Source organism: Vigna unguiculata, chromosome 5, assembly GCF_004118075.2.
Source record: "Vigna unguiculata cultivar IT97K-499-35 chromosome 5, ASM411807v1, whole genome shotgun sequence".
Classification (NCBI taxonomy): domain Eukaryota; kingdom Viridiplantae; phylum Streptophyta; class Magnoliopsida; order Fabales; family Fabaceae; genus Vigna; species Vigna unguiculata.
Window position 1 is genome coordinate 9,536,359 of NC_040283.1, and position 65,710 is coordinate 9,602,068.

General features: G+C 32.9%; 4 protein-coding genes and 1 pseudogene across 4 annotated transcripts; 3 read left to right on the forward strand and 2 right to left on the reverse strand.

Annotated features, from left to right (window-relative positions):
- Positions 1-7,976: 7,976 nt before the first annotated feature.
- On the forward strand, positions 7,977-17,167 carry LOC114184150 (annotated as a pseudogene).
- On the forward strand, positions 17,012-17,341 carry LOC114184328. The gene has a single exon (XM_028071638.1). It carries the CDS (start codon positions 17,012-17,014, stop codon positions 17,339-17,341), a length of 330 nt encoding a protein of 109 aa, XP_027927439.1.
- Positions 17,342-21,747: 4,406 nt separating this feature from the next.
- On the reverse strand, positions 21,748-25,180 carry LOC114183584 (dnaJ protein ERDJ3A). Its single transcript, XM_028070656.1, has 7 exons — positions 24,967-25,180; positions 24,397-24,452; positions 24,218-24,291; positions 23,475-24,028; positions 22,782-23,120; positions 22,301-22,660; positions 21,748-22,215 (listed from the first exon to the last, which is right to left on the reverse strand). The coding sequence occupies exons 1-7, from the start codon at positions 25,063-25,065 to the stop codon at positions 21,922-21,924; spliced, it is 1,776 nt and encodes a 591-aa protein (XP_027926457.1). The 5' UTR covers positions 25,066-25,180; the 3' UTR covers positions 21,748-21,921.
- A 5,131-nt stretch (positions 25,181-30,311) lies between these two features.
- Positions 30,312-46,625, forward strand: LOC114185048 (importin-11). Its single transcript, XM_028072543.1, has 24 exons — positions 30,312-30,782; positions 30,878-30,987; positions 31,207-31,279; positions 31,687-31,748; positions 32,172-32,313; positions 33,474-33,689; positions 33,822-33,888; positions 35,224-35,623; positions 37,110-37,257; positions 37,367-37,527; positions 38,419-38,518; positions 39,007-39,081; positions 39,186-39,320; positions 40,214-40,303; positions 41,357-41,539; positions 41,624-41,728; positions 42,444-42,602; positions 43,833-43,877; positions 44,003-44,224; positions 44,903-45,009; positions 45,083-45,139; positions 45,379-45,448; positions 45,547-45,793; positions 46,322-46,625. The coding sequence occupies exons 1-23, from the start codon at positions 30,642-30,644 to the stop codon at positions 45,706-45,708; spliced, it is 3,030 nt and encodes a 1,009-aa protein (XP_027928344.1). The 5' UTR covers positions 30,312-30,641; the 3' UTR covers positions 45,709-45,793; positions 46,322-46,625.
- Positions 46,626-54,774: 8,149 nt separating this feature from the next.
- Positions 54,775-60,612, reverse strand: LOC114185671 (ERBB-3 BINDING PROTEIN 1-like). Its single transcript, XM_028073538.1, has 10 exons — positions 60,433-60,612; positions 60,161-60,274; positions 59,995-60,079; positions 59,714-59,863; positions 59,469-59,622; positions 55,954-56,169; positions 55,740-55,876; positions 55,547-55,638; positions 55,279-55,458; positions 54,775-55,132 (listed from the first exon to the last, which is right to left on the reverse strand). Exons 2-10 carry the CDS (start codon positions 60,249-60,251, stop codon positions 55,053-55,055), a joined length of 1,185 nt encoding a protein of 394 aa, XP_027929339.1. The 5' UTR covers positions 60,252-60,274; positions 60,433-60,612; the 3' UTR covers positions 54,775-55,052.
- Between the last annotated feature and the right edge of the window lie 5,098 nt (positions 60,613-65,710).

The window sequence follows — 65,710 nt, forward strand, 5'->3', positions numbered from 1 at the left end:
TTGAATATTGCGTCAACGCAACTCTATCCTAAGAGTTGGGCCATTCTACAAGTGTTCCATCTAATATGCGACTTGCACTTGAATCGATCATCTAAATCTACATTTTTATAGCACTCAGTCGATCAAATTAATTGAGTGGGTATCCTTATCAACCAACCAACAACTTCCTTGTTTGAGCCATATACCTCCTTTTATAAGAATTTTAATGGTGAAATTTGTTAAGGCTTGATACCTCCTTTTGGTCCCAATATTTATAACAATTGTTCAAAGTTTTATGTCAATTATTTTTACTCAATATAATCTGAATACTTATTAAAAAAAAATAATGTGGTCTCTTCCGTTACATCAACATTAAATCAATGAAGGATGAAAACTTGATAAAGTAATATAGACATTATTTTCTCTTGCAGAAATAAAAATGTATCAATTTGAAGCACTTAGAGTTTAGAAGGTTGTGGTAGAGTTGCGAGGATGTTGGTCTCTTTCATGACCGACTAAATTTTTTGATATCTAATTCTTTGCATTCTTGTGGTGGATGAACAAGGATAATAGACTTGTAGACATACTGGATAATACTATTTAATATAATACCAAAAGTTTACAAAATTAAACTATATTCTTAAATCTATTTCTAGATTTTTTTGAAATTATTTTTAATTTATCAAATATTGAAAGCATTAAATATAATGTAGAATTCAATAACTAACCACTTACTCATGATAATCTTTTAAGATGATATTTATATAATTATACATAATACAATAATTAAAAACACACACAACATCAACAAAACTAAAAAGTATTTAAATAATACATTATAAATGATTTAAAGTTAATTAGCATTTTTTTAGAGGAAAGAAAAATTGAGGAAAAACAAAAACTATTTATTTAAAGTTAAATAGCATGCAACGTTATAACGATATAAGAAAAACTACTTTTAACTGGGGTTAATTTTGGAGTTATTGACATTTTTAACTTCATTCACTACAATAAAATATTTCATTAGTAATCAATTTTAGTGACTGTTGAAAGTCTCACATCGACTAAAGATAAGACAAATTCATAATATATAAGTGAGGTGCAAACCTCACCTTACAAGCCGGTTTTGTAGGGTTGAGTTAGTCTTAAAACTCATTTCTAACATGGTATCATAGCCAAATTAGAGTTTATCCTAACGAACTTTCTTGGACATTATGTTCCATCCGCTATCAGGCCGTTAATGGACCACTCATTTCTATACCCACGCACGAGATGAATATGCCTCGGCTTAGGGAGTGTGTTGGAAGTTCCACATCGACGAGATGAATAACCAATAATTTTTATTTTTTAAATTAGTTTTTAAATTGTTCACTGTAGTGACTAATAACTTTTGGTCACTAAAATTTGTTACTAATGAAACAATTTCTTTCAATGATTAAGGGTGTTACTCATGATTAACCTTTCCCCTATAAAAACAAAGGTCACAAAAGGATTATTTGTACCTTATATAACCCCTAGAAAAGTGGAACTAACCTATGGTGTTGTAAGCTTTGTTGCTTCTTTACTGTTTGAAACCCATACTACTTACCAATAGTTTTAAAAACCGCTACTACATGTCAGTGGTTTTAAACCTCTACAACATAAGTGATTATTTTTTGTGTTGTACTTGGGTTCAAACCTCATTAATTTTATTTATTGTATTTTTTTAATGCAAATAAATCATGCAACTCATGAAAAGTAGTAAAAAGCAAATATTCTAAAATTTGATATTTTATTTCTAGTTGAATATAACATCCATAAAAGGATCAAACAATAAAGTTTACAACTTCAAGGTAAAATAATGTAAATAGTAAAGTCTAAAAGTTAAAACTTGTGAAATATTACAATATCTTTGTTCTTAATTATAAAAGTACACATAATGAAAGCTCAAATAACATTCTTCAATTATGAATTTTGATGTTCATCATTTGATGGGTGATGTGTCTGACGAGTAGTGGACTTGACTTTTCTTCTTTCTTTTTCTTATTTTTCCCACATTGTGTACTTGTCTAGGCGAGGTCATGATCAAAGTGAGGGATCAATGTGTGTGGGGTTTTTAGTCATACAATTTTTTTATTTGGATTTAAAATTGATAATCTCACATTCAATAATGGCTAAGGGAGATAAAAACATTCGATTAATATTCAAAGCACTACTCCAATTAAGTCTCGAGAATTCAAAGAACTCTACATGTGTGCTTACTCTTGAATGGTATTGTTACGTTCATAATCGCTTTAATTAGTACACCAATTACTCCATTTCACCTTAATTGAAACATAACAATTGTAGAAACTGCGAACACGTGAAGCAACTGTGAATACGTGAAACAATTGTGAAGCAACCACGAATAATCAAACCTGCAACATAAAAGCCCTTGATCAGGCAAAGTAGATGGTCTTAGACGCACCACGTATTTGGGAAAATGTAGCACCTGAGACTAAATATCTTCACAAAGACAAACATCAAAGAGGGGCGAAGTGAGAAATTAACGCTTTAATGAGTACACCAATTACTCAATTTCAACTTAATTGAAACATAACAATTGTAGAAACTACGAACACGTGAAGTAACTGTGAATACGTGAAACAATTGTGAAGCAACCACGAATAATCAAACCTGCAACATAAAAGCCCTTGATCAGGCAAAGTAGATGGTCTTAGATGCACCACATATTTGGAAAAATGTAGCACCTGAGACTAAATATCTTCACAAAGACAAACATCAAAGAAGGGTGAAGTGAGAAATTAACATCTTTGAAAACCTAACGAAAGTAAAGGAAAACCATTATCAATTAGAAGTTAAGATTGACATATAAAGATTCAAAGAGGAAAATGAAGAGAAATCTAAAGCTTCCATAGACAAAAAAAAAGGAAAATGTTTTTACTAAAATTGAAAGATGAAGATTTGAAGTCACGTGAAAAGGAGAAAGAAGTAGTCTAACTTTTTAACATTGAAAAATGATAATAGCTAGAGCTATCAAAACGGGTAATTTGACCCGACTTGGCTCGACCCACCACGGGTTGATCACTTAGTGAGTCAGCTCAACCCGTTTCACTTATTAACGAGCCAAAAAAAGTTGAACCCGATTCGACCCAACCCACCACGGGTTGGTGGGTTAAACGGGTTGGCTCACAGGCTCACTTAATTAAAAAAAATATAATTTTTTTGTTTTTTTCAGTCAAAACTAAATTATAATTCTAATTAAAATATAAATAAACTTCAATACAATCCAAATACAAACTAAAATTATAAAAAATACAAATTATCTATGTGTTGGCTAAAAAAACAATCCAACTTGACCTAAATACAAAGTTCAACTTAATAAAAAACACTTGTATGACCCTTTTGTGGATTGTTGAGCCAACTCGGCTCATCATGGGTTCAACCCAGGTGAGCTGAATTCTACGTGAGCCGAGTAAAAAATCAACTCATATTGAAATTAATGAAAAATTTTCAATCCAATCCAACCCAAACACGTGATGAGCCGGGTTGACTCGCGAATTCCAACCCATTTTGATAGCTCTAATAATAACGGATTTATGAAAAAAAAATAAAGAAAAAAAATCTCTATTGTTCATTAGGAAACTTCCTTATATTTACAAAAAGTTTAAGAATCATTGGCCACGTACATGAGATTATTATAAAAGTACATATAAAAAATAAAAAAGTACATATAAAAGTACACGAGACTAAGTTTGGGATAATAATATTTATTATAAAAGTACATATAAAAAATAAACGTAAGGATAATATGCGGTTTTATTTTATTTTATTCAACTTTTGACATCCCATTTAATAGAAAATTTTTAATAAATAAAATATCGCATAACATAATATAATAGAGCAAACAGACAGGAAGTATGTTAGAATCAACCATTATAGTCATCTAAAATATACTGAAATATCATAAAGATCATGAGCGCAAAACAATGCCATAAACACAAATAAGGTCAGTTTTGTGAAAGATTGTTCATACAGGAGCAAAGAAAGTCATAAATCAAGATCTTCAAAAGATATGCTTGGATGAGCAATAACTAATCCTAATCTAAATGATAGAATTTGCACCATCCCGACGATCACCAGGGGCTCCCTCATCTACTCACACCAACATTGGTGATCATTGCAAAAGGAACACACAATAAGGAAACAAAACAAAACAGAAGAAAGGTAAGCTAGTGAAAATAATTTAACAAACAAATAAACAAGTTATGAGCACAAACAACATGTGATAACAACCAAAAGAAGACTCTCTAACTCGATTATCTGGATACATGTAATGAAATCAAATTCATTTGAAACTTGCACTTGTGGTGGCCTCTATTGCTCTGTAGAGCCATTGCTAGTGTGTTTTGTTGACAAAAAGAAGAAGATGGACATCTTCCTCCAATAAGGAGTTTTGATGATGATGATGATGACTTATGAAGAAGTATGAAATACTTGATGATGATGCATGGAAAAATGTTGAAGACTTAAAAGAATGCTTTGATTCAAGAGATGCATTGAAGACTTAAGGGTTTAGTTGTTTAGGTCTTGTAATCTGTGTATGTTATTTAAAATAGTTAAATTAGCATGTCAAGAGTCAAAAGGCAAAACCCAAGTAGTAGAGCACCAAGACAATTTTATTTATTTGTAAAACTCACTGGAATAATCGATTATTCTTAGTGATAATCGATTATCTTAGTTAAAACTAATTTTTGAGAAAAGTCTCTAGAATAATCGATTATCACTACTGAGAATCGATTATCACCTACTGATAATAGATTATCCTGGCTGATAATAGATTATCACAACAAAAAAAATATTTTCATAAAATTTTTTGTGATAATCGATTATCACTTAATATAATCGATAGTTGTGACTTAACTTTTCATATTCTTAACCTAATTCCTAAATAGGCTTCTATAAATAGAGTGATAGACTTTCATTATCAAACACAAAAGTTAGAGAAGTTTGAGTACTTAAGAACATTTTGTGGGAAGGTTTTGAAAAACCTAGTGTGGGAAGAGCGATAACTTTCATCAAGTGGGATCTTGAGTGATTGAGTGTTGTTGATGTTGCTAGGAGAAGTCAATCATCCTTTGTGTGATTCAAAGGAGGTGTTCATTTCTTGTGTGATTCAAGGAAGGTGTTTTCATCCCTTGTGGATTTCAAGGGAAATGTCTTCATCTCTTGTGTGATTCAAGATAAATATTTTCTAAACCTTAATCTTTTTTATCATTGATTGTAAGTTTGGTTTATTTTAGTGATTTAGTTAATCTCGTTTTTTAGAGATTAACAACTGGACGTAGGGTCTTTTGATCCGAACCAATATAAATATTTTGTGCAAGTTTTCTCTTCCTTACTCTCTTTATTTTATTGTGTTTATTAAAATACAAGAAAGAATTTTAATTGAACTTTGATATTAAAAGGGGAAAATTTTAAAAGCACAATTTTTGTTAAGAACCAATTTCACTCTCCTCTTGGTTTTTTGTCCAAACGCCAAACATTTTGTTGCGCGATACCAACAATTGGTATCAGAGCTTGCTTTGATAGTTATTCAAATTTTTCGAAAATGGTTGGACAAAATCAAACTTTTGTTGAGGGTGCGTCTATCAATAGACCTCCTCTTTTTACTAGTGAAAATTATCCTTTTTGGAAAGTAAGATGCAAATTTTTCTAGGATCAGTTGATAGAGGCATCTGGAATGTAGTGTTAAATGGATCATTTGTTCCTGTTAATGTTGTTAATGATGTGCAGGAACCAAAGCCTTTTCGCAATGGACTGCGGAAGAAAATAAAAGGGCTCAATATGATGTTAGGGCCAGAAATATAATATCATCTGCACTAATTCTTGATGAATTTTATAGAATTTCAATTTGTACAAGTGCCTAAGAAATGTGGGAGATTTTACAAGTAACCCATGAAGGAATAAATAATGTTAAGCATGCAAGGAAGAACTCATTAATTCAAGAATATGAGATGTTCCGAATGCGACAAGGCGAAACCATTTACGATGTGCATAAGAGATTCACCCACATCGTTAATCACCTCTCTGGGTTAGGTAAAATTTTTGATATTGATGAATTAAATATTAACATTTTGAAATCTTTGAACAGGACATGACAACCAAAGGTTACGGCGATCACTGAATCTCAAAATCTTGCAACAATGTCCATGATCGCTCTTTTTAGTAAGTTGAGAGAGCATGAACTTGAACTTGGGCGTTTAAATGACGAAGAGGACCAAGGAAGGAAAAGGAACATAACTTTTAAATCTGAGATTGTAAAAAGCAAAAGCCCCAAAGAAGATGATGACTCTGACGATGAAAATATGAGTCTCATGATAAAAAAATCCGCAAAGTTTATGAAAAGCAAAAATAAAGGTCATCAGAAAATCTATAAAAATGAAAACCAAAACTTTGTTTCAAATTTCAATTGCTATGGATGTGGTGAAACAGGTCACGTAAAAGCGGACTGTCGAAATGCTGAAAAGGGTAAAGAGAAGAAGGGCAAAAAAGTTTTCAAGAAAAACAAATGGGAGGATAACGATTTAAATTCTTCTTCAAGCTCATCCAACTCTAGTGAATCTGATGAGGAAGCAAATATGTGTTTGATTGCTGACCATGACTCTTCTGACAGTGAGGTAAGCTCTTGTGGTGAAAATGATTATGATGCTCTATATGATGCATTTCAACAATTGCTCTTTAAATCTAGTAAATTAGATGTTGCTCACAAGAAATTAAAATTTGATTTTAAGGAGTAACAAAATAAGTTTGAAAGGTCTCTTGAGGAAAAAGAAGTCTTAAGAAAAATAAAATTTCAATTTAAAAAAATAAAGAGACTGAAATTATTGAATGTGCATCTTGTAAAAGTTATATGTTTGATTTAAATATTCTAGAAAAACAACTTGAAGATGCATTAGAAAATAAAAGTGTTAAAAAGCCTGATTTTAAGAAAAATGATTTAAGTAACAACAAGCAAACTCCTAAGAATAAAATAAAAGAGCACATAGGGTATGGGTAGAAAAAGGTAAGCCTTATTCTAGGAATATAAACTGTGTAACATATTTTTATTATATGCAAAAGGGGCACACTTCAAATAAATGTAGAATTAAACATTTTGATGTCTCTAATGAAAGATGTGCTTGGATTCTTATTATAAAGTAACATGTCTCTAACTTCAAAGGACCCAAATAAATTTATTGGGGACCAAAATGTTATTGTTATCTATCTCGCAGGTTATATCAAAATCAAAAAGGTCTCTTTAAATGTTCAATAACTAGTATATTCATCAAACTTTTGGTATCTGGTAAATTGTATCCCTAAATGGTGATTCATTCTTTAAATATTTTAAATATTTGCTTTAATTTTACAATATTATATAGTGATGTTGTAGATGAAGTCTTCTTCTTACACCTAATATTTGAATTCACTAAGTTTGAATGAACCTTCAATGGTTAATTCATCAAACTCTATAAACTTCACACTAGATTATAATAATGTATCAGTATAGGTTATTTACTATCCATCTATAATAATATGTAAACTTTAATGCTTATACAATGACAATATAAAATTAGATTACATTCCCATCCAACTATAATTATCCATTAGTATAAGTCAGGCCATTATTGTAAAATTATGAAATTTACTAACATACAAAATATTTTGTAATTGGATAATATAAATATCTAAAAATCTTTTTATTATAAACTGTAAATAATATTTATCTTGTGCAATGTAATATTGAAATTCTGTAATTAATTTTCCTTCGGATTTTATTTGTTATAAATATTTTTTAAATTCTACAAGAACGTCCTTAGAAATTCTGAAACATTTCCCCTCAAATGTATTTATCGCGTCTAATTTTTTTTTAATAATTTGTCAAGAAAAAATCTGTAAACAATTCCTTCAAATTTTCATTAAAGTTTTATAGTTTTAATTACCTATAAAGATCTACAAACTAATCTGCAGCAATTTTATATTTTTTAAATATTTTTCTCTTAAAACTCTCGCATACCTGCGAATTTTCCTAGAAACTCGTTTGAGTGACCTCGAGCCTTGTATCACGATTTAGGGTTTGTATAGCACTAAACACTTCCCATTCGTATATCAAATGTAGCAATTTACTGTGTAAGTTATGTATATATTTCTCTTTCGTGTTTTAATATTATATGTTTTTCTCTCTGTTAGTGTTTATCGCATAACTTCATTGTTTCAATTACCTACTGACTCTGAGCTTTGGACCCTGTTCTCCACCGCTGTCAGGTACCTCGAATTGCGCCCTCAGTCCTAGCACTGATTTAGGGTTTTATTCAAAGTTCATTCTGTGCATTTTTTACTTGAACCACTTGAATCTTCTTCGTTTTATGCATTCTATTCGTATATGCATTTGAAAATTTTCAGATTACTTATTCAAACCTATTGGAATTTTCAGATTCGTGTTTAATTATTAATTTAATTTAAGTAACTACCGGAGGGAGAAACAACGTTTATTGCCCTGGCTTGAGTATATGGTTGGATTCCGGTGCTAATTAGGATTGTTTTAGGTTTTTATATGGTATCTTGTTGATAAATTCCTTTTTTTTTCTAAGGATCCTCACGTGTTTTGAAAACCTCGTGTGTTTTTCTGTTACAGAATGATTGTGTCCTATAGAAACACAGTTCTCTGTCTACTTTGAATTTTGTAGTTGATTATTCTTATATGCATTTGATATTTTTGAGGTTCCTTATTCGATGCCAGAGTAACACTGTGTTCATTTGTCTGACTAGTTTTGTGCGAGGTCCATTTGTGAAGCAAAGAAATTAAAGCATGCCATAATTTAAGGTAATTTGCAAGTTTATGTTTCTACAGCAGCAGCAGCAGCTAGTTATCCAACAACTAAAACTCAAAATGCAGTTTCAGTTATTTTCAATTCCCTGTACAAGTTTAACGAAAACAGGAACAAAAACATCATGAAGTGAAAAGCATAAACTAATTTTTTTGCCATGAAAGTTATAATCTTATGGGCATTTACAATTGGGGTAAAGAAGGGTGACGTGCAGTTTTTGTATTCGGAGAGATTTTATATTCATTGGGTTGGTGTATCTCTGTGTGGCAACTAGCTAGTGTTGTGACGGGTGAAAGATTCTTTAGGGGTTCAATTCTCTGGCAGTATTTAAAACCATTTACATTGACAAGTGCAAGGTAATTAAATGACTTTAAATAGTTCATGATGATGCTTGAGATATAGGCCTAAGAATGAGGACAAATAATTGTAGTAGTACAGTGTTGATTCTGTACACGAATCTAGACCTAAGAATTAGGAGGAATAATTCTCTCTAAAATTGCTACAGCTGCAAAAGGAAAGAAAATATAACAGGATCCTAAATCTAGTTGTACAAATCAGAATTGTGTGATTCTAATTTCACCATCATTGACAGACATGACCTATTTCCCAAATTGTAGGATATTTCATCCAGTGCCATCTCTAGGCCATGTACATTATTCCACTTTGTGAGCCTCCAATGAATCTCTATATTCAAATAAAGATGAGGGAATGTATTTATTATTTTAGAGAAAATGTTCGTAGGAATGTCTTATCATATGAGCTTTTAAGCAAGGTGGTTGGAGAATTGCAATTTTATTATATAACTCTAATGCCAGCGTAAATGTCACCACATAACTGTAGCCCTTAAGAATACTTTGTTTGTGCTTTTTATTTTATTCCTAGTTTTATATGAAATAGATGATGACTAGCAAATTAAGAACACGTGCATTGAGGATGCCAAGCTGAGGTGTCTAAAGTTGTTACAAATTACTTTTTGCTGTTAGGCTAGGCAATTGTAACCAACTTGAGCATGGCCAATGAAATCAGAATATCGTCATTTCAGTAAAATGCTGTTTTCTTTTCTGATTATTCTTTGCAAACAATTATTTTTTTCTTTGATAAAATCTCCTTGCTTCTGCTCTACTATCCAAGCGCTTAGGGTCTTTTCTCCATGCTTAGCCTTTTTAATCTATTTGATAGCAGTTCTATTCTGTTTTGACCGTTATTGCTTCCTTTTCTTTTATGTAGTGTCTTTTGCCTTCCACTTGGCAGAATGTAATTGTAAATTCATGAATAATATTTCTTCTCTTACACCTTTCATCTCTTTTTCTCTCCTACCTATTCTGCTCGTCAGCCATCCCTGCACTACCATGTTCTGAAGAACTCAGCTTACTAGTGGCTCAATCCACCCAGAATCACAACAATGATTTCTCCATCAGTAATGGTGGCCCCTCTGACAATAGAACTGCAACCAACAGCCTATTCTTCTCGCATCTCTAAGGTGGAATTCCATCGGTTTGATGGTAAGAATATTAACCGTTATTGTATATATGTGCACCCAGTTCTTTTCTATGGATGGCACAACAGAAACATCTAAGGTTCGTTTTGCCCTCTATTTACCTTAATTGGATTTCCCTACGGTGGCATCTCAACTCGATGCATTGCAAACTTGATGTCTAGTCTTCCTCAGCGATTTGGTGAAGTTTACGATGACCCACTCAATGTTCTAATTCAAGTGAAACACACAGGCAAGATACAGGAATATGTGGATGATTTCGAGCTAGCCTTATGCAGGCCTTCTTCCTGAGCGCTCTTTGAGCATATTCTTCAGTAGACTGGAACATGAAACCCAGATGATATTCAAGATTATATTAACTATAACCTAAGAAATATGTTGATAATGAACCTACATAGTTGGAGACAATTGCAAATTAGTGCCAAAATTTGTGAAAATAAAGATTTGAGTCTTATTGACTAACTATTAATCAATCTTTAAAAAAGTGTCTTCTTGAATGGAATTGTGTCGTGTCATACACAATTGAGGGTTGGGTTTTTTTATTGTTTTATTGACATCACTTATCTTGCTTTTTAGTTTCTAACATTTGAAAATAAAATACTTCTGTTTCAGTAATTTTAGAGCTGAGCTGAAAATGGAAGAGCCTACACACCGAACATGGATGTATGCTAGGCTTCTTCCTAGACGAAAGGGTTATAAAAAAAATTTTTTAGAAGGTGTGAAAGAGTTTATTGATTTTGCTTGTCGACAACCACAGTATTTGAATGAAGGTGTGATAAGGTGTCCTTGTAATGTATGTAAAAATGAAAAGGACTTAGTCCCAGGCATAGTAAATACTCACATTCTTGAGGAAGGGTTTGCACCAAAATATTGGTACTGGACGTTTCATGGAGAGAAAGTTCCTCACAATAAAGATGTTGAAGTGAATTCTATGTGTAAAAATACATCAGAGTTGTCTGCTGCTATTACAATGTTAAATATGTCGCAAGCTTGCTTGGATGATCAACCTCAACTCATTCAAACTCGACCTCAACCTCAATCTATTCAATCTCATTCTCTAGCTCAGTCTCAATTTCATTCCACCCAACCAACTCAACCTCCAATTCAATCACAATCTCAATCCCGATGTCATGCCACCCAACCTACACAACCTCAACCTCAAAACCAATCTGAACACATCCCTACTAAAGTCCTTCATTTGGAAGAATATCCAATGGTCAATAAAGCCCAAACTTCTTCATCTAGTCAAGTCAGTGAAGGCAATACTGGAAACAAAATCATGATACTCCCAGAAGGGGATGGGTGAGTCTTTTCTTCTTTAACATATGATATGAATTTTATTATTTGATTTTTAATCATTCATAATTTTTAGTTGTTTTACACAGGTTTGATCAACATAAGTTGGTGGTTCGAACAATTGCTTCAATCATTCGTACTAACTTGGAGGAGGCAAAACCATCATGGAAACAATTATCTATAGGTCAAAGGAATTTGTGGTTCAATATATTTAAAGTAATCAATTTCAAGATTTGATTAGAAATATATAACTTTTACATTATTTTTGTAGCATGTCGAATCTAATAATATTTTCAATATTGTGAAACCGATGTAGTCAAAGTTCACATGGCCACCTCAATACAAGGACATGGTGCGACGCAACTTTGAGAAGAGGGGTTCAGCTAAAATGACTCAATTAATGCAAGATGTTCGGAAAAATTTAAATCAAAAACCAACTTGGATGGAAAATGATGTGTGGGAACAATTGAAGCAACACTGGGGTTCCTCAAATTTTAAACATAAGTCGGAAATAAATAAAAGAAATCGGGAGTCTATGGACGGTGCATCACTTCACACCGGAGGATCAATTCCTCATCGTTTGCATTGGAAGAGAATGGTATTATTAATTTACCAATATATTTCATTGTAGTAGGTTTAATATTAATGATATTTAAGCTTATTTTATCATTTGTCACAGAAAGAGGCAAAAGGGACAGATCCATCATTGGTTGAGTTTTATTTTCGTACTCATCGAAAGAAAAATGATCAAAGTTGGGTGGGTCCTCATGCAGAATCCGTTTATGTAAGTTTAATACTAACGAATGATTTCAGTCATATTTCATTGTTTATTTGAATTACAATCTGAACTTATACTCCGCAAAAGTTGGCTGATGTCAATGCAATATTCTAAAGGGAATGTATGATCCAACCTTGGAACATATAAAGTGGAATTTGAGCTTTTCTCCGGGATTTTGTCAAAATGTTCACACATTGGTAGCTGACAAACTCAATGCAAATTCTATTGGACAACAACTTTTCTCTAAAAGAATGATGGTCAATTTGTAAGCGTTTTGTCCTCTCATGAAACACATGGTTGGAAGCAATGTGAAGAGTTTCATGATTATCATAATACATCCTCACTTCTTGAATTTCACAAAAGCCACAATTGTTGGAGACATTGTTTTATCCCCATGAGTTCATAAGTGAGTGATGTCATTGCCTTTAATGGAAACACAATATCTAGTGGTAGAACATTAGTCTATAAGAGAACAGGCTAAATAAATATCACAATATCTAAATATTTGGGTACTTCCTTTATCTTCACATAGTAGACTCTATCATAGAGCCTTTTATGAGGTATCTTATCTAAGAACATGAAGGACAACATTTCAGTGGTTAATGTGAAGAGTCTGCATAAACTAACTAATCACACCAATTGCAATAGATAGGTCAGGCCTAGTAATAGTAAGATGAGTAAGTTTTTCCAGAAGTCTTTTCTCTCTCTCTTGGTCTGAGAAGGATTCACTTTCTTTTGCTGTTAATTTCTAATTTGGATCTATAGGGCTACTCACCGGTCTACAACCAATCATTTATGTTTCTTTCAAGATATCTAATGCATATTTTCTTTTAGAAATCATAATACCTTCTTTTTGATTGAGTCACTTCAATGCTTACCTTGAGACACCCAAGATTCAGTTCACCATGAAGGAAAACATTTTTAATATTTAGTTGATGAATAGACCAATGTTGAAGAGATGCCACAACAAAGAAGATACGAATAGCAGCCATTTTGGCAATAGGAGAAAAGATGTCACTGTAGTTTAGACCATAGATCTAAGTATCGCCTTTGACCACCAATTGAGCTTTAAGGCAATCAACCTTACCATTTGGCCTAACTTTAATGATGTACATCCATCTACAACCAACAAGCTTTTGCCAAGTTGGTAGAGGAACTAAGTCTTGTGTGATTATATTTAAGATTCTACATTTCAATAATCATGGCTTTCTGCCATATAGAATTTTAAAGTACTTCAGTCACATTTTTTGGAATGATAATAGAAGACATAGAGGAAATAAATGAGATATAGGAAGGGGATGGTCGATGATTGCTTTGACAATTGTAAATAGGATGATGATTATGAGTAGAGCGGGTACTTTTACAAGAGCAAGGGGTCAACTAGAATGTTCTTTGCCGATAAAAAAACTAGAATGTTCTTTATCAAGAAGTGACGATGGTAAAGGACTTGATGAAGGGGACTCACCATGTAACATTGGACCAGTCACTTGTGGCTTGTGTCAATAAATGATATGGCAACAAAAACTTTGGTGGGTTTGAAGTAGGAGAGAACATGGAGGGTTGTCATGATGTGGGGAAAACAAGGTTTCAATCACCGGAATGTGTAAAACTTGTCAAACAAAGTTAACTTTGTGAAGAGAAGAAAGGAAGAAAGATGTCTCTTAAAAGATGACGCTTGCAAACATTTAGTACCTTTTTGTTTCAAGAGAAGAACGATGATATCCTTTTTGGAGATGGTAATATCCTAGGAAGAAACATTCAATGGATCCTGCAATAGTTTGTCCAAATTTGGAGACAGGTCATGTCCAAAATACACACAACCAAAGACATGAGGAGTAACATGAAGTAGAGATTCACTTGAAAACATAATGGAATAAGGACAAGATTTTATCAAATAAATCCAAATACATCTAGAATATTCATCAATGAAGGTACAAAATATTGAAACTCAGAAAGATGTAAGACAACTTGCTCCCTAGATGTAGTAAATAATAGAAAAAATTGATATGACTCACTTTAGGACTTGAAGTTCACTAAGTTCAAGAACAATTTGTTTTAATTTTGTAAATGTGGATTACCCAAGTGATCATGCAAAAGTTTAGGAAAAAGGAAGGTCAATCAAGACATGAATGATCTTTTAGTTCCAATATAGTTCAATCCTTTGTGCACATTCCTTTGTCAATTAGTCAACTTGTACCTTGTTTCTATATAACAAATGAATTGATATAAAAAAATTTAAAGAACAATCTAATGGCTTAGTTAACTGACTTAAAGTGATAAGGTTAAAAGGGACATGAAAGAACAAATAAAGCGATTTTAAGTTTAAAGAAGGAGCAAAGAAAACTTGACCAACTTCCTAATGAACAACTTTGGATCCATTGACCTAGGTTATGAGGTGAGGAAATTTAGGAGAAGAAATAGAAGAAAACAAGGTTATAAAAAATATGATTAGAAACACTTGAGTTAATTATCAGTGTATTTTTACTTTCCATGGATTGTGAGATGTAGGTTGTGGAGAAACTATGATGGGTGGAAGATTGTCCTTGGCTGCTGGATTTTAATCTCAAATATTCTTGATATCTTCGTTAGAAAATTGTGTTAGAGATCTCACATCAATTAAAGATAGAGTATATAAGTGAGTACAAACCTCACTTTTCAAGCAAGTTCTATAAGGTTGATTGAAGCTTAAAGTCTACCTTTTTTGTTTCAACTATTTTTTATTTGGAGATACTTACTGTTTTGTCGGGAAAGTCATGCATAAAATAACAATTTCTTGAGTATAAGTCATTCTTTGAAGATAAGAGCATTAAGAATGTTCTTCATCACATGCCCTCCCCTTCTACAAGTAGAGACCATGACAGAAGCTTCAACAGAATCTCGGGGATTTCTACTTTTAGGAGTTGGAACACATAGGAGATGTAGTTAAGTTCTCCTCTTATGGGACTTATTGATTGGTTAGGATTTGATCCCAAATATGAACAAAATCTAGATCATGTCAATATATAACTTGTCCAACTTCGTCTTGTTCCTATTGGTCAGCTTCTAAGAACAAGTTTAGTCCCCAATAGCAAATTGACCTTCTACAATGAAAGGTTGCCACAACGTAGTACATGGAAGTCTAGCTTCTTCCATTCTTCAACACTTGATGATATTTCTGCATTGTATTCTTCCGAGTTATCATGAAAACCTTGGCAAAAAAATTAAAGCTCAACAGAAGCAAAATAAGGTAAGTAATTTTACCATTAAGTTTTTTCAAAGTGATTCTGGAGACCCAGAAAACGAGTATGCAGGTCTAGCAGTTAGACGTTACATAGCTTCATCAGGAAAAAAAAACTTAGAAAATGGGAGAAGCTGCCTAGGGGTCAAGAGAACCTATACATGAGCAATATTGGAAAGGTAAGGTGAGGGTTGGAACCATGACAAAGAAGCAGACAAAACTGATGGAGGCGGGGAAATGTTGTTTCGGTAACTGGAAAGCTGAGTGTGTGGGCTTCACACGCTTGGCTGAGCTGCACAGAGAGCAGTTTACGAGGGAGAACCAGCCATCATGACTGGTCGGGTTGGGCTTTCCTTGGAGAGACATTTCAGATCTAGTGGTTGCCGGAGATGGAGATAATGATGACGGACTGTCGCAAAAGACATTTGGCGGCAGCAAAATGTGCTTCCTCATTTGACAAGATAAAGTAGGATGGACTTCTCTAATACCAATCTAAGAGTTTGAGAGATCTTAATTTCAATCTCTACTGATTCAGATCCATGTATATGTAAGGATCAATGACTTACTCCAGAAGATTAAGGAAAGAGAAAGAAAGAAACCCTAAGATACTAGGTTACATATTTATGCTCAGAAAATAATGTAAACTATTCTAACATTGGTCTATTGTTTAGAAATTAAGTGTTTGCCAGGATAAGGTGCACCAATCAAAAGATTAATGATAATAGATTAAATATTATTAAAATAGAATTTATTACTCTCTCTTTCTCTATCTCTCTCTCTCTCTCTCTCTCTCTCTCTCTCTCTATATATATATATATATATATATATATATATAGTAATGTCTTAGTATCACATGGAGTTGAGAAACTAAGAATTGAAGTGAGTGAACGAAAACGTGCTTCATTGTATAACTGTTTTCCAGAAAAAATAATTTTGGTCCAGGATGGCCCCATATTAATGTGCATCGCTGGGTGTGTTAACTGTTAATCCGTTTTTTCAATTTATCTTGTTTGTGAATGTTACCTATAGTATTAAGGTAGTATTTGATCTGAAATGATGGTATTTTTGCTCATGCTAATATGTTTCTTATGATTTAGGATAAATTTGTAAAGAAGAAGTTTGAGTTGTCTTCAATGAGTTCAAAAGTTATTTCGGGGGAGGATATTGCTGATAGTCAACCATCTAAAGATCAAATGCCATCTGACTTCGATGTTTGGGTAGATTCAGTTGGAAAGAAAAAGGGGAGGATCTTTGGCCTTGGATCCGTAGGCAACGCATTATTTACATCCTCAAGTCAACCATTGAAGCTTTCTGCCAATTCAGAGGAGGTTGATATTTTAAGAAATCAAATCCAAGAATTAAATGATTCACTAAAAAGGCAAGAGCTAGAGAAACTAAGTATGAGACGGGAGTTGACTCAGACCAAAAAACAAGGATCCACAGGCAACACATTATTAACATCTCCTAGTCAACCAATGAAGCTTTCTCCAAATTCAGAGGAGATTGATGAATTAAGAAATCAGATTAAGGCATTAAAGGAATCTTTACAAATACAAGAACAAGAAAAACTAGAAATGAAGCAGGAGTTAATTCAGACCAAAAAACAAGTATTTGCTTTAATGCAGCACCTAGGATTTGTTGGTTCTTCAACAGTTCCATCGTCATCACCTGAACACAGCAGTATAAATGAGGACAATGGTAGTGACACTGTTAGTGATCATATCCAATAGAGTTATATTGATATCTAGCTACATTCTTTTAAGGTGTGTTGCCTTATCATACTTTATTTATTTATTTATTTTGAAAGAAACGTTGCCATATCCAGTTTTTCTTTTTTTATAATGCAGGTCATGGTCTACTCAGAGCCATAGTCTACTTCAGCTTGTTGCTAGATCATGTAAAACCTCTAGCTTCTTTCTTTTATCTTTGTTCATTGACTGCCATTAGACTCATTCTTTAGTATGACAGTAGACCTTGGGCTAAGTATATTTTTCAATACTGGCTCAATGATGGAGATAGGATCTCAAGTGGCATTTTTTTAGCCGAAATTGGGTATTCGAATTGGATCATTTGTTTGTGCAGAGTGCTCCTGCTGTTGTAACCAAATTCACATCGCTAATTCAACATTTTTCTCTTTTCTCTCATTTGTTGTTTTCTCTTCAACACATTAATGTCAATTTGACCTTGGCCTTTCCTCTTTTTTATAGCAATCATTCATTATAGGGAAATGATACTCAAACCCTTCCAATATTTTGGGTTTTCCTCTTCTGCTCAAGTTTTGGTTTTGTATCTTGACAAGATGCTGAATGCAAATAAGCTTCTGTATATTTTGACAAAAAAGTTCCAAGATATGCAATGAAATTATTTTGTCTGTCTTCATTTGTTTTAGGTTGAGTATTGTAATTGTTTAGAAGAACTAAGAAGGATTTCTAGTGAAATCCACGGTCCCTCAATATTCCATCTACATTAGTCCTGATTTCAGGTGGAAAACAAAATATTTTAGTAACATTTTCCTCTATTTTCTTTCATTCATAACATATAAGAATGAAAATAAGTCATCCCGACTATGCAAAATTTCATGAAAATTTGTCAATTCAATTAAACTCACTTCTATTTTCTTTTCTTCTCAATTTCATTATATCAAAAAGATCAGACAAGAATGTGAGTATTATGGTCTTTATTATTATTTAGGATGAATACTCAAGTTGGTCTTTTAAAGTATTAGGCGTTGCATTTTTTGTCCCTTCAAATACAAAAATTCTCCTTAGTTTTTTCCTGCAAGCTCCATAACCCTAGAAAAAGTTTACATTTTCCAGGGGTTGGGAAATGTTGGATTATACGTTTCAAAAATATATTACGAATTACATGCCTCAAAAATATATTATAGATTGTGAAATTAAAAATTATAAAATGAGTTGGAAAACATAATATATAAACGTATTTCTAATTGTATAAATTGTATAAAACAACATATTTTATTTATCTTTGTCATGATCATGTTTTAAGATAAAAACAAATTATTATTGTTACATATTTTAGATATCTTAATTTTTTAATTTTTTATATTCTATTTATATTTATGTTATTATTTTTCTTCTATCATTATTTGTATTTAGGGCTTAGTCTATATTTTCTTTATTATAAATAAAGTATTTTATGTGTATTTTTTTTATATAAGGGAGATTGATCTTACATAGTTTTTCACTGTATTCAATATGGTATCTAGAGTTTAGGGTTCTTTTGACAAATTTTTTCGACCAGTTTGCCACTACAACCGTCGTCGTAGCCAGAGTTGCCACCACCAGAGTTTTAGTTTAGATCGACGACCACACGATTTTACTCGTCTCGTCTAGATGACCACCGCATCGTCGAGATCATAGTTGAGATCGTCGTCATCGGAGTCTAGATGCACTCCCATGCACCGGTCAAAGATTTGAAGGTCACAGACAAATCCAAAAGACTCTCCTTGAAAAACAAATCCTGAAAGTTGCTCCATATAAATCTTTTTCTACAAATCTCCATTGAGGAAAGCATAATCCAACGATGGTATTATATCTCAAAGGAAGTATGCATTTGTAATTTTGGAGAAAACTAGGTTGATGAATTCAAAATATGATGATACACCCATGGATAGTAATACAAAACTCTTAAAAAATCAGGGGGGTCTATTTCAAATACTTAGCAATTTAGAAGATTAGTTAAGAAATTGAATCACCTTACAATTACTTGTCCTGACATTTTCTTTGCAGACAATGTGGTAAGCCAATTTTTAAATTTTTTATGTGAAGATCATTGGAATGCAGTCATCCGCATATTAAAGTACATTAAAGGATCTCCTAGAAAATATTTGTTATAAGGTTTCAATCATCATTTGAATAACAAACAACATTGTATGGTTATTGGAACCATATAACAAACCTTTTTTAGGAGATCCTTTAACGTAGTTTAATATACAAATATTTGCATTTCAATGATCTTCACAAGGAGAATTGAGAAATTGGCTCACCACTGACTTAAAAGTAAATGTCAAGACAAGTAAATGTAAGGTAATTCAATTTCTCAACTAATCTTGTATACTACTCAGAATCTGAAATAGGCTTTTCCCTGATTTAGTAGGAGTTTGGTATTAGGATCCATGGGGGAGTCAACAAATTTTAATTCATCAACCTAGTTTCCTCCAAAATATCTAATGCATACTTTCTTTGAGATATAACATTATCATTGTTGGATTATGCTTTCCTCAATAGAGATTTACAGGAAGATATTTATATGGAACAACCTCCAATATTTGTTGCTCAATAAGAGTCTTTTGGATTGGTCTGTTGTCTTCTCAAATCTTTATATGGCCTAAAACAATATCCTAGAACTTGATTTGGAAAATTTAGCAATGTTGTTCAATAATTTGGTATGGCTCAAAGTCTGAGAGAGATCATTTAGTCTTTTATCATCACTCAAGTGTTAGATGTGTCAATTTGATAGTATATGTTGATGACATTGTTCTCATAAGCAATGACCATCACAACATCTCACAGATGAAACAACATATTTGCCCCCATTTTTAGACCAAAGATTTTAATATTTCTTTTGTAGTTAGTGTGGTGAGCCAATTTCTCAATTCCTCAATGTGAAGATCATTGGAATATAGTCATTTGTTTATTAAAGTACATCCCGACCATTTTTCCCTTACTGGGTTAGGATGTACCCGGCCATACACCAACAACTATCATTTCATTCAAGACAAGATTGTATCTTAAGACAAAGACTGAGTTTAAGACAAAGACTAAGTTCGTTAACTCAAGTGATCAGTTAATAGACATTTTCATTAAAACTTTATAGAACCAAGAATTGATTATATTTATAACAAGTTTGGTACATATGATTTATATATACTAGCTTGAAGAAGAGTGTTAAATATCTTATTTATTTTATGTTTATGTTATTATTTTCTTTTTATCACTATTTGTATTTTGGACGTTCTCTTTATTTCATACTAGAGAAAACACAAATGTTATCACTTATGTGTATTTGCATTGAAATTCTAGTTACGATAAATAAGAAATATATAATTAATTTTTAAAATAGTTGTTAAATATAAAATTAGAAAAATAAAATATGTATACAAAAAAGTTTTAAAATAATTGTTAAAGACAAAATAAATTTTTAGAAAAACGATTCAAGGTAAATTATTTATAAAAAATTAATTTTTAAAATAATTATTAAGAGTAAAATTAAAATAATGAAATGTGAGCACAAAAGAAGATATTTCTTTATATATTAGAATATTTTGTGTAATTTTCTATCGAAAAGAGATTAACCATTACTATATTCAATAATTATATTTAATAATTATAATGACAAAATAGTAGGAAGAAATTTATATAGTTTTATGATGATTTTATTTTCTTATATATATTTTAGGTTATGTAATGTAAATATATAGTAAATATGTTAATATATTATTAAGAAGAGATAATACGTATGTTTTATTATAAAAATACAAATTTTGAATTTGCAGTGTAGGAAAACTTACAAGAAAATTGAAAAATAAATAGAACAAATTGTGTGTAAGTTTTCTTACCAAAAAACGTTGATGTAAAAGTAATAGAAAAACGATTTTGAACAACCAATGTTATTTAAAATAATATAGAAGCAAAAGTTATGAAAAAACGTAAAATTATCTGTTAAAATAATGATAAAGAAAATTATTAAAGATTATTTTTCTGCACCTTCTATGACAGCAAAATTGCATATTAAAATTCATACTCGTCATAATAATTAAATTAAATTTATATAATATTTAAAAATATGATAAAAAAATGCTAGCAATGCTAACTTGCTCTTTTCAAAATATTCTTTTATTATTAATAATTAAAATGATTGTACATTTTTATTTAAAGTTTGAATAAATTTTAATTAATAATAAAATGTGTTAAAAGTACATTACGAAATGTACTATTAAGTCTTCGTAAACTTCTTATTGATATCAAATAAAAAACTTAATATTTTTGAATTATTTAGAAAAAATGGGGACCCCTTATATCAAATATTTTATTTTCTGATTAATCAATCCGAAAGGAAAAAAGATTATAGAAAGGGTAGGGTCCAGGAAATAATTGGGCAGAAAGAATGATAGTGGTGATAGAAAAACTCCACATCATCCATGGTTTTAAAGCTGGCTAATAGCAGGAAAAAGCATGGGACAACATTCTATACTCTTCTTACTTGTATAAAAAACAAGATTCTATATAACTAACTCTTTGACTATGTACATGAGCATGCAGCCAAAACATTGCAAAACCCAGTTTCATGACTAATGCTCTAGCACAGGCTTCCCACGCGTTTCTCTGAAGGGTATATCTCCACTAAGAACGGAGGCAACGAAATTCTCTACCTCCTCTATTGTCATTTCATCCCTAAATACACTGTACTTTCCTCTACGAGCTTTGTAAGCAATCAACAACTTATCTGATGATTTATAACCTGTTTTGTCAAACGCCTTTAAAAATGACTGATTCTTTGCAGCATCTAAAAGAGCATAAGAAATGGAGTCCCTAGAGCTGCTGCTTCCACCAGTTGGTCTTCTTGACAAAGATTTTTGAGAGACCTGAAAATTTGCACAGTGCTTCCTTTCAGAAAACAAAAATTACAAAACCCCATTAAACTAGTAAGTGAATGAAATGCATTCTAACCAAAGAGAGGATTGATTCTAGCTTTTCTCTGGCTTTAGAAGATCTGAAGGCACCAATTATGCAGACAGGAGCTTTCGCACCACAGAGAGCCTCAAAGTTTGATTGAGAAAGCAATGGTATGCGTCCGTCGTCTGGATCAGTTTGTGCCTTCTTGGCCTGAGCTGATGCTTCCTTTTTACTTGCCTCTACAAAACTATCAAGTATTTTGCTAAGATCGACAACTGCAGATTTTAAATCTTTTACAGAAATCCCAATTTTCAGAACACGTTTTTCTCCAGTAGGTAGCCAACCAACAATTGATGGAAGTGCATGGACTCCTAGATTTTTTACCCTCGGATCAGAAACAGAAACATCGTCCACCTACAAATCATTCAATATATACATTAAATCTTAACATTCAAAGTATATATGACTTTCCCGATAGGTAAAGAAGGAAATTAACAGAAGAAAATAATTTGTTTTGCGTCCAGCATTTACGCACCTGTGCATCACTGAAAGCAATGCGTTTGTGATACAAGCCACTAAGAACACGCCAAATTACTGGAGTGTCCTTCTTGGTGGAGAGAAGCAGCACCCTAGGCAACTTTGCCGTAGCGCTAAATTGGTCAAGACTATTCAAGTTGGTTCGCTTGGAAAACCTTGGCAAGTGTTCTTGAACGAAAGCCTTCAAATTCTTAGCAGCCAATTGTCCACTGTACTCCACCAAAGAACCTATTTCATTCTCCTTGTAAGAAAAAACAAAAATCCTAGGAGCTTTTTGTGGATATATGCCAAGCTCTTTACACAACGAGACTTCCTTATCACAGTTAATGCTTCCAACCTGTCACACAAAATAGAGATATGTGTTAACTTAAAAAAATCAATAAAATAGGAGCATGGCTAAACGTGATTTTAGACCTCCAAAAGTTTTTTTCTGTTAATATGAATCACCATCATCACTGATTACGCAACACACACTTGGATATGTCATATCTAGATAAGTTATCTGAAAATTATTACTGACTTAACATGTGTAGCGTGTCATGCCAACACTGAGGTGATTCCAGTCATTTTCAAAAATTCTAAAATTAATGAGGAACAAAACTAACAAAACAATTCTTAAACTAAAACCAAGCACAGCCATGTCTACAAGTACCAAAAATATATCCAAGCCAATTAAAAGTTAAGTAAGAACCTTCACAGCTCCCTGTAATGTGCCGGCAACCTCCTCTACAGTGGACTCAAAGTATTGGATATGCTTCGATGCACTCATAGGTCTATAAGACAACAAAATCCAAGTCATCCCCGCATTTTCTATCTCTTTCTTATAGATACGTGAATTTATAGATGTGAGACGTTGGGGAGAAGCTTTGGACGTCCTTTCAGTATTAGCTGAACTGCCAAAACCACCAAACTGACTCCCACCACCTCCACCACCAAAAATACTGCCAAAAATATCATCCAAGCCAATCCCAAAAGAATTTGAACCACCCGAGCCACCAGTGGAAAAGGAGAATGACTTGGATCCTCCTTGCCAGTCTCCCCCTGATTTGAAGTTAAAATGGCTTTGCCCAGGATCACCCCCTGTAAAGTAAGTATATCCACCATGACCTCCGGGATGACCACCTTGAAATCCAGGATGGCCACCTTGAAATCCAGGATGACCACCTTGAAATCCAGGATTACCATTTACATCTCCATACATGTCATAATTCTTTCTCTTCTCTTCATCAGATAAAATGTCATACGCTGTTAAATGAAGGAAAGGCACACATGAGAATCCTCAAACAAGGTAAATGTAGATAGCTAGCACAAAAACAGCCTGTTATTACTTATATAATTTATTACAGTATCAACTCTTTGTTCCAGTAAAGATGAACTCGTGTGTGTGCGCTCATGTCATGCGAGTAAATGTGAGAAAGGAGAAAAAATCTATACCATTATTGATCTGAGAAAACTTCTCTTGCGCACTCTTGTCTTTGTTCTTGTCAGGGTGATACTGGAGAGATAATCTGAAAAATATATAAAATAACAGTCATGTCAATATGTAAAATCAGTTACAAGAGACTGAATCTAATTGATGAAATGAAACAAACAAGAGCACCAAGTATACATACTTGTGGAAAGCCTTCTGAATTTCCCGCTGACTTGCATTCTTATCGACCCCAAGAATCTGAACAATTGAAGCGGGTATTATCAGGTCATGATCTCAAAATTAAATAAATACATAAAAGAAATTCCTCTTTTCTTTCTCACTCTCGAATTTTATCAATGACGACTTGAAACACACACAAAACACCTTCTTCTCATTCAGGCTTTAGCAACAAGTAAAGACTACTTGCGAATGAGCATCCTTCAATTAAAAAACACAACACATTGCTTGATACGATGAAGCCAAGAAAAACAAAAAACAAAAAACAAGCTTGGGCAACGTAATTCAAAAAATGAAAAAAAAAAGAAAAAAGTTAGCCAAATCCCCCTAATCTAAACACCCAAATTTCTCAATTTAGAAAGAAGCGGAATTGAGCATTCAAAGTACCAACAAAAATTTAGGCTGATCATCAAATTCCACAGACCGTAATGGAAATGCAACTAACCTACCAATAATTCATTTGAAATTACGCAAATTCAACACATTTCGACCACAAATTCCCAAATCCCACAACAAAAGAAGAAATTTTTGTAACCTTGTAGGGGTCGACGGTTTTTGCTTCCAATTTCATGCTTGCTAGGAAACAAAGAGAGGCCACGATGATGACCCGCGTGGAAACTAAACGGGTCCTCATATCCGAATCCAAATACTTCGCAGAGGAAATTTGAAATCAAAAGCTGGAACTTCATGAATAATCTGAGATAACAGTGACGGTTGGCTTTATTTATAAACAGAGTTCGCGGGAGAGAAAATCTAGATGCTTCGAGGTTAGAAGGAAGTTAAGAACACGTGTCATTGTGATGTGTCACCACGCATATTGGCCAATGAGAGTTCAGAATTTATATTTCTGATGTCATATATATGAATTATTTATAGTCTATAACAACTTAACATAATTTTATAGTTATTTTTTGTGTAGTAACCAATGTTTTACTTTTTATTATTAAAAGTCATATGTAAGAATTACAAAAATCATGATATAGTTATAACAGTTAATATAATTAAAATGTTTTATAAGTATTTTTACATATTTTTTTTATAATTTTACATTAAATTTAAAATTAAATCTTCACTAAATTTTTCATATTTTATGAATAACATGTTTTTAGTATTATTTTTAAAAATTTTAGTTAGTAGGTAATTCTTTTATAAATAATTTTTTTATAAAATTATAAAATTTGTAAATATTTTTTATAAATAAATAAAATTTGTATAAAATATTTTGAAAAAAATGGTAACTTTTTCTCATAACAAAAACATTTCTTAAGAAATCAAAACAATAGTAGAAAATATATTTTTTTAGTAGTGTTTATTTCCAAATTGCAGTTTATATTTTTAAATGCCAATTTCTCTTGTATTAAAATACAATATATTAGTTCTAAAATAATAGAAAATAATTAAATAATATATAGAGAAAGTAATAGATTCCAACAAATACTTAAAATATTCTAATAATGTTTTATATACATTACGTTACATCACATTAATTAATTTTAGAAGTTTTGCCCAATAGTAATTGAAAATAATTAAATAATATAAAATTAACCCATCTCCAAAAAAAAATGATTTTTATATTCAATATTTAATTAATATGTTTTTCATTTTATCTTCCAACATTTATAGTTTATATTTATTCATATATTAGACGTGACATTTATAAAATTAATATATGACCTTCTTAAATTAATAATGTTCATAACTAAATATATTAATTGTATATTTACATTATTCTGATTTTTCATTTTGAAACTTTAAAAGGATCCTTAATTCAAAAACATAAAATAATATATATTAACCCCATATCAAATCAGAGTTTAGTTTATTCTAATTTAAATAGACACAAGACTTGTTTTTCATGTATTTTTATTTTTATTTATTAGATACGAGTGTTTTGTGCATTTTATTTATTTAGTAATTTTGTTTGAATGTACACAAATAAACATATTTTATTTAGTAAAATAAATATTGAGCATTTCGTAATACATACCAAATTAAAATTGTATACATTTTCATTTTATGCTTATGGATATATATATCAAATTTATACACATTCTCATGCTTATGGAAGACATTTGTTTCTTCATTTTTTTTCATGAGAAATTTCTAATATAGCAATATATATCAATGTCAAATATTAACATATTTTAGATTTAATTGGAAATTTGTTGTTGAATTATCTTGAACTTTATATTAGATCCTAAATAGTCTATTTGAGTTAAAATGTTTAGAATGTAAAAATTGTGTAATAGATGGTTATAGTTGTGTATTTAAACTGGTTACATGTATAAAATGGTTGAATCGAGAACCTCAACCCGACCCGAGAGCTTGGATTAAATTTATATTTAAATTTGTTCACCATATTAAATAAATTCAATTAATTAATGTATATTGTCTTGTAAATCTCAATCTAACAACTATAAAAATAATTTCTTAATTAAATTATCTCAGTGATGAAATTTATTTGATTTGTATATGTATTATACATAATTTTAGTGATTAAATTTTATTAATTTTGTTGAGTTGGTTATCAAATAATGTGTTATAATTTTGAGTATTGCTTGAAAATGATATAGATGGCGTGGACTATGCACACGTATATGGTAAATCTATTTAAATTGATGTACATGTTAAATTTGATTACACAAGTCACAAACCTAGGATACTATGTTGACCCAATGTGTGGATTATATGTATTAAGTATAAGAATATGTGATTAACAAATATATCATAAGTTAATTGAGTGTCAAGAGGTAATAAGAAATTGAGAATTTATTGTACACCTAGAACAGACAAATATTTCTAAGTATTAGATGTCTTAAACTACTTTAATATATAATTTTGTGATTCACTAAGGTCTTTGATCTGGTTAAGTGCTAATATTTAGTATGATATTACTATTGTCAATCTTTCGAAAGGCATTAATCAATATTTCTTATTGTATAATTATTAGCTTGAATCAATGTGTTGATTTAAGTTACAAAAAAAGACTTCACAATGGATTGTGATTTTGTTTATAACAATGTGCATATAACTTGTATATGAGATTGATTTATGTATAATTGTCTCATTTTTGGTAGCTTACTTCTCTCTTGTGGTTATTTAGAATTTGCTATGAATGTACCTAGTACATGTGTAGATAAGGTTGTAAGCTTAAAAGTTGAACTCCAAAAGAGTTAGTAGTTTTCATAAATGTTTTTCTTTTTTATGAAGACACATACACACATACTACATATGTATCTTCTTTTAAAATACTTTTAGTTATGTAAACATTTCTTCAACACTGCTACAACATTGTGTGTTTGCATATTACAATCTCAAACCATTAATTTTATTTTATGTCCTTCAACTTTCCTTCTCGCCAAGCTTGATCCTATATACTCACATAATTCATATGATTTTTTTCCTCTTAGCTTAGGAATTAGAATTCAAACATCACTCTCCGTAAATTGATTGAGTTTTCATTGTATAATCTACCATGTTTTATTCATATTATTGGATTCAATATTTGAGATACATGAATATGAAATCTTATCTTTATACAATGATATAATTTTTGCTTATTTAACCTCACCTTATGTGTTTTCCTCTTGTAGGTGAAATGTCACATATTTTTAGTCTCTCACCTATGATTGTGGCGTCAAAACAACATCTAATGTTCCAAAAACTACATTTGAAGGTTGTACTCCACCTATGATTATTTCATTTGTACCTCTAAATTACATATTTTGTAGATAATTTCCTGTATATTAGAATGATCTATATTAATTTAAAGAATGAAATATTCTTTGAAAGTTATCATTTGTTTCTCTAAATTTTTTGTTTTCCGAGCAATGATTTGAACTTTTGGCTGGGTTTGACATATTGCTAAAAAATTACTAGTGCATGAAAAACCTTTATACTGGTTAAAAAAAGGCTTTCTATACTGATTTTATAACCAATATAGAAAATGTCACTTTTTATACCAGTTAAGCTCCCAAGTGGTACAAAAAGCATTTCATACATCTGCATCCTCCCTTCCATTTTTCTTCACCTTGTCCCCATCACTCATGTCCAAAAACAAGTGTTATCATTTATTCTTTATCTATTTTTTTTAATGAGGAATAAGGGTCTAGGTCCATAAATGTAGAGATGACCTCTACATATAACATGAGTCCAAAGAGATTATACATTTTCCGTGATTTTGACGAAATTTGAGTGAATGTGAAACGTGCATCACTCACATGATTTCAAACATGTTATTGTTTCTTACTTGTCTCTTCCCTTCTTGTCGTTACTATGTTAATGTCACTGCATCTACTGCCAAATAATTCATTTAATAAAACTTACTCCTTATTTAATAACAAATAAAGATAACAACTATAAACTCGTAAAAAGGAGCGATCTCGTGAAGAGTTATCATCGTCAACTTTCACGCTAACGGTGTCAACATTATCGTCGATGGCAATCTTGACCATAGGTGTTGCAACAACGATGTCTTTGGCCTAGTGAAGATGAACGACGAAAACGAACATGGGTGGCTCACACATGGGTGAATGATAAAGAGAAAGAAACCCTAAACGAGAGAGAACATTATGAGAACCCTATGTTTGTGTGTTTGTAAATAAAAAGAAAATAATTTACTTTTTATATCAGTTATAACTATAACAAGTACAGAAAAAATTATTCTTTATTACAAAAGTGACACCGTGTCCACTTTCTATATCAACTATAACTATAATTGATACATAAAATTATCTTTTTATTACAAAAAATGTTACTGCAAATCGATATGAAAAGTTTTATAATATTTACAGTTATGTCATCACATCACTTTTTATATAGGGTGGATTATAATCAATGTAAAAAATTGCTATAAAAAGTGAGCTTTGCACCGGTGGATTGTGCAACAATTTTGAAGAAGATTCATATGTATAATTTATTTGTTTTATTTTTTAAGAACATAATGGTTCAATACCATGACTTGATTGTGATTTGATGCATTTAACCTCCATCACAATAAATTGGTGTATCATACAAAAATTATTATTATCAAGCTCATTTTTTTTTTATTGACAATAACTTATTATCTTTTAACTTTGAACACTCATTTCTCATGTGTCTTGATTTGTGTATTGTTAAAGATAATATATTACCATTTATTTTTATCTTAACTAATTACTTTTTAAAAAAATTATGGATTTTTTTAATTAGTGACATCAATGTCATGTTATAATATGTATAATGCATTAGTTTTTCTTTCGTCTAATTTCCCAGACAATAAAATTTAAGCATTATCCCTTAACTTGTTTTTTTCTTTTAATTTGTTTAAAATTTCAACTTTTCGGTCAATAAAACTTTTCGATTTTATTGATTTTTATTATAAAAGACAAACATTGTGTAATAAAATACTATCAAATTTGATCTTACAACAACTTTTTTTAATTATAATGTATTTTTTAATAATTTTTGTCTTTAATTTTCACACCTTACAAGAGGGTTTGGACAACACACATGCAATATTCACCAAATTATTTATCTTAAAACATGTTTTCCTCTAGCCAAATCACATATCTCTTAATTACTTATTTCGTCCTTAATATTTGTTAAGAACTCGTTCTTTCATCATTTTCCCAATAAGACTGCTTAATGAGAAGACTCTTGAAGGAAGATGCCCACTTTTTTTTTTCTGGCTCAACACGATTATAGTTTCACTCAAGATTTTAAATTTTTCAACTAAAGTCATGTTTATGTTAAAAATCCATTTAAGCATAAGGTTAAATTTTGTTCTCACAATAGTGTGTGTGGCAGATAACAACAATATATATGGAAGAAGAAAGAAAAAAAAATAATCCGACTTGGCAGAAAAAAAAAGAAAAGTAAATGGCTGGCGCAGTTGGTCTGAATCTGAAAGGAAACGCTTATGACGACGCCGTGGGTCCCAATTAGCCTCCACACTCCCGTTTTTTATGTTCTCTGCCAAACGTTCTCTCTACACTCCCAACCCTCTCTTCAACGATCTCTCTCAAACATTAACACAAACACTTTCTCCTCATTCTCCTTCGTCTTCTCTCTCTATATAAGTATCTCCTTTCTTTGCAGTCACTACAATACAGAACAAAGCTAAACAAATTTTACTTCCACTTAACACCGATTTCACTCAGTCACTCACTCACTAACCCACTCACTCTTCAAATCAAATCTAACGCAAACAAAGAATTTTCTTTCACGCCGATGGCGCTTTCGGCCTCCGACGTGCCGGCGATGTACTCGCTGCTCACGAATTCCATGAGCGCCGATCACCGCATCCGCGCTCCGGCGGAGGACGCCCTTGCGCAATCGGAGTCCAGGCCTGGCTTCTGCTCGTGCCTCCTCGTAACATTCTATTTCTCTCTCCTAGGGTTCTAGTGAAGTTTGCATTGTGCTTTCTGTTTCGTTTTGAGGATTTGGTTTTGCGAATGGAACTGCAGGAAGTGATTACCGCGAAAGATTTGGCGTCGCAAACGGATGTACGCATGATGGCCACCGTGTATTTTAAGAACAGCGTCAACCGCTACTGGCGCCACCGCCGCGATTCCTCGTAAACACTTCTGAGTTTTGTTTCTTTTACTTTATTTGCTTATAAATAAGGGGGGAAATGTAATCGAAATGCTGACAAGAGGTTGTTTTTTGGATTTAGTTTTGGTAGTCGGTCGTTGAAGCTGTGTTTTTGTGTGAAAATCGAGCTGAACCTTACATGCAACAATGTGTGACTGGTAATGTGACATTTTTAATGTGTAGTTTTTCTTCGTTTGTTCAGGGGGATTAGCAATGAAGAGAAAATGCACCTGAGGCAGAAGTTGTTGATGTACTTGAGAGAAGAGAATGATCAGGTGTTTTTATTTTACCTTCTTTCAGTGGATGTTTTGTAGGTCTGTGATGGTGCTTACTATTGATTTGGTTCTTGAGGAGAGAAACATTGTGCATGTTTGTGTTCTGACTGTTGGTTTGTTACTCTTACCGCTATCTGAATGCCGAGTTCATTAGTTACTTCGGTTCTAGACATGTTCATTCTTGTCAGGGATGGGTTGAGATTTATATTGTTCAGTTTGCATGGGTTCTAACTTCCACTGCAAATATTTTCCTTATTGGATACTTCGTGAATGGTAAATGATAGTCATCCTTTGCCCTACCCTGCTTTTCATAGGCTTTTAGTATTTTATTTTTATTGGTTATGTTTGTGAATTGTGATGGGTTTTAGATATTTATTTCTCCTAACTCCTTCAATTTCAAAATGCAGATAGCTCTTATGCTTGCAGTGCTCATCTCAAAAATCGCTCGTATTGATTATCCCAAAGAATGGTACTGTCTAATATTTATTTCTTTGGTTTTCAAGAATATTTACAGTGTCTACAATACTGCGATTGAAATTTCATCCGCTCCCTCTTTTTATATCTCTTTTCCATTGTTATTTTTGATTCATTGACTATCTTAATGAACTCCCATGCATGACATTAGGTTTTATTTAATGGTTTTTGATTTCCCAGGCAAGTTCTATCTTCCAAAAAGTTGTCTTATTTGCCTTTTAATACAGTTTTAATATTATAAAAAAGAAGCGTTCTGGATTTTTAGTTTTCTTTGAGAGGCGTTATCAACATGCATGGCTTTTTGCTGCATACATGATATAAGCTATCTTAATTTTTGGCTTCTATGCATTTTTATGATTTTAACATTCTTCTTAAAGCAAGTCCTATATTATGTTGATATGCTAATTTAATGACTCAGGCCAGACATCTTTTTGGTTTTATCACAACAACTTCAATCAGCAGATGTCCTAGCTTCCCATAGAATCTTTTTAATTCTATTTAGGACCTTAAAGGAGTTGTCCACAAAACGCCTTACTTCAGATCAACGCAACTTTGCAGAGGTGCAGTTCCTTCTTTTATTAATTTTTTCTGTTCTCTCTTGCACTCATCTGTCTAAATCCTTGCCTTTATGCTGTACATTGAAAACTTACAAAATGTCTACAGTCATTATTATTGGAATGATATGTTAACCTCAATAATAATCTTGCCTTTCTTTTTATTTAGAAAATAAAATCTTCTATATAAAAAACTTGTTTAAACATTTTTTCTCTCAGCTTATTGAAGAGATCTTGGCTACAGATATACATATCCCAAGCCACACAAATATGCACAACTTTTTTCGTAATATATTTTAACTTGTTCTTACAAGGGTAGCAAGGAGGTCCTATTGTTGAGTTGTTGGAAACTTGGATGTAGGTATTTGCAGGCTCTATGGCTCAATACATTAAACTTTTGAGGAGGCAGTATCGCCACTCTCCCTTGAAAGGTTGTCCCAACTATCTAGTAGTTAAGGTCTATAGAGGTAGCTTAATTTGATGTGTATCACTAAACCTAGTGTGTTCTTCAATTTTAGGCATATCTGCATGGGAGTGTGACTCTTGACTTTTGAGGGTCATTTTTTAACTTCAAACATTAAATTGATTATTTTGAGTTGATTTTGGCATAAGAGGAACTTTTAATAAGTCTAATATCACCCCATTAAGAGGGTGATACACTTAATTCATAATGAGCAATATCCGTAATTGAGTAGAGCCAGGTTCTGCAGTCCAATTTATGGATGTGTTGTATGTCTTAGGTGGGATAGAAACATTTGATGCCACAGGCAACATAAGTTTGTCATTTCTCAATACTAACATAACCAGAGACAACTGTTCTTTCACAATGATAGAGCCTAAATGAATGGTTCGGGTGTATATGCTATAAGTTTTATTTAACTCAAGTATCATTTTAATGTTTGGTACTTTATTCTTATTATTTTAAACACAAATAGTTGCAATTATTGAGCCTTACGAAGTAGTACATATGGTCTATCCTGTACGCTCTTTTGGGGTTTAAATTGTATTCTGTTTTATCGTCTCCCCTATTTTCTGCATCTTCACCTTTTTTTCCTCAAAGTTATGCATCTGATTACATAGTTCTTCTAGAATAATATTACTGTTTAGTACATCGTGTTGCTTAAATCATATAATATATTCATGTATACAACCAATTTGTATGGCAGATATCGTCTCATTTCTTTGATTATAGCTGGCGTCTTTGGCAAAGTGATGTGCAGACAATACTTCATGGTTTCTCTTCTCTTTCTCAAAGCTCTAATTTAAATGCTGAAGATCAGCCTCATGAACTTTATCTTACATGTGAGAGATGGCTGTTATGTTCAAAAATTGTGAGGCAATTAATTGTTTCAGGATTTCAAAGTGATTCAAAGTGTTTTCAGGTAATTATCTATCCATATCTTGTTTTAATTCTGTGAGTTTGTGTTTTGATAGCTGAGCACTCTTTTATATTTTTTGGTTAATTGTTTCGCCAGTTAAGGTTTTCAGGCTTATATTATTACTATATTTTGTAGGAGGTACGGCCAGTCAAGGAAGTCGCACCTGTGTTTTTGAGTGCCATTCAATCACTCCTTCCATACTGTGAGACTTCTATATTTGGTGTATATATTTTCATCCTCATGTCTAGGTTATGACAAATAATTATATTATAAAATTTGTAGAGTGAACTAAGAATCATTTGGTTCCTAGAAAAGTATTGTTTCTTTAGTGTGCTACACAAAAGCATGTCAAGTTACATTTTTGAAGAATGATGATGTGGAACTTGAATCTTGATGATCAAAACATTATGTTGATAGATTTTCTTTAATTGGTATACAAACTTTTGGAGATGTAATGGAAGATCTCTACCATATGCAAACGGTATCTCTACTCTCTTTAACTTAGTCTTGAATGTGCTTAGGCACACCCTACAGCTGGATGTTTTGTCTTCATAGAGTAGCAAGTTCAAACATGCTTTTTAATGCATTTTTTTCTAGAGGTTGGATGATATAATCTAGTTAGTTGGTGAGCCATGAGGAGTATTTGAGCTGGGAAGAGAATCTTGTCGCACATAGTAACCAAGCTGGCTGGATGAAATGGAGCAGGAATTGGGTATAACTTTTTCTTGGAATATGCCTGCCAAATTCAAAGGAAAATTCTCCTTGACAGCTACATGACCAACAGTACTCTGTGGTAGTGGATATCGCCTAGTTAAGAGTCAGCAAAAAACAGAAAATAAATAAATAACTGAGATTTTTTTTTTTAAATACCAGGGTAGATAATGGAATTATAGGTGTTAGATGTAATGTGCTTAGGCCCATCTCTTTATATTTTCCTATTTACAAATGCATAATCTTTTGTGTGCTCAATACACATTTAAGGATTCAGCCTGTGCTTCTCTCTCTCTCTCTCTCTCTCTCTCTCTCTTATTTCAACATGGTATCTATACCCATATCTTTGTATTTTCCTATTTACAAATGCATAACCCTATGTGCTCAACACACATTTAGAGATTCAACCTATGTCTATCTTTTATTTCAATAGTAGGAAAAGATAAAATAAGGAGGGAATGATCCTGAAAATGAAGTATTTGTAAAGCACAATGAGAAAATACATGGACTGCCATTTCTTCATTCTTTGTAGACTTGGATATTTAACGTATACTATTATCACCATGTTTACGTATTTCTTAATCTATCCTTATTTGTCAGTGCCCCGGATTGTTGTATATTAGTTTTTGTTTTCTCTTTATTTTTTCAAGTTATAGTTCGTATCTTTATGCTATGTAATTAGATGCTGTTTAAAAAAAATTAGACCTTCAAATGCTAATATTGCCTTCCCTCCTCACAGCACAATCTACAATGTCTACTTTCTGTGCCTTTTCTGTGGATAAAATGTTACTTAATTTTTATTCTTACAAGACATTTTTATTTACAGATTCTTCTTTTCAAAAGCAGTATACTAAATTCTGGGACTTCGTAAAGAGGGCATGCACCAAATTGATGAAAATTTTAGTTGCCTTTCAGGGCAGACATCCTTACTCATTTGGTGATAAATTTGTGCTTTCTTCTGTCATGGACTTCTGTTTGAATAGGATAACAGATCCTGAGCCATATCTATTGTCGTTTGAGCAATTTCTTATTCAGTGTATGGTGATGATTAAAAATATTCTGGAATGTAAGGAGTACAAGCCAAGTCTTACAGGTAGGGTGATGGATGAAAATGGAGTTACTGTGGAGCTGATGAAGAAAAATATGTCCAGTGCAGTTGGTGGTGTTTTAACTTCTCTTCTCCCCACTGAAAGGATAGTCCACTTGTGTAATGTATTGATATCAAGGTATTCACGTTCCAATCACTTCTTGGCTTGCTTGTATTTGTTTTGTTTTCTTTGCTGAGTGAGGCATAAGGATATGCTGTGTTTATAAATGTTATGTTTTATGCAAATTATAATTAAATTAAAAAAATGTATTTCTGTTCCTTTTGGTTTCTCCAAATCAGTCAAAAGGGATACCTTGTTTAGTAGTCCTTTTTTTCATATATTGTGTATTTTTGTGAGTGGTAGTGTGCCTTAATTTCATGGCTTCCTGTCAACAAAGCTGAACATATTTAGGAAATCATCTGTGCTTCTAAGTTACACAAGGCCCAATATTGTTTTAGGATAAAATTTCTCAAATTAAAATGTATGTGGGCCAAATAGATGGGATTTGAATAATCAATACAAGGATAATTTAGTGTAAGAGATCATATTAGTCATTATATTAAATATACTGTGAAATAAAACACATTTAGAAATCTCTTGAAAGTGTATTTATACCCTACTGCTTCATAGAATGTTTTGGTATTGAGGCAAAAAAGTGGCAATCTGTATTGCAAAAAAGCAGTGTTGCTGCTTTCAACTTCCAAGTTATGAATAATCTGTGATAGCAAGATCATGGGATTTTCTGTGTCATTTGTGTATGCACTTATGGCTGTCTGTTTGTAGGTCTTCAACTGACCTGTATGGATGTCAAAACAGACTAGTCCAGCCCTTTGGACTTGACCCACCTTGTAAACAGGCTGACTCAACCTGACTCACTGACCATGCAATTTGAAAAAGGCCTGGCTCGACCATTATGGATTAGTGTGTTAAACATATCAGTCTACCTAAATTTTTAATAATTATTTAAAATAAAAATTAAAAAGTTCTATTATTTTATTTTTGTATATTTAACAAAACATAATACATGAAAATTAAAACTCCATAATTAAGAACTAAAGATTGCATGTAATACATAGTGCGTAATGAATTGAAAAAATAAAAATGTAACTCCACCTCACTCCTCGGTCCTAATTAACTTCAAGTTTTCCTAGTTTTAACATTACTTCTGTCTCTCAAATTTAAGCTCTCCAAGTTCTCACATAATACATAGTGAATTAAAGAATTAAGTTTTAATTTTACATTATATTTATAATCAGGTAAACTTTATAGGTGGGTTGGATGGTCAGCCCAGGTCAGTTCTTAGGTAGACTGGGTCCAATTTTTGGACCCATTGTAAAAATATTATTGTTTCCGGCCTAAAGCTGTGGTGGCAGGTTGGCCCATTGGTTTGGACCCATTTTGATGGCTTTCTGTGAGCGATATCTTGAAAGGTTTATGTAGGTTTTGATATTCTATTATAACTTATGAGAAAATTTAACTTCTCTTTTTTTTTTTTTAAATAAGTTGGAGGTGATAAGCTACCGTCATTGGCTATAATTGTAATTTGCTTTGAGTAAAAGTGATATTTCATGTAATGATTTTTCACTCTATTGCCAGCCTAAACAGTGCCTTTATCTTCCAACAGGTATTTTGTTCTGACAGCAAGTGATATGGAAGAGTGGTACCGTAACCCTGAGTCTTTTCACCATGAGCAGGATATGGTTCAGTGGACAGAAAAATTGAGGCCATGCGCTGAGGCATTATACATTGTATTGTTTGAAACTAATAGCCAAGTAGGTACCATTTATACATCACCAGTTATCTTGTATTTTCTCCTGTTGAGATATTTCAATTGTTGACTATAGATTAATGTTGGTGTATGATTATGACTGTTACTTTTAGTTGCTAGGCCCTGTTGTAGTTTCTCTTCTTCAAGAGAGTATGAATAATTGTCCAACTTCTGTGACGGAAATTACACCTGCTTTGCTTCTTAAAGATGCTGCTTATGGTGCTACTGCTTATGTTTATTATGAACTCTCAAACTACCTGAGCTTTAAGGACTGGTAAGTTCAAGAAGACTATGCTTTATTTACCAAGTTATCCATCTTATCATTTCTAAAATATTGAAGATCATTGTAGTTTTGTTGTGTCTAGGCTTTGCTAATACAAATTTGTACTCAAGAAATCATGGAGCCACCCATTACTGGTGATGGAACTTTGTACAAAGTTTCCTCCTGTGATGACTTACTATTCGTTGATTTTGTTTGTACTACCTCAAGCACCTTAGTGCATTTCCCTGCCAAAATGCATATTACTTCTTAAATTGCATTGTATATAAGGCCAGAGGGCAAAGACAAAACAAAGAGGAAAAATAGAGACAAATCAGTGTTGGAGAGCTGTCGAGTCTCCTTGTTTGGAATACGAGTCATCTAAATTTTTCATATGCTAAACACCATGAAAACAGTTTTATCCCATAACAAAATCAGAGGTGAGGATATGCCCTTGAAGATGTGGCTATTCCTTTTGAACTGAGACTGGAAGGTGCGATATAGAGCACATTGCCACAACTGGTTATTTTCCATACCAAAGGCTTGATGACATCTGTCTAGAAACTAATCATACAAATTATGATATACCAATCTCATTCTCACAAAAAGCAAGTTTGTTTCTAGATAAGCTCTGCCGCACGATGGAAAGATAAATGAGGCACAATGTCAATTAGATCCAAGCATAACACAAGGAGTGCCATCTTAGGCATTCTAACATGCAAAGAGTTACTTACTTGAGTTTGTTATCTTATTTGATGGTTCAGATTTATGTTTCTTCAATGACACAGCGTATTTCATAGCCTATTAAAACATGTTTTTTTTTTATATATTAGATCCTTCTTTTGGTTGGCTGTCACTGGATATAAAAGTACTTCTGTCTATTCCTTCTAAACCATTCATTTTCAGGTTTAATGGTGCTTTATCACTTGAACTCTCAAACGAACATCCAAATCTGCGTATCATTCATCGTAAAGTTGCTATAATTTTGGGGCAATGGGTTTCTGAGGTATGTAATTTATTGAGTGTTGAATCTCTAGAATTAGAGAAAAAGGTGAGAAGCACATATTGAATTGAACTGAATTTTTTTTGAATGAATACACATCTGAATGTTTTGTTCAACTACGTATTTATCCTACAAGATACAATGTGTACAGCGCTGTACAAAAGATTTAAAACTAATACTGATTAACTATGGTTGACCATTGACCATAGTTGACCACTAACTATTAACTTTACACTAACATCCAGTTACTTTGTTGATGAACTTCAAAGTTTTTGCAGTAAAATTAAACGAAAGATTTGATTTGAAGCTTTCTTAGTTCCTTTAGTGTCCCAAATGTTGTGAAATTCAAAACCTAGACAGGTTAAATAATTTCTATGTTGGTATAGTAAGGCTTTATGATAGTAAAATAACTAATTATCTTAATCCATCTAAACCTTCAATTAAGGAAAATTCATTTGTATTCACTTTCTTGTGTTTTTTATCCTTCACAGGTCAAAGATGATACAAAAAGGCCTGTATACTGTGCTTTAATCAGGTTGTTACAGGGTAAAGATTTGTCAGTCCAGGTATGTTTGACAGATGTATTCCTACTGCACTTGTGTTTCTCTGTTAGTTCAACATATACTCTTTAATGTTGTTTCAAACTAACCATGTGTATGTATTTTTTTAGCTGGCAGCATGTCGATCCCTATGCTTACATATTGAGGATGCAAACTTTTCAGAAAGGGAGTTTGTTGATCTTCTTCCTATCTGTTGGGATTCATGTTTTAAGTTGTTTGAGGAAGTTCAGGAATTTGATTCAAAGGTAAAAGTTACTTCTAGGCAACTTCCTCCCTTTTGATGGAAAATAAATTCTTTTAGACATTGTTTGAAAAGGTGAAATGCAGCGTACCGAAGGGAATATTTCTCCTTGGTTGGGAGTTTAAAATTCATGGACCTAGCCTGTCATGTGACACCACCCAAATAACCTGCAGTGTAGTCTGGCAAGCAATTTTCAAGGACATTGAGGTTGAAGCAGAGGGTTGTGTAGTATATTAAATCTCTTACTAACTAAGGTTGTAAAACCTCAGCAACAGTGAGGAGTTGGGTCTATTGGGATTACAATTGAGTGCTAAGTGCCTGTTCCTTAAAATGTGCGTTAATAATAGTGAACTTTCTTTGCTTTGCCCCTGGATGGATGTAGCAAAGTCATAGTTAAATGTATGTTAAACCACATTAAGTTTTGTTCCATTTCTATATAGCGTGTTTTCTTTTTGTCCTTGTTACAGCAAACTAGATAATAGTTTTGCCAAAAATACGGTTTTCTGTTGATCCCAATGACATCATTCCATCCATGCATCCTGCGCAGATGTTATTCTTGATTAGCCAGCAAGGATAGAACATCAGTTGACCCCCTTTAATGTTTTAGTTGGCAAGTTATATAGATGGGCTTTTGGAGCTTTATGTTATTGGTTAGTTACTGAAAGCTAGCATCCTGTCCAATGCAGCTGAGATGTGTGCCTTACTAAAGGGCATCACCTCAACCTCAATAAGTGCCTTTGACTACACAGCCGCATCACATTTTCTTCCATTCTACTGAAATTTTCTGCATGACAAGAGGGAACATATATTGTGTAAATTATCATCAGAGACTGACTTTCATTCAATATTTGGTACTATGTGTGAATTGTTGCTCACGTTCTCTAAATATTTCTTCAGGTTCAAGTTTTGAATTTGATCTCTATCCTTATTGGACATGTTAGTGAAGTCATTCCATTTGCAAATAAGTTGGTGCAATTTTTTCAGAAGGTAACATAAGACATCCTGTCTATTATTTGCCTACTAAGCTTTGTATTTTAATATCCTGCCTATTATTTCTTTTTCAGTAAATTGTGAATCAGTTTCTTTACTAGAAAAATGGTGTGACATGAGTAAATATGCCAACTCATTTGTTTGATGCTCTGATCTTTATGTTTATTAATTTCCTCTAAAGATAAAACTTGTGAAATAGTTGACTTACTAAGAAATTTAGGGTTGATTTGACATGCACATCTTTGCTATTAAATCGGAATTGAATTTTAAATGAAAAGGATTTGTTTCCAGTTCACATATCATACATATCCGGAATCAATAAATTCTTGGTCGATGATAAAATATAGCATATGTTTTTCACTTAACGAAACAAAACATCACAAATGTCCAGACATTAGTATTTGAAAGTTAAGTAACACCTGACATAATTCACAAATGCACAGCCTATTACACAACCCTCAGAATACTGACATGACAAAGCACAGCACTACAACAAATCATTGCAGCAGGGAGGCAGATGGCAGTAAAATCCAAGAAAGAGGACCACCGTTAGGGAGGAGGGTATTGGGTTGGTGGTGGGCATTAGAACGAGGTTGAATTTCATAAAAAGGGGTGGTAGAGCAAACAGTTGGACACATTCTCTTGACTTTCATTAAAAAGTGAAAAAAAAAGGAATATAAGATTGGTCTTTCGTAAAGAGGCAGATTTTGTGTGATCATTTCCCTTCACTTTTTAGATGACTTGGCCGTGCAAAAATTGTGTGCTTTGCGGATGAAATATGACTACATCTCTGATTTGAAGCAACTCTGATCTCAATGGATTTACAATCTGTATTAGTTGTAACTTGATAAATAAGATCAGATCATGGTTTAAATGGCTACATGAAACCAAGCAAAATTGATCTGCATCGGTTTAACTACCATCTTTTACATACCTATTTTTTTTCTTAGGTTTTACCCTGCAAGTGACATAGAAGAGTAGCTGTGTAGTTAAATCCCAGACTAATCAAAATTGGATCTGTCTTCTTTCTATTGCTTTTGTTGTGGCAAGGTTTGGGAGGAATCTTCTGGTGAAAGTCTGCTGCAGATACAGCTTCTGGTTGCTTTGAGAAACTTTGTGGTTGCACTTGGTTACCAGTCACCCATTTGCTACTGTATACTGCTGCCAATTCTGGAAAATGGGATTGATATTAATAGTCCAGACGAACTTAATCTCCTAGAAGATAGCATGCTGGTAATACTGTTGTTTTTTTACCAAATAGATGCTACTATTGTTGTGAGTGAATATCTGATGAAAATTCAACTGCACACCTTTCAGTTGTGGGAAGCCACACTTTCTCACGCACCATCAATGGTCCCAAAATTGTTACAATATTTTTCACGCCTTGTGGACATTATGGAAAGAAATTTTGACCATTTGCAGGTTAGAACTAGCTCCATACTCTAATAAATTTTCAATTTACTATCTACTCCTGTTCTCTTTATTCAAGAGAAAGATAGCGATTGTGTTAGTAGCTCTTGGGTGAAGTAGTCTTGTAAAATTTTCAGGGAGCATGATTACTGGATTGTGACAATATACTTATTTTTGTATGACGTACATAATAATCTATGAATGAATGATAAGTTCCTTCTACTCACGTCCCTGGCCTGCATCCATTGTACCTTCTCAAATTTTTAGATCATTGATTCTTGTGTAAACATTTGTTAGATAAGATAGTTGAGTCTGTTACATTAGTAACTATGCCTGTAAGATTAGAGATACCAACAGGGAAACTAGTCTGGGATATGTATTAGATAAAGGCACTTTAGGGTAGTCTAATATAATATCTAATGTATATGGAAGGGAAATCTGTGTAATTTTCTTTCAGCTGGTTTCCAGATAAGTTGACAACTATCAAGTTTGTGCAGCACGACTTGAAAAGTGTAATCATGCAGTTTTTAATTTGATGGAAGTAAACAAATTCAGCCAATGATATCCCATTCTCAAAATGATAACTATACTGGGCTTATGATTATGATTACTGTTACGTATTCTTGCTGGTTTAGCTAGTTCCCACCCACCCTTAACAGGGAGTTTTTGACTTTATTTTAATATCTTTGTTAAATTTTGATGTTCATACTCTTTATCTTAAGTACAGGTTGCTGTGAATATAATTGAAGATTACATAATTTTGGGTGGAAATGACTTTCTGAGCATGCATGCAACAAATATTGCTAAAATTCTTGATTTAGTTATCGGAAATGTCAATGACAAAGGGCTTCTTTCAGTTCTTCCTGTGGTTGATATCTTAATACAGGTATGTGATCCCAAACAATGCCAATCTTCGAACTTCACAATTATGAATAGGAACTACTGGGGCTTTTGGTATATGCTGATACCTCCAGTTGAGAGGTACAGGTTTAGTAAACAATGATAGCATGGATATTATTGATATTTGATATCGTGTAATGTAACAGAATAACCTTAACCTGCTTCCTTAATCCATATTATTTACTAGGTCAAGTATTAGTGCTGTGAGCTCAAACTCAACTGCTCAGACATATATTGTTTAGCACTACTAAGAACCTGATAATACTGATATCTTCTATCATCTTTTTTCCTCCTCTTGTCCTTATGCCTTTGTTGAATTTGGATTAGGTTCTTTCTTAGGTCCTAGCTTCATTTGCATATTTAGGTTAACTCATTAAGTTCCCATTGGCTTAGGCATTTTTATGTTTTGGGTCATTATGATAATGTAGGATGCTTAGCAACACTATTTTTTTAATCACATATAAATGATCTATTACCAATTTGGATATGGTTTTTGAAAATATGCAGTTTTTAATTTTGAAAAAGAATTCCAAATAATATTTATCTAACTTCTGAAAAATCATATAAGAAATATCATTCCAATAATTTTCAGAATATATTTTTTTGCCAAAAAGGCTTTCTTTATGCTAGTACCTCCATTCTGGGATTTTAGAACCAAGTGCATATATAATTAAATTACCGAGCTGTATAGCTTAACACTAAAGTTTTGGTAACTAAGGCCACATTTGGGGTTATTGCGAGTATTTGGTTATCAAATGTAATTTTCAAAACACAAAGCGTATTCAACAAAAATGGAGTTTGAAGTTTTCTTTTACTCCATTTCAAAACTCTTTTACATTCATCTTCAAAACCAGGAAATAAGATTTGTAAATTTGAATTTTAGTTTCAAAAAAATAATTTTGTTATCTTTGGTAATCATGCATAACATTGTTGCCCTATCATCACTACCATTACCATTGAAACCATTATCACTACTGTCATTGCTACTGCTCCCACCAGTGCTAGTACATTACTCTTACCACTATTATTAATCTATAGCACCACTACTATCACTGTCGTCATTGTCAGCATTTCTACTGCCTGTGACTAAATTTTTGGATGTTCTATGAACTTTTTTTTGTCTTATCATAAGTTGGACGATGGTTTTCTTTTCTTGTCATATATATTTTAAAAATCCTTGCAAGCAATATTTAAATTTGATTTTTTCTTTTTTCAGTGTTTCCCCATTGAAGTGCCCCCACTTATTAGCAGCACTTTACAAGTAAGTCTGTTATAAGCTTGTAAGATATAGTAAATGAAAGTATGTGCTGATCAACTCATGTTTCATAGTTCATATCATAATCTAGAGAATGTTTTCAAGCCTCGGATATTTTTTCTTGTCTACAGAAGTTAATTGTAATATGTTTGAGTGGAGGAGATGACCACGATCCTTCTAAAACATCTGTTAAAGCATCTTCTGCTGCGATCCTTGCTAGGCTTTTGGTGATGAATACAAATTCACTTGCCCAATTAGCATCAGATCCATCAACTTCTCTACTGCTTCAGACAGCATCCATCCCAGTTCAAGAAAATATACTTCTTTGTCTGGTTGACATTTGGGTTGATAAGGTTGGTGTGGTTATGTTCAAGAGACTGTTTTGTTCTAAATTTATTGCATATTTTTGTCTTATATGTACTCAGACAAACCTGTGAGTTGCATTACTTAATAAATACACAACTTTAAAATGATTTATATTTATTGGACTGTTGATGTATGTTAAGTCACTAGAAGATATTATCTATTTGTTGAGTTACGAGGAGATATAGTCAGTTCTAATTATTGAAGCAAGATATTATAGGGATACTGAGTGTCATTTTTAACTGTATAATTATTTATTGGGCAGTAGAGTGCCTATATACCCTCTTGTACTTGTTCACTATCAGAGGATTGAATCAGATTTTCCCCTCAGTTTTTCCCTAGTATTTTATTTTTTAAGTTTGTATGTATCAGTATCTGAAGTATATTTGAATCTCATTGTCTGTGTCACGGCCTAGTTTAGGTTCATTATTTGATACGTTTTCTTTTTTAACTTACGCACCCCTATGTGATGGAAGGCGGGGCAAAGTGTTTGCCCTTGGTTGGAAGAAGTTCTATGTCCTCTTAAATATGCTGTAGGATGTCACATTTCTTAAAATCAATATCTGATTAAGTTTGTATTCAGTATTTAGTTTTATGTGTGTATGTGTCATTTTGGCGTCCTTAATGTTGTATCCTCTATTTTCAATTTATGCATATAATTTTTCCAGGTAGATAATGTCTCTTCCATCCAGAAGAAGACAATTGGTTTAGCACTCTCAATAATTCTGACATTAAGACTGCCTCAAGTACTTGACAAACTGGATCAAATTTTGAGGTACTAACCTTTAAATAGTATTCATTGTTTGGAAATAAGAGTAACTGATCCCAGTGTATGTTTTGATCTACAGTGTTTGCACTAGTGTGATTCTGGGCAGAAATGAAGACTTAACTGAGGAAGAGTCCAGGTATACTTTTTTATTCTAGGGATGTAATATAAATACCATTCACGTCATTTTCGTTTATTAGCTAACGCTTAGTTGGTTAGGGTAATCTCTTATATGTCAATAACCAACTAGTGAAAAAGCTTAGTTCTGAAGGGAAACTCAGTTTTTGAAACTGAAAAAGGGGTCATCCCTGGTTTTAATTAAAGGGCATTCAGTCATGTTTTGAAACCACAGTTCTTCATGTCTATTGTCAATAACAGTGGTGACATGAGCTCCAGCGCATCTCATGATGAGGGCACTATTCCTAGTAAAGAATTCAGAAAAAGACAGGTTAGGAACTGCGAAAACTAGATTAAATTTCCATTTTTGAATGATGTATATTGTGAGGGTAACAAAGGAAGTGATGCATTTATTTATTTTGTCAATAGATCAAATTTTCCGACAGGATCAATCAGCTGTCTCTTGAGGACTGTGTGAAAGAAAATCTACAAACATGTGCTGCCATTCATGGAGAATTATTCAATGCTGCAATGAGCAGTATGCATCCATCTGCATTTGCACAATTGAAGCAGGCGTTAAAGATGCCATAATTGGGTCTGACGTTTAATTCTTACGATTTGGCGGTGCTATGTGCAGGCTCAGTTTTTGTGTTCATAGATTGATACTTCTTATAGGGTATATTTTCTTTCTACCAGTTTTATTTTATTTTCACTTGCTTCCAACTCCCTAATCTGTTAGGTTTTCTTTAACGATAATATGACCCATTCCATATTTTCATTAACCCTAGCCTGAATGACACGATTGATAACAGAATCTGTCTTGCATAATAGCTTTCAAGTTATAGGCCATATAAATTGTGACCTCCAAGAACAGTAGTGATAAATTTATGAACAGGAAATCATTAGACTGGGAAGCATTTAGTTGTGCACATTCACGAGGACGATAATAATAACAAACAAAATTGGAGAAGGTGCCTTAATGGACTGGTTGGTTTTTCCGGTTACCGTTTTCCCTTCGCTCCTTTTCTTCCATCTTGCCCATTGTAGTTTATCTGACCCAAGACATTTTAATGAGCTATCAAAATAAAAATCACTATGACCATCATGCTTGAAATTATGTTGATTGAAATTACTGTGATTATGGATTGTAATTCATGACTTCTGCAGTTGAATCTAACGTTAACAATCTCTTTTCTTTTTCCAGGATGATATTGAAGCTTTGTTGGTGGTTTTTGACACACTTATTTATAATTGTTTCCAGGTCATGGTTTTCCCTGATTATAATCATTTTCATTTATCTATGCCTGATGGCAGCGTGAAACTCTGTAAATAGGATGCTGTTCCTTTATTATATAGAGAAAGGGGCAGCATTGAGTCCATAGTGTTTATTTACTTTACTGAGAATGACAGGCAATGTGAAATGTTTGTAGAATGTTGTTTTGGACACATTGAGATGTGTAGTGCAAATTTTACCTAAGTACTTTGAATTGCAATTTATACCCCTGGCTCATACTGTGTTGTGTTAAATCGAAAAAGTTAATTCGAGAGATATCTGAACATTAATTTATCAAAGTGAGTTTGATTTATGAAATGTTGTAAGGTGAATATAAAGAGTGGATCATGTTATTATGTTGACATTTATTTTTTTCCTTCAATTATTACTTTTATTTACATAACCTCTTTCTAATTGTATACAAAAAAAATGACCCCATCTCTGATAATTGTAGAAGTTGTTGGGTTGGGAATCTGAATTAGATATTTTTTGTCGACCGTTTAGAATTCGAATCCGAGTCATCGGAGGATAAATTTTAAGCGTTTTTTCTTTTCTTTTATGATAACAGTTGGTTGCAAAGTTTTGGGGTGGAAGGAAGTGCCTGATCATCTGTTCCAACCGATTATCATGAATAATAAACCCTCGCAAAAGTTTATTGTTCATTTTATTGCCACCGCTATGTATGAATGAAGGACATTAAATTGTGTATGAATCAGTAACAGATTTTCCAGTTGTTGTTCATTTGTTGTTACTGATATGTGTGCCAAATGAATAGTAGACCTTTGAGAAGGGCATCATGAATAGGCTTCTCCTAATGGTATAAATGCAAATTAATTTAGTTACGTAGTGATTCTCTCCTTACTATCTCATCTCGCATTGCAACTTCGATATGTCACTACCTGGTTTGTAATTGAATCTGACATTATTTGCTTCCTTGACTGAGCCAATGTCATGAAAGTCTTAATACGTCTCCCATATTGTTTGGTTAAAAACAAAATTAATATTTTGAAAAAAGAAAAAAAGAATACATCCACCTTGCAATTAACTTTAAAAATGTATTAAGTTGAAAAATAAAGTAAATTTAGTTAAACTAATAGTATTTTGAATTTAATGAATGTTAACATATCACCATACGATATAAAAACATAATAAGTATAAAAGCAAAATGATTTTTTTAAAAGATAAAATGAGTTCAATTTAAGGATAATTTATAAATAAAGTAGAGTGCTAGGAATTCATTCATTCAAATGTAAAGCTCCACATACATTGTTTTAAGGATAATGATTTTGACTAACTTTTTTTATCTATTTTTATCCTACCATTCCAATCATCTTTAAATTAACACATCAGATCACTAAAAGAATCAAAATAAATAATTGAAAAATGATTGAAATAGTAGATTAAAAATGGATCAAAATATTATTATCCTTTTTAAATATAACGGACTTATATTTTAACTAAAAATTGTGTGAAAAAATGTCCTTAAAGTTTTTTTAATAATGATCACTTCATACACCGCTACACAAGCCAGACATTCAATCTAAAACTATTACATTTCGACAACATAGTCTCATGATCCATTAAAGAGATACTAAAGTTTAGCAACTTCTGATAAACATATTGTCACATAAATAAGAGTTCGTGTTAATATGCAGCATATGAAATCTAATTTATAATAATTTAAATCCATATTACTTTAAGTTTATTTAAATGGATCTTTTTTAAAATTTAAATTCACATTTTTTATTTTAAATCTAATTTACTTAATTGGATTTGGATCAGATTTAGACATGCTTCATGATTTGGATTTTGAAAATCTAAAATAAATGTGTGTCTAAGTCAAGTTAAGTTGTCGATGATAAGATCAAGCCAAAAATTATCTTAGGTTCAAGGTTAAGTAGAGTTGGTTTGGATTGAAAGTCAAGCGAAGTATGTTCAGTTTGAATGTTAAGTCAAGTTGGTCTCAATTGAAAATTGTGTCAAGTCGGTTTCAATCAAAGGTCAAGTCGAGTTAGCCTAACTTGATGTTGGAGAAGCAGAGTATTGTAAAATAAAACCAATATTAAAGGGTGTGGCATAATCGCTTCACCTCCAAATAGGTTGTCACGAATCAAGGAGGACATTCAAACTTCTCAACAACTACACTTTTTCACAATTCATACACCGAAAATTTTATCTTCTCCTCCTAATGGTGCAGATATGTTGCATTGCATAGATGAGAGAGCTTCAACCGCAAGACCTGACCTGCAGTTAACAATACAGATTGTTACCTAGCTTCAACCGCAAGGATCACGAGAATTAGTTTCGAATGTTGTGTTCCTTCTTCACAAGTCAAGGAATTGTGGGTTTCAATGTATGTCTATAAATAGGAGCACATACTTTCCTCCTAAAAACACAACACATATCTCTTCTCTCCTTCTCATCTCTCTCACACATCTTCTCTCATTCTCGTTTTTTCTCCTTTATTTCTTTTATTAAATCCTGGGTTATTTTACTCTTTAAGAAAATTTTTTGTTAGTTTATGAGTTCTTCAAAAGATTTAGAAAGTTTCTGATTTATTCTAGAGGACTTAAACAACAAACTGCAAATAAGTCATTAAAAACATAATTACATAATAGTAATAATAACGTAATAATGCTGTGAGAGAACATTCAACTCATAATCCATCTATTTCTCCCATAGTGCTGAGGCGTTGCGTGGAGGGTGTGGTTACCCGTTTATGGTCTTAGTATGTATATTAGAAATCCAATTCTTTATAATTTTATAAGTTGATTGTGTAATGTTAAATTAAATTTGAAGTCTTATTCTAAAAATAAAGGATATTTTAATCTTTAACATAATAATCACACAGAATAAAGGATATTTTAATCTTTTAACATAATAATCACACGGGCTGCAAGGAAATGGCTATTCTGAAAATAACAATTCTTCTTTCTTCATTTCTTGTATTCAAAATTGTCACTTTATAATATAATTTCAAACAAATACTTTTCAAGAGGCACACTTAATGGAGGATCTTACCATTCAAATACGATCTGCATGATTTAACATTCGAAATTGAATTGTCCTGTAAAAGTGGGATAAAATAGAAAATCACGTAAATAAGCGCAAACATAATAAGTTCATTACATAATTGCAACAATATCAAACCCTCACTGAAATATCCATCACTTCATTACATAATAAGCGCAAACAATTGACAAACCTTGTAAAATGGCATATTTAATACGAATTTTCTTTATTTTCATCAACTTTTATAGATTATTCCTTTTCTAAATTACAAAATCATGGAAATTATCTTTTAATACATTATTTAATTTCATAAATTATAAAAATATTACAAAAATTTAAATAAAAGTATCAACGACGTTGTTAACATAATATTCAAAATAAATAAATAAATCTAAGGATGACGAACACTTTAGCACGATGAATATTAAAAATAATATTTTTCAGATATAAATAATTTATATAAATTATTACAAATTCTGCATTGCTCTTCAATTTCAATTGATCCATACTAAAACTAGCATATGTGATCCAAACCCACATACATAACCTTGTTCTCCTCTTTAATCTACTTTCTTCTCTTATGTCAAATATAAATATAATGCTTAGTGTATTATACCTAGGCGGACCAAGGTAACTACACAGCCAAGGCCGCCTAGGTATAGCCCCACAAATAAAATTAATACATGAGCAACCAGTGAAGCAGGATCACATAGCGGCCCGCGCCATCATCTGTAAAGGATAAATACGTAGCAACAAGTTGCTAACTCCAAACTTAGAATATCACAAACAAAACCCCTGTTAACGACAACCCTAACAAAGGACTTGGGCTTGGCTCAGGCCCATATAGGCCCATCTAGGCCCTAAACGTTGGCCCAACATAGTTAGGAGAGCCCAGCCCATAAGGATGACAAACATAATTAATGATTCTATAAGTATACGTGGGCCCTAGTAATTAAGGGGTACGCTTTCATTAATTCCCTAATTTGATATTTGACTTCTGAAGAGCCTTTTGCTGACTTGATCGTCGGAGTCCTCTCCGCAGGTAACCTCCCGATAGTTCGGGCCGCCTACGTTGGGAGACGACACGTACAAGTCAAGAAGGAGCCAGCTCGAGAGGTTAAGGATTGAGGTAAGACATTATTTGTGTCCCCTAATATCTTATTTGTTCTCCGCAAGAACAATTGGCGTCCATCGTGGGGACCGAAGTAATACCTCACCAAGTAATCCGCACACTGTCGAGAATGGTCTCCACCCGCAGCAGAGCCGGAATCACGAAGCACACTAAAGCAGCCCCTACTATGCCTACAAGCACCACCCTAGATTTGGCTGCCATCCTTGAAGGCCAATCCAAAATGCAACAGGAACTTGCCGACCTGAAAAAGCGCAATGCTGAAGAAATGGAAGCGCTTAGGCAAGAAAACTCAAGACTAAGGAGGAAGATTGAAGTTAATCCTATCCAGAAGGGGAAGGGTAAGGAGTCGTCAGAGGACCCTAGGTCCCCCGCCTACCAGCCCAACGAGGAAGAAAGTGAATACAATCCCACCCCGCACACCTTCACCACCACTCAACAAACACCCATCATTTCCACCCTCCACACAACCATCCTCGCACCACCAACATCCAACCACAATGCTACCACCCTTCCCACCACTCATATCCCCCCCCCCTTCACCACTACACCACCACGTTCCCTACCATCGTCCAACATCCCATCCCACACCACCCATAACCACCACACCCACCCAAGCGTCGTCACCCTTTCATTGACACCATCACAACCACACGTCTCCCTAGCCAGTAGGAACCCTTCACACTGGACTGCTACACAGGAGAAACCGACCCCGACGAGCATCTCAAGGTGTACATCACCCATGTTTCCCTCTACACACCAAACGACGTTGTCTTCTGCAAAGCCTTCCCCACCACCCTCAAAGGCACTCCTGCCCTTGAATGTCTCACCACCCTCCCCCATACTCAATTGACTGTTTTGACACTCTATCCCGCCTGTTTACCACACATTTTTCCTTTAGTCGCCCACATTAGGCCACACCCCTATCCCTCTTTAGCCTCAAACAGGAAAGAAACGAGAAGCTACGTGCTTTCATTGACTATTTCAGTAGGGCCACCCTACGCATGCCCAACCTCACTCAAGAAAATGATCTTGCAGTACATGGCTCTAACCCTCAAACTTGGTCCATTTGCTAACAAAATCTACCTCCACTCTCCAGCTTCCATGCATGACCTCAAACTGCGCACGACAGATTGCATCCGCATGGAGAAGATGCAGACTCTACACACCAAGTTTTGGACCGACTATACACCCTTGTCCACCGGCCCAAACAAACTGCCTCCACGATCTGAATCGAGGCCCAGAGAACCTAGGCAACCACGATTCACCAGATAAGCTCCACTAAGCGTCCCCAGATCACGCCTCCTCAATGAAGCGTTCTAGGCCGACCTCATTCCACCATCACGCAAAACCTTGAACCCCCCAATATCGACATGACCAAGTACTGCAAATACCACAGAAATAATGGTCATACCACCGATGAATCCAAGGCGCTTCAAGACAAAATAGAAGAATTGAATCACACCAACCACTTTCGCCCGCTTTGTCCGAAAAGATGGACCTTCACATCCCCGACAATCCAACAACCACCACCCCCAACTTAAAACTCGTCACAATAATCGACCACACACCAATACTCGTCCACATCAACATCCAGTTCGCACTGACGTCAACCAAGTTGACCCCCTTGTGTGGCACAATTAATACCATCTCAAGAGGCTTTGCTGGCGGCGACTCCACCTCGTCAACTAGGAAGAAACACCTTTGTAACATCTAGTCCATCAACCACATTATTTACTCCCACCACAGACGCTGATTTCCATGTCATCGACCAACAATAAGATGACCCCATGGTCATCACCATCGAGCTTGAGAACTTCGCGAAGAAGGTGCTCATGGACCAAGGTAGTTCTGTTGACATCCTCTACTAGACTACTTACCAGAAACTACAACTTCTCCACCACTTACCACAAGTAAGCAGCCTGGGTCGAATATTAATTGTTCAGTTTACATCCATCCATTTCCACTGATCATCGCTAAGACAAAAAAAAACTACCCCACCAATAGACGGACGCTGCATACTCAAAATATTATGTCTTCCAAATTTTTGGTTATTTTTAGAAGATACAAACCTCATTAATAAAGTATATGACCTGTCATATTAACATCGTGCAAATATGACAATAATCCAAACGACATGTTTAACCAATAACGCGTGCCTATAACAGTAATCTAGCGATAACACACAAAGTATGCATCTGTCTAAGCAAGTAAGTGAACAATCATCCATCACAATTAACATAAAATAAAAACATTGTACGAGTTATTACAGACTTAAGCTGAAGAAATGAAAATCAAATGTTAAAACAATAAAGCTCAAGTCTATATGTTCTCCACATTTTCTCCCGCATCTGCCATTGTTGTGGTGTCCGCCACAATGTCATCCGCCACAATGTCCTTCTCCGCCTCTTCCTCTGGGCTGGAATCTGCTTCGTTCACAAGTTGCCCTCCAACCATGTCCTTATTTACATCGAACTTGGCGTCCGAAACATCTATATCATTGTGGAAGAATGCAACTTACCTTAACCCCTTTTGGAAGCCATTAATATGCTCCTGGATTATGTGACCTTTCAGGTCATCAAGTTTGCTCTCCATGTCATCATGTTTTTCTTTCAATTCGTCATAGTCGGTCTTTAGATCCGTGATTTTCGCATTTAGCTTTTTCTCAGATTCCAAGCATCTCACCTTCCAGGTCCTCAACCTCTTCTTCTCTTCCAACCGCTCTTCCCTCTCTTTTTTCCAAGCGGTTTTCTCTTCAGCATGTTTATTAGCTTGACCCGTCAGCTCCTCTTTTAGCTCCTCAACCATGGACCGACTACCCTCCTTTAGCTCCCTTTGATACAAGCTCTCAACCCTGCGCCCTAATATCAAAGCCTTGCTGCTAAACTCGAGCATTGCCTTCACCATGACATTCGGTTCCATGTTGTCAATCGAGTTAACCAACGACTCCGACAATATCACGTCGGACGATCGTTTTTGGCAATTCTATCAACCCAAACTCAGGCTTGTTCGCACCAGATGAGGATCCCGACCCCAACAAGGCAACTCTCACCATCTTCACATCTTTCTCCCCACCTTGCTTAGTGGGTACTTCCGCCTTCCTCTTTGACCCCCCATGAACGTGTACCTCAACCAATTTATCTTGCAAATTGGAAACTTCAATATTCCCAACATCCTTTGCCTTCGACGCCTTCTCTTTGAGAAGAGCTTGAAACAGATTCAAAATCTTCTTACCAACTTGTGCCATATGACCTACAATAGTAGCAAAAATGTCGATTAGTTAACTCAAACGCGACATAGCGCTTAAAACACAAAAAGATACTTTTTATATCAACAATTGGATGTACGAAATTATAACCCTAACAAAGCCCTTAGTGGGCATCTTATCGTTAAACTTCATCAGGGTCTCCACCACCTCCCTATCCGTCAACGACAACTTCTCCCTTTCCACATCCTTATACCGCCAAGGGTTGTCGATTCAGCTAAAAGGGAATTTGGTACTGCCATCATCACTATAGAAGTATGAACATCCAGGCTACTTCACCACCACCTTGAAGAGCCCAGAGCATGGACCCCAACAATTAAAGGGTATGCTTTCATTAATTCCCTAATTTAAGATTTGACTTCTAAAGATTCTTTTGTTGACTTGATCGTCAGAACCCTCTCCGCAAGTAACCTCCCAATAGTTCGAGCTACCTACTATAGTAGACAACATGTACAAGTCAGAAAGGAGCCAACTCGAGAGGAGAAGTTAAGGATTGAAATAAGACATTATTTGTATCCCAAAATATCTTATTTGTTCTCTGCAGAAACACTTGGTTTAGTTTCTCAAAGACTCCAAAAACTACTTCACATTAATTGTAGTTCACTTCAACATAACCTTTAACATCTAATACAAATTATTGAAAGTTACTAATATCATACCTAATTTTGAGACCAAAAATGTAGGGGTAAGTCGGTCAAATTAATTCTTCAGGACCCGCCAAATTCACTCCCATACATATTCAAAAGCATCTAAAATTCATATTCTTGAAAATCATTCAAAACAACTGAATAAACTACAATCTTGAAAGTACTTTTAGATTACAATTAATTTAAAAACAAAAGCTTTGGGAATAACAGGGAAGGTTTTAAAAAAAACACATAACAAAGTTTATACAAGGTGGAAGATAATTTCTCTATTTCGTTACGTGGTTTAATGGAGGAGAATGGTTCCTTACTATAAAAAGCTGCGACTTTGGAATACCGGAATACAAACAATCTCACTAAGATTCAAAACTGGACTGATTTTAGAAATCAGCTCGAAACATATTCATTTCAAACCGGTTCAGAAAAAGTCCCACACCTATAACTAAAATGTTCATATGTAAAATTACAGTTAGAATTAATGTCAGAATACTATACTAAAATTCATATCCAAGAAAAATACAATTTGGTGAACAATGTACCAAAATTGAAAAAGGAGGCTTGAAAATGAAATGAAAATCTTCTTTCATTTTTTCTGGAGAGAACTGGGTTAACTCAACCTTGAGGAGTAGCACCGTCTGTTGAGTCCATAGGCTCAGCTTCAACTGACTCATCTACCTTGTCCCCTTTCTTACCTGTGCAAACAACCAAGCACTTTCAATTGTTGAGCCATTCAAAACAAGGAAAATTGAATCCTTATATAGGTAAATGTTCTGTTCAATAACATAAAAGCAGGAGGCAAAACAAAACCATAGATAGGTATAATAGAACAGCAGCATACCTTTTTTCTTCTTTCCACCACCTTTCTTCTTTGTTTTTGTGCCCAAGGCTAGCCAGGCCTTGATATCAGGATCATCAATTGATTTTGTAGGCTGCAGTTCTTGGAGTGGATGAGATGTGACTCGATCAGACCCATTTGGCATTAACAAGACTGTGAATTTGATGTGTGCAACATAATCACCTGAAAAACAAACAAAATAATGCATGGCAAGGCTTAAATAAATGACAACTTGGTTATTTAGTTATGGTACTAGCCAAAGGAATTTTACCAGGTTTTTCGTGCAGAACAGGATATGGCTGCAAGAGCTCATGGTTGACACATTCAACTAAACCCAGCCGAGCTCTTTTCTCTTCCAAAGCTCTATTAAAAAACAAATGAACTTTTAAGAAAAAGGAATAAGAACAAAAACAAAAACAGTATTAAACATTGAAAGTATTAAACATTGAAAGTAGCCCGTTTACCTAGCAGAGAATGGCATGATTGGATATTTTTGACTTATCTCACTAAAAATAAACCTAGAGGCTTTCATCTTCAGATGATAACTCTTGTCAACAGCCCTCTTGTAAATAGTTGTCTGCTTCTCATCCAACAACTTAGGCTGCAAGAGAAAAAAAAATTACTTTATCAGGCATTTGACTTATCTTACTTGGTAATATGTTGATATAATTATGCTACCTTGCCATCGCCTGTGCTTGTTACTATATCTATAGCATAAACTTCATTCTCCTCAAACTCTGCTTCTTCAACCCTCGTGTCCGGATTTGACAAACTAAGCACAACTTTATTCCCATCAATAACAAACTGCTTCATTTGGTGACTAAGAACACCTTCAACAATTTTACAGTCATAGGCAGCAGCAACCTTTTGAATTGCTTCAGTAACATCCTTGTTCTGTAAAAAATGAAGGTCATTGATGTATTCACATTGATATCAATACTATGCAAGTTAAAACAGCCAAGCACGCTGACAATAATAGAAGATCAGTATTCCAAGCTTATTTTAAACTAGGTAACAGGGAGAAGAGGAAATCAATATCATTATAGTAAAGTTTTCCTTAGTCTAAAGGTTTTATAAATGGTATGCATTCAGTCCCACACAAAATAATTAAATAATTCAACTATACTAATAGTTTAAAAATGGTACTGTTGCGCACTTTTCTAGTTCTGTACTACAAGTAATAAGTAATGGTTACAAAAGAGATAGACAAGTGAACTGACTAATTAAATGAGCACAAGTGCGAAAACATTTTCAGTCAACTATAATAACAGCAACAGGGAAAAGAGGAAGCCGATATGGTACTGAACACCTCGGCAATGTTGCCTTTAGTGTAGCTTTCAACATTTGCAACAAATATACACAGAAATGACTAACGAGAGGCAAATAATAGCAACATTACACCGAAAAACACAGGTAAAGGATACGAATGGTTTTAACAGAATTATGTTGGCTACAAAGTGCACTGACTATATAAATCAGCACAACGATAAAACTAATTTCAGCCAATTCTAATGTTGGAAACAGGGAAAAGAGGAAACCAATGTGGTACTGATCACCTCGGCAAAGTTGCCTTAGTTATACACATTTGATACAAATATCACAATCAAAGTATAGAATGGGAAGGCTGAAAAGCGAGGCAAACTACAATAACATCATCAGAAAGTATATTAAGGGATTATCAGATAGGTAAAGGATAAGAGATGTTGACTATAATAGACAAGTGCACGGACTACATAAATCAGCACAACCATAAAAAAATTTAAGCCAATTCTAGTATCGGCAACAGGGAAAAGAGGAAACCAATATGGTACTGATCACCTGGCAAAGTTGCCTTAATTAAAAACATTTGATACAAGCATAAGAATCAAAGCATAGACTGGCAAGGCGAAAAAGCAGGGCAAACTACAATAACATCATCAGACAGGTAAAGGATAAGTGATGTATGTTGGCTATAATAGACAAGTGCGCTGACTATATAAATCAGCACAACTATAAAACTATTTTCAGCCAATTCTAGTCTTGGCAACAGGGAAAAGAGGAAACCAATATGGTACTGATCACCTGGCAAAGTTGCCTTAATTATACACATTTGATACAAACATAAGAATCAAAGCATAGACTGGCAAGGCTAAAAAGCAGGGCAAACTACAATAACATCATCAGACAGGTAAAGGATAGTGATGTATGTTGGCTATAATAGACAAGTGCGCTGACTATATAAATCAGCACAACTACAAAACTATTTTCAGCCAATTCTAGTCTTGGCAACAGGGAAAAGAGGAAACCAATATGGTACTGATCACCTGGCAAAGTTGCCTTAATTATACACATTTGATGCAAACATAAGAATCAAAGCATAGACTGGCAAGGCTAAAAAGCATGGCAAATTACAATAACATCATCAGACAGGTAAAGGATAGTAATGTATGTTGGCTATAACAGACAAGTGCGCTGACTATATAAATCAGCACAACTACAAAACTATTTTCAGCCAATTCTAGTCTTGGCAACAGGGAAAAGAGGAAACTAATATGGTACCGATCACCTCAGCAAAGTTGCCTTAATTATACACACATATACATACACATTTGGTACAAATATCATAATCAAAGCAGGGATTGGCAAGGCTAAAAAGCGAGGCAAAATACAGTAACATCATTAGAAAATATATTAAGGGATTATCAGAAAGGTAAAAGATAAGTAATGTATGTTGGCTATATATAACAGCCAAGTGCACTGACGGTATAGATCAGCACAACCATAAAACAATTTTCAGCCAATTCTAGTATCAGCAACAGGGAAAAGAAACCAATATGGAACCAAAGATTGATACAAATATCAGAATGCAAGCAAAGATTGTCAAGTCCAAAAATAGAGGCAAATATCAGTAACATGATAAGTATATGGAATGCATATACAGGTAAAGAACAATTAATAAGTAATGGATTTAGTACACATTATGTTGGCTACACTAGACAAGCGTACTGACTGTATAAATCAGTACAGCGATGAAGAAAATTTAGCCAATTCTAGTTTCAGCAACAGGGAAAAGAGGAAACCAATATGGTACTAATCACCTCGGCAAAGTTGCCTTTGTTATAATTAATCTGCTACAAATGTTAAAATCCATATACACAGTCATGAATCTAAATCAAGAGACAACTACAGTACTATTAAAAGTAAATAATCAGATTACGAGGTAAAGGATCCCACAAACCTTTAATATATATATATATATAGTCAAAATCCAAAAATATTCCAAAAAAAACCTTGAGAAACGGCCATATTACACATTAAATGAAACAGCCTTCACAGAACATACTATTTCCTAGTGGACTAGACATTCAAAAAGCAAATGGTGGCCATCAATCAGGCATATAATAACGAACAAACTATTCTCTCTATCAGTGTAACTATGACAAAAAAGGCATCATTGGAGTTAAACCATAGCCTATGATTTCTTCATCATATAGAGATCAGTTCATAAATTCACAATCCAGTATTATTATGGATCATATTAATTTATAAGACAAACAAGCATTTGACGACAGAGCACGATAACATTCAACAAGCAGGTAAAATAACATAATGGGATAGAAAATCAACAATTCTCTGTCAGTGTAACTATGACATAAACAGGCTTCATTGGAGTTCATCCATAGCCTATGATTTCTTCATCATACAGAGAAAAAAATGATCAAATTACAATATAATACAAACCACGTGAGGATAGTTTTAAGAGAACATGGACAACTGGAATGAAAACAGAGATATAAAATAATCAGAATAACATTTTAATCAAGTCTCCGATGCAAGTTTAAGAAAGAATTCATCATGTAGAATGCACAACACACAACCGAGATGAATTGTATAGATGAGCAATGTACTCAATAGGGCAAGACTACAGAAGAAAAACCATAAATGACCTCTATCAGTGTAACTATGACAATTAAGCTTCATCGGAATTTATCCATAGCTCATGACAGTTTGCATCATTTAGAGATCAAAATCAAACAAGTCGCATAACATCGCAATGAAATCCCTTTAAATAATACACATGAACCAAACAAATTTCTCTCCAATTTTAATGCTTACATGTTACTTGAATTTACAACTATCAACGAAGGGTACACTATAGAAAGGCAACATGTAGTGAAATCCAAATCAACCATTACAAAGTTACAATTGATTACCTTCTTTCCTGGCCTGACAAGCCTCAAGGCCACCTCTGCAGCAGTATTTGCTGCAGCAATGACATCTGCTGCCCTTCCTGTGATAGGACCTTCCTGAAGTACATGGGTGTGAGCTACAGCAGCAATGAAACCATCTATATGACAAGCCATATCACTGTACCAACCAAAGAAACAACCATTAACTTCTAAGTAATAGAGACCAGTTTCTCGCCACACATCACAAATTCATGCTCTGAATATCTTACATTTTCAATATATCACCTTCTTCCAACACTGACTCATCACTGGCTAGTGGAGAGAAATGGCAGACTACATTGTTTACTGATATACATGTAGGAAAAGCAACTCCTCTCTCAATCTTCCTCTTCACATTCTTGTACACATTTCCCGTTTGCCTACACAGATAAGAAACAACAACTATTAGGAAAATTCTATAAGTATAAAAACAAATAAAAAAAGAGATAACATGTACAAATGTTAAAATATCATGCAACGCTCCATCTTATAGAAATAAATATATGCTTACTCTCTAATATATGAATCCCCTTTCTCACAGATATCCACAATCTTGGTCTTAGGTTTACATTCCGAAATAACAAGCTTCAAGGCCTCTGTAAATCAAAGAGGGTCACAAAAATAAAACATTAAAAAGATTTATAATTCAAAGACATTAAAAAGAGTGAGAAACACACTGTTAACTATCTCAGCGGCTGTCTTGTATTTGGTGACCACTTCTGCAGAAGAAAGATCCAACTCCTTCTCTTCCCTTTCCTCGTCCGACATGGCGGCACTACTCTGAGACCCCTCTGTATGTAACCACAGGAACACCCAAATGAAACGGGCAGAAACAATAAAGAAAACAAAAAGATAAATCCAATTGGGTAGTGAAAGAGAACAAAATCGAAGAAAGAACGGAGACCCAAATGAAAAGTTTGGAAAATTGGTTGAGTTTGAAGTGACTCACAGTGAGGAGGGTTGAAGATGACGCAGTACTGGAGAATGAGTGAAGAAGGTAAGGGTTTTAGGAATTGAAATAGAAGAGGGAATTTGTTGCTGAGACAAATGGTGGGAGGCTTAGTGGAACTAGGGTTACATCCTAAGGTTGCTTTGGCTTAAATAGGATTTTTCACTTTCATTTCAGGGCAAAGATACAAACAATGGAGTAGGGTTTTTACGCACTATATCTTTACTTATTATTTTATTTATTTTTCTACATAATTAACAACAAATACATTGTTCTACTTATTTATTTTATTGATATATTTTAATTTTTTCTTACAAATGTATTTTAAAATTCTAATTGCTTATTTATTTATTTATTTATATATTTATAGTCTATATTTCATTTTTATCATTATCTAACAATAATCTTTAGTTATATCCAACAATATTTTAATATATCAACAATAAACAATATCTAAAAATATCAATGAATATCTAATTATATTTAATAATACTTTTCTGATTGAATAATTATTCACTAAATTTTAAATTTTAAAAAACAAATAAACTTTTTAAATTACAAATAATAAACAATTTTATCTTTCATTTAAAATGTTAACCATATTTATATCTTTTTAATTATTACATTTTTTAGGATCTAATAATAATAATTATTATTATTATTATTAATAATGTAAAAATATTGTTATAAATAATTATAAAAATTGAACTCTTCTTTTTATCTTAGCAATATGTATGTCTATTTGTTTAAAAAATCATAAAAAAAATAAAATAACACAGCTTTTCTAGCTTAATAGTTTCTTTTTGTTAAAAAAGTAAGAAGAATACAAATACGTTTTTTGTGCATATTTTTATAATTTCTTTTTATATTTTAGCATATAATTTTATTGTAATAGTAGATATATTTAAAAAAATAAGTATAATCATTATATTTCGTTATTATAAAATTGTTGTAGGCATTGTTTTCACTTTTTTATTCTCTTTTAATAATGTACTAATAAATGTAAAATTGTTATGAAATTTATGGATGTCCATTGAGTTGTTAGCAGTTACTTATGATTGATTGTTATTGATGTTATCATTAGTATTTGTATCTCCTATTGATAAATGACACACAAAGAATCAGTCTTTACTCTCTATCTTCTTTCTCTCAATTATTTGATAACATGTTATCAGCACGAAGGCTATACAACTGAGTTAGTAGAAACATTTTCTCTTCAAGGACAATACTTATGTACCTCAATTCAGGCTATCATTTCCTTATTAATGTCAATCTTTTCTTATATTCTTCTTTTTTGTGATAAAAAATTATTTGACTTTATCAATTTTCATATTTGTCTTATATTATTATTATTATTATTATTATTATTATTGTCTATATTAATTTTATAGTTTCATAGATAAAATTTGATTATTATCAATATTTTATGAGTCAGTTTTAAACAAGTCAAACCTTACAAAATTTGAATTTGTGACTTTTGATATTACAAGGAAAAATTATTCATCTTCTTGAGTATTAGAGGTTGAAATACATCTAGATGCAATGGGTCTTGATGATACTCTAAAAAAAAGGAAAAGAAGGAAAGAAGGTGCAAATAAAGCATCCGAATGTCTTCTTATGGCCAAACAAAACAATAAGTTTTAATGAAAAATCATGAGACCAAATTGATTATGCTTCATTCCCATAAGTGAATGCAGCAACATCCATAAGACTAAATTGGTTATGTTTTGTTCCTAGAAGTGAATATAGCAACATTTAATATATTTTCATGGTCATAAAGAAAATTTCAATAGTGTGAAAAGGGTAAAGAAAAAGATGAAAACAATGACAAATAATATGACAATATAATTGATCACTATGGTGGTAAAGGCCATTTGAGTCATACTTGTCTTACATCAAAGCATCCTAAAAACAGGAGAATAACATATAAATACACTTTGTGTTTATAAAGACGATGATTTTGTTTTTGGCCATATAAATGTCACTCATCTTCATATTATTATTATTATTTTGCTAAACTAAATGAAATGGAAGATGGAAACATTAATCACCTCATTGGTGATGGAAGTAATAAGAATTTGTGTTTTTTGTGTAAAATGGCAGAAAAAGTTTCTATGTGAGAGTACAATATATTTTTATATATTAAATTATTTTTTATTATAATTTAATTAATTTAAGGTGAATTCTCGATGGTATTATTACTATATAAAATATGCATGTTTGATGTTGGTTATGTATAAGTAAGAAGAATCAAATTTTCTTCTATATTATGAAATGTATATGTGAAATGAGTGTATAATGAACATTTATTATTATTATTATTATTATTATTATTATTATTATTATTATTATTATTATTTTATAAACTTTATCCTAATAAACTATTTAAAAAAATAAAAAGAATTCAATTTATAAGTAACTGAAATGTTATATCTTAATTTCTTAAAATTCCTAAAATCTCTCGCCATATTCATGTTGTGAAGTCTTTGATTCTCTTTTATTGCATTGGCATTGAGATTATTCTTATAATTTCTTAATGCCTTTCATTTTAGTACACCTTCGCAAGTTGAGTGTTGCATGGTAGAAGAAGAAAGTCATTGGAGGAAAGGGCTATGGATTACAACTTCTAATAAAGAACATGTGTTCCCCATTAGCCACATTTGGTTGTATTTTCCTTATTCCAATACTTTCTTTCTTGTTCGCTGACATAGCTTTTGTTCCTCCTTTCTCTCCATTCTCCTATTTCGATGTGCTGGATTAGCCTGATTAGTTAGCCAAAATTTATTTACATTACATGTGTGTTGTTTTTATTGAATTATGTAATCAACTATGATCATTATATAATCATTTGTTTATGTTTGAAAAAATAATTCACTTAATTGACTATGTGCATGCATAATCTTAATATTTATTTACAATCTTAATATTTCAAAATATAAAATACATGTGAAAAATAAATTAAAATATATTTTGAAATATTTATTTTCATAATATTTATAATAACTCATATGTTCTTAATTTTAAAAATTTCAGCGTTCATGTACAATAATATATATCTTTTTATCCATAATAATAGAATAAATATAATTAAATATTATATATTGTTATAAAAATGTATAATGAATATTTATTATTAAATGTATAAGGTGATTTTGTATATATGTGTTTGAGGTTTTGTTAAATATCTTTATATGCGACATTGCATTTTATTTGGATTAAATATTTGATACAATGAGTTTTTAATAAAATATGGTTATTAAAACCTAAGCATTTTGTTTGTATGGATTTGCTGATTTTTAATATATAATGTTATTTTATTTGACTCATGGTTTTGATTATATATATATATATATATATATATATATATATATATATATATATATATATATATATATATATATATACACACACTTTGATATGCAGTAATATTGCATAGACTAAATATATTATATTTTGTTGATAGTGCAATAATTAAACTCTCAAGATTATTAATTTATTTTTCTCTTATTTGCTTATTCGAGAAGTCAATATTAACATTATTTTTATATCACAAATAATGTTTTAAAGGTTCCAGAAGAGCTACTACACTTCTACAATGAAGACTAAATATATTTGTCTAAATAGATTTCATATTGAGACAAACAATGAAGGAGATATGAAATATTTTTATATCAATGGACTTGGGTTGAATAAAAAAAATGTGTATTGGAGAAATTATCAATCTTCTCTTATGCCTTGTACTACACATGTATTAGTACAATTGAAATGCATATCATTGTAAACCAGAAGTTTACGAATCAAAAAAGAATTCCTTGGTTGGCATGATCAATTGGGTCATCCTAGATCTATCATTATGCGAAAAAATAGTTGAAAAATCTTGTGGACACCCACTTAAGAGTCAAAATTTTCTTCAATCCAATGATTTCTCATGTAATACATGTTTACAAGGAAAGTTGATAATAAGACCATCACCAGAAAACTTTAGAAATGAGTTAATCTCCTCTTTTGGAATGAATACAGGGTGATTTTGTGGTCCAATGCACCCATCATGTGGATCATTTAGATATTTCATGGTTTAATTGATGCATCAACTAAATGGTCACACGTTTGTTTATTATCATCTTGCAATCAAGCATTTGCAAAGTGTAAGACCCGAGAAAATTAAATAGTTAATTAAATAATTATTTAATAAATGCGGGTAATAGGAGCATTTAAGGAATTTAATGCGGAGTGTTATAATGTGAAAAAGTATTAGCTCAAGTGGTTGGGGTACTTTAATTGTATGAGAGAACTTGGGTTTAAGTCATACGGATGCCAATTATGTGTTATTTTAACTTATGCATTATTTTGATGATATACTTGAATGCTGAACGTGATAATAAAATCCTAAAAATTGTAAGAATTATCACAAATATGAATTGGTTGATTTGGTTGTGCATTTGACTTGGTAATTGATGGATTGTGGATTTTAACCTTGTTGAGAACAAATTTGCTCCTTTTTTTTGCCAAATTTTCCTTGGCATGAATATGAAAGGGTTTAGAAACCCTAGCAGTCAAGAAAGGCAGCCTAGAGGGCTGAAAAATATTTTGTAAAGGGTATTGAATAACCATTAAAAACACATTTTAACTTAATTTTCGTTTTAGGGTTTAAAGGGTAATTAAGAGTGGATTAATTTTGAGAGAGAGGGAGAGAGAGTAATTAGGGTGAGAGAGACCTGGAACCGTGGTGTGAGTGTTGGGCACCGAGTTTTGGCCTATTGGCACGTACTGCAAAGAAGAATTGGAGTGGAAAATCAGTTTCGGGGGTGCAAGCAAAGAACAAGATTGTTTTGGGGTTAAAGACACATTAAATTCACATTTTAGCAAGGAATCCAGGTAACAGGAGTCGTCTCTTATGTTTGGTGATTTGTATTTGAATAATTGTGTGTTGCCATGAAATATTGCATGATTCCAACTATGTTGTGCACTGTTTTATCGAGGTTTCTTGATTTTTCCCAGAAACCGCCTGACGGCTCAACCCCTATCGCCAAGCGGCACATCAGATATTGGTTATGTTCTTGATTTTGGCTTGAACCGCCTGGCGGCAATGAATATCTACCAGGCAGTGCGACACAGTTCGCGTTTTTCTTGGCTCTCGATTGGTGCAGTGGTCATTTGACATCTGAAGGTGATTTTTGTGAATACTGTTGTGTGTTAATTTTATTTGGCATTAAAGTCTGATGGTGATTATATGTTATTTTAACTTATGCATTATTTTGATGATATACTTGAATGCTGG

Excerpts from the sequence above, each read along its gene's own strand:
- LOC114184328 (XM_028071638.1), top strand. The coding sequence starts at position 17,012 with ATGAGACGGGAGTTGACTCAGACCAAAAAACAAGGATCCACAGGCAAC.
- LOC114183584 (XM_028070656.1), bottom strand. The coding sequence starts at position 25,065 with ATGAGGACCCGTTTAGTTTCCACGCGGGTCATCATCGTGGCCTCTCTT. Across the intron at positions 24,292-24,396 it reads ATTCAGAAGGCTTTCCACAA|ATTATCTCTCCAGTATCACC; the intron begins GTATGTATACTT and ends TATATTTTTCAG. Across the intron at positions 22,661-22,781 it reads TTGCTTTCAGTGATGCACAG|GTGGACGATGTTTCTGTTTC; the intron begins GTGCGTAAATGC and ends AATGATTTGTAG.
- LOC114185048 (XM_028072543.1), top strand. The coding sequence starts at position 30,642 with ATGGCGCTTTCGGCCTCCGACGTGCCGGCGATGTACTCGCTGCTCACG. Across the intron at positions 30,988-31,206 it reads CGCCACCGCCGCGATTCCTC|GGGGATTAGCAATGAAGAGA; the intron begins GTAAACACTTCT and ends TCGTTTGTTCAG. Across the intron at positions 38,519-39,006 it reads TGGGGCAATGGGTTTCTGAG|GTCAAAGATGATACAAAAAG; the intron begins GTATGTAATTTA and ends TATCCTTCACAG.
- LOC114185671 (XM_028073538.1), bottom strand. The coding sequence starts at position 60,251 with ATGTCGGACGAGGAAAGGGAAGAGAAGGAGTTGGATCTTTCTTCTGCA. Across the intron at positions 59,864-59,994 it reads GGGGATTCATATATTAGAGA|GCAAACGGGAAATGTGTACA; the intron begins GTAAGCATATAT and ends TTATCTGTGTAG. Across the intron at positions 55,877-55,953 it reads CAAGCACAGGCGATGGCAAG|CCTAAGTTGTTGGATGAGAA; the intron begins GTAGCATAATTA and ends TTTCTCTTGCAG.